We start from the raw sequence: 72,089 nt of genomic DNA on the forward strand, positions 1-72,089 counted from the left end.
TATTGTGGAGCTATCTGACGGTGAGATAAAAGCCCTGCTCTAGAAAGCCAAGAGTAACAGCCGAGGGCATTCGTCACGTTGACCATGCGTTACCTCGTAATCTATAGGTCTTCGGGCTGCGAAACGGTCCCCTACCTGTCCTAAGAGAAGACTAAAATGGGGCTCGGGGGCTTTCAACTTGGAAACCTGGGTTAGCAATTACGATTCCCCTACATGAGTGTGGCATTTCTTCCACTTCCTTATGCCAGTCTTCATCTTTCCTATCCCTACTCTCTTCCGACCCCGACGGTAATAGATTTGCGAAGCCTGGGGTATCTTATATTCTCACATCCTTCGTGGCCCATAAATTTCTTTCACCGAGCCCTTCATTCTTCGAAGTGCCCGACCCACTTTTCCTTCAGATTAGATAATTCAAGGTCTGCAGATTGAACGCTTTACATACGCGCGACGTATCTCGATTGCTGCAATACATCATCAGTACAGAAGGCTTGAAATAAGTACCAGACATGGGTTACGAAAGCAATGTGATGATGACCATCATATCTGAACAGTTTGGTGAAAGTACCTTCTATCTGTGAAGTGAAATTCTTATCGTCCTCTCCCAGTTCATCCAAAAACGTAGTATTGGTCCGTTTTTAAGAAATGGGATGTATCAAAAACTTGCGACAAACTGCCAATTCCTCGTCCAAACATAGAAGATAACATACAATAACAGCTATGCTCACGATATCATCTCACAATGCCGGATAGAACCTAGGCACCTCACGTACTGTCAAAGACAGCCTGAAACAAAAGATTTCGTCCCGGACGGTTTTGCCTCCAGACGTTTTGTCGCTGACAGTTCCCTCTATTTCCGTGTGCGCCGAGCCTAAGTTAAGATGCGTATACACTTGCGCATTCACCCCCGAATAAGCATGCATTACACGCAAGCACGACCCGCATAACAATCTGTTCGCCAAATTGAGCAGTAGTTTACCTGGGTCCCAGTACCGGTTTCACATTATCGATCCTCACCTGGGCTGTTTGGGAAATAGGAAAAAATTAATAAATATACATTGTTTGTAATAATAATAATAATAATAATAATAATAATAATAATAATAATTGTTGTTAATTGAGAAGTCTGTTGTTAAATGTTAATTTGGCTAGATTGACCTAGCTGTATGTAGCACCGTGGCAGTGTGTTCATTTTAAAATGAGCCTTGTTTCACCGGCAGGTGGTACCCCCGGGTGGTCACCCATCCGTGTACAGACCATGCCTAATGTTGCTTAACGACAGGAGGTAGCGGTATCAGCATCAGTGGGCCCTGTCGCTGTTTATACACGAGAATATTATTAAATTCTCTCGTGCCGGCTGTTATTGGCACTATAAATTTTGAAAAATTTACAGCATGTGTGTGCGTCCTCTCTGTTTCCAGTGCTTCTGTAATGGTGGTGATATTTACTTTTTAGGTAAATTTGGCAATTTTGGCTGTAGATTTGCATAGGTTGTTGGGTGGGTTTGGCGATTTCGGCTGTGGATTTTCATAGGTGGTTCGGTTTTTGGCTGTTTATGTGCAAGGCTAGAAGACCGTTTCTGGATGGAAGTGAGAACATTATTGGGATTTATGCTTGGTCTGGCTGGGATTGCTTCTTGGTTGGAGTAGTCGTTTGAGGGTGTCTTGGCGTTTCGGGGGTGGGTATTGGTTGCGGTGGCCTGGTTTGGGTCAAAAGTAGGTGTAATAGTAATTGAAGCAGGGTATTTATGTCTGGGGTTGGTGTGGGGGAGGGGTTGTGGTAGGTCGTGGGTTTGGTAGTGGAGGGGGTGGAACTGGAAGACTGAGTAGTGGGGGTGGAGCTGGATTTGAGTGTAAGTGACGTGACTCTTTATAGTGTACCGTAATTGTTTCTTTGAAGAAGGGACAGCCACGAAACGAAGCGGCATGGCTGCCTTGGCAGTTGGCACACTTCGCCTGGTCCTGCGGTACCTTACAATCTGTATGGCGGTGGGAACCGCCACACCTATTGCAGCAGGTGGGCTCTTGAGCAAGGAACCACTGTGTTCTGACCTCGTGCGGACCGAACAGAGAACACCGTATGTGTAGTGAAGTGCATTATGATAGTTTTGCCCGACCTGAGGCTACAATGGTGAATCGAAAGTTGATCGTCACCAGTTATTGTTATATGTATTTATTGCATTCTTTAAAAACAAACAGGAGGAAGCGGTCGTGGTAAAGAAACCTGTATGAAGAGGGATACAATAAGGGATGTCGAAAATGATGGGATATGAAACAGATAATTTTTAAAAAATTACGACAACGTCATCCCAGGATTTTAAATGGATATTACGTAGTGTTAGTGCTACGATTGAGGGAGAGGACACAACATTTAGGAAAGCCATATCTGCCGAAGAACGCCTAGCTGTGCCACTGCGATTTCTGGCTGCAGGTTCATATTGTTCGGTCTACCGCACTCGTCAACAATGAGCATGAACAGAGCACGTGCTCACTTTGAGGCACCGGCAACATTCGGATCGAGCTGAGGCATGCGTATCCATTCGGTTCGCCCTGTACTCATCTGAGCAAAACTGGGCAAACGCATGCTCATTCGGGGTGAATGTTCAAGTGTATACGTGCATTTACACATGCCGTCCTAAGCTAAGGCCATTAAGCAACAAGAGTGGTGAATCGTCAGAAGAGAGCGCATGTTCCGGGCTTCCTGCAGACACAGTCCTGCTGCGGTACTGATAACAGGTGCGGTGCAGTGTGCGAGTGAAATGGCGCGTCAATTGGAAGCGTTAAAGTGCGCCGGACGGTACAATTCTTGTGAGCAAAACCTCTAAATTGCACAGAGATTCACCTTGAAATTCTGGCGGTACTTGGACCAAATGCAATGTCGAGTCCAGTCTCAGTGAAATGGTCGCAGCAATTTGACCAAGGCCGCACAGACGTCGCTGATGCTGATCACGAAGTAAGGTCGTGAACATCAACCACAGGCGATACTGTCCAGCCAGTTGAGCATGAGATTATCAGCAGCTGCAGAATGACTATCGCGGACATCGTCCTACATCGTCCGACATCGTCCGCTACCACTGACCCCCGCACACAAATACGCAAAGTTTATGGCGTCTTCGGCGTTACTCCGTGGAAACCACATCATTGGAGGAGATAAGACATTAGTGCATCATTACACATCTCAAACGAAGAAAGCGTCTATGGTATAGAGAGAGACATACCTCCTAGCTTACGTGGGAGAAATGCAAAATAGCGCCGTCAGCAAGGAAGTTTTTCAATTTGTTTTACGTCGCACCGACACATATGTATTATGGCGACGATGGGATAGGGAAGGCCTAGGAGTGGGAAGGCTGCGGCCGTAGCCTTACTTAAGGTACAGCCCCAGCATTTGCCTGGTGTGAAAATGGGAAACCACGGAAAACCATCTTCAGGGCTGCCGACAGTGGGGCTCGAATCCACTATCTCCCGGATAAAATCAGCAAGGAATGTCGTGGCGACCGTTTTCAACAACTGTGAAGGAGCTGTATACACAGAGTTTATGGCAAAAGGTACAACCAGTAATGCCGATTCTTTATGTGCAACACTTACGTCGCTGCGCAACGCGTAAAAAGTATGGATTACAAATGAAAATTACATTTTTGTAAAAAGTATGGATTACGAGTAAAAATTACATTATACCTGTAGATTCCAAGTGAAAATTACATTTTGTACAAAGTGTGGATTACAAATGAAAATAACATTTTGTAAAAAGTATGGATCACAAATAAAATTACATTTTGTAAGAAGTAAGGATTTCAAGTTAAAATTACATTTTGTAATAGGTAAGTATTACGAGTAAAAGTTACATTTTGTAAAAAGTATGGATTACAAGTAAAAATTACATGTTGTAAAAAGTATGGATTACATGTAAAAAGTATGGGTTACGAGTAAATATTACATTTTGTAAAAAGTGAGGATTACAAGTAAAAATTACTACGAATTTATTCGGTACCACTAATTCGATTACGTTTACTGAATTACATCCCAACACTGTCTATTACTCGACGACTGGCTTTTATAGATCCGCGATCTTTTCTTGTTATAACTGATGCAAGAAGTACTAAGTCTGTTTTTTGTTCTTGTTTATTGAATACAACATTCTTTGTTGACATGATACTGTACAGGCTTTTTGGGCTTAAGCTGTGTCAAGAAAATAAGGTGAAATTCTTTACGTTTCGCAGAGAACTGCGCTGTGCGTCATCAGAAGGAATCTCGACTGAAAGGCTTCTTTCACCTTATTTTCTTGACACGACATAAGCCCAAAAGCCTATACAGTATCATGTCTACGGGCCGTGAAAGCATCAATGGAAACATTCTTTATTTACTACTTGTTTAACTTCGCTTTGCCGGCCCCGTGGTGTAGGGGTAGCGTGCCTGCCTCTCACCCGGAGGCCCCGGGTTCGATTCCCGGCCAGGTCAGGGATTGTTACCTGGACCTGAGGGCTGGTTCGAGGTCCACTCAGCCTACGTGATTAGAATTGAGGAGCTATCTGACGGTGAGATAGCGGCCCCGGTCTAGAAAGCCAAGAATAACGGCCGAGAGGATTCGTCGTGCTGACCGCACGACACCTCGTAATCTGCAGGACTTCGGGCTGAGCAGCGGTCGCTTGGTAGGCCAAGGCCCTTCAAGGGCTGTAGTGCCATGGGGTTTGGTTTTTTTTTTAACTTCGCTTTAACACATCGAAGTGTTTCAGTGACGGAAGGACGAGGAAGGGCTATGAGTGGTAAGGAAGCGACCATGGTCTTAATTACGGTACAGTATCACCATTTGCCTGGTGTGAAAGTGGAAAAGCACGGAAAACTGTATTCAGAGCTGCCCACAGTGCAATTCGAACCCATCATCTCCCGAATGCAAGCTCACAGCTACACGACACTAACCGCGCGGCAAACTCGCTCGGTTGACAGAGTCTACAGTGAAAGGTCTATTGATCTGTAAATTAGAAACCGAACTCAGCTACAGTGAATTTTGTGACAAATTTAAAATGTCAAACCATTTCTAAACAAGGTCCGTGCCAGTAAGAAATACGAGTGATTTCGATCTCACTCACAGAACTAGGTTTCTGCTGTATGTGTGCTCCTCCTGTAATAAAATATGTCCGGCACAATCTTCTTTCTTCCTTTTCTGCCGCTTTCACCACACCTGTGGGGTCGCACGTGTGGATTTGGCTCTCTTTTACGGGCGAATGCGCTTCCTGACGCCAACCCTATGTAGATGGATGTAATCACTATTGTGTGTTTCTGTGCTGGTTGGTAGTGTTTTGTGTTGTCTGAATGTGAAGAGGAAAGTCTTGGGACAAACACAAATACCCGGCTACCGAGCCAGATGAATTAATCAAAGGCGATTAAAATTCCCCACCCGGCCGGGAGTCGAATCAGGGACCCTCCGAACTGAAGGCCTCAGCGATGACCATTCAGCCAATGAGTAGGACCACAATATTATATTATATTAATATAATAATATGTGCCTACTTAAGCCTAGCTTCATGATGAAATGGTGAATGGCTTTTAGTGCCGGGAGTGCAGGTGCACGCCGTTCTATTTGACGCCCGTAGGCGACCCGCGATGAAATGAAGACGACACACACACACCCAGCCTCCTTGCCAGAGAAATCAACCAATTATGCTTAAAATTTCAGACCCTGCCGGGAATCGAACCGTAGACTCCTGTGACTAGGGCTCTCTAAAGACTAGGTATGCTCGCCCGCCATTATGGTTCATTCCTGCGCTACGTTGGTAAGGCACCGCCGTAACCTTGTATATGCCTCCTTTTTACTGTTCTCCACGCTAGAAAATAACGCTAAACTAACATACTGTAACAATACTCATTCTCAACATTACTCAAACGGTTCCTCTACATAAATATTAGTATATTTCGTACATTATTGTGTAATTTTCACTCGAGACGGTGATTGTAAAAGCAAGGCCGTTGATAATTTGCCATTTAATAAATAAACTAGGCATGTACTCCCACTGGGTAAATATCAGAAAAAATAGCTTACTAATAAATCAGTTGTATTATTATTATAATATTATTATTGATAAGGAGAATAGGTTGTTCGTAAGCTATGCGCCACGGTACCGTCAAATGAAATTAGGGACACCGTGGTATTGATATAGGCTACTGTCATTCTTAAATCGCGGTATTTGACGTGGTAATCGGTCAGTGACGAAGATATATAAATTGTGATATAATATTTTGATAGCATATGGATTCAGCGCTATTTTCAATGTTGTCGAAATAATAAGAATATTCTTCGAACAAAAATAACGCTGAAATGTGATGTACGAAGACGAACACACCCAAGTAGCTGGGATTCTTTAAGTTTATTCCTGTCTTCTAAAATATAGTCCCTTCTCTTATTTAGCAGTATTTTATAAAAAGACATTCTATGTGCAAAATAAACTTAATTTTTGGTGAGTGTTATGAATCTCATCTGCTTATGCAGTTGTAATGAACAGGGGATTTTAGTTTATTCAACCGAACATTCATGAAACAGTCCGGCTCCATGGCTAAATGGTTAGCATGCTGACCTTTGGTCACAGGGGTCCCGGGTTCGATTCCCGACAGGGTCGGGAATTTTAACCATAATTTGTTAATTTCGCTGGCACGGGGGCTGGGTGTATGTGTCGTTTTCATCATAATTTCATCCTCATCACTACGCGTAGGTCACCTAAGGGTGTGAAATCAAAAAGGCCTGCATCTGGCGAGCCGAACTTGTCCTCGGACACTCCCGGCACTCAAAGCCATACGCCATTTCATTTCATTTTTTCATGAAACAAATGTTATATTATTATAAACTACATTCGGGAAGAGAATATGAATAGTGTAAATACTTCTACAGCTGAATCTTCTCTCCCAACCTGAATTATTGTACTGATAATCAGTTACCAGTGACTTGTAAGGGAAGTGACCCAAATATTGATCATTTTGACTTTGGCAAAGTTAGCAGTATATTTTTTCACAGAGATTCCTCTGGCTTTAGCAGAAGTAGTATTTTTTCTCAACACGACTCACCTTATTAAACTTCAAAGAGTACAACATTGGTTAACTTGCTCAGGCAGCACATTTTAAAAAAAATACGATATTTAGGTAATACTTTACAAATTTAATGTCTCCTTTTATTATAGTATTTACAAAACAACAACATTCCATTCCTTGTTTAGATTTTTATCTTTTCCGAAGCATACCCATGCATTTTACCTCGTTTCCGTACATTCTTGTTAAAGTCAGCATAGGATCAAATTGTGAAGAAGTGTCTAACATTTTTTCGTTTAAATTACAGCACGTTGGAGAACATGTACTGGTACATTTATCATTCAAAGTTTTCTCCGTTACAAAATTTGCACCGTTTTGCATTGTATAATGCTTATAGTCCCTATAGAAGACCTCACAGTTACAAATTAATTTCATAACTTTACAATTGAATTTCTTTAGACAACCCAAATTTTGTAAAAAAAAAAGTACGAATGTTTCAGAGCCTGAGTCAGAAAGCTCATAGTTTAAAACCTGTCTGCATATAGGCCTACCACAGATCTTGGTTTTCAATAATGCATTTCTTGTACTACGGTACCACCAACATTAAACAAATGATTTGTTATATGAAGGTAGTTTTGACAAATATTGTAATTGTGGTGTTTGGATGTTGAGCTCCTGTTGCTGAACTTTGGGGGCGGAACTGAATAATGAATGATCATTGTGACTGAATTAAAGAGGTGTAGGCCTAGTAATGTCAAAGGGAGCTGGGTGCAGGTTTAAGTCAGCAGGTGAAGTAGGTGTAAAACAGAGGCAGTTGAGGAATAACGCAGACCAGAAGGGAATCTTATGAACAACCTGTACCCCGCAGTAGAGACGCTACTACTACTACTACTACTACTACTACTACTACTACACCCACCATTATGTAATAAATATCCACACAAATATAGCACTATTCTGTCCCTGCACGCGGTGATTAAAGCAATACGTTCAATGTGACGAAGCGAGCGCTCGAAGGAGAAACTATAGTTTGATCACATGGTCCAATGCGCATGTATGAACCAAAATGGCGGCTAAGCATACCCATCTTATAGAGCCTTACCTGTGACCAAAGGCCAGCACGCTAACCGTTTAGCCATGGGGCCGGACACTTCCTGATGTAATTGAGACATGGAAAGTAATAATAACGTTATTTGTTTTACGTCCCACTAACTACACTTTTACGGTTTTCGGAGACGCCGAGGTGCCAGAATTTAGTCCCGCAGGAGTTCTTTTACATGCCAGTAAATCTACCGACAAGAGGCTGACGTATTTGAGCACCTTCAAATACCACCGGACTGAGCCAGGATCGAACCTGCCAAGTAGGGGTCAGAAGGCCAGCGCCTTAACCGTCTGAGCCACTCAGCCCGGCGACATGGAAAGTGATAGCGGGCTGTGCCGCGTATTTTACAAACTGTCCTGACTTGAGAAATAAATACTATAGCAACCATATCAAGCCTTCATGCCAGATTTTTACAGTCAATAGCTGGGTAACCGTGCGAGTTAGCCGTGCGGTTAGGGGCGCGCAGCTGCGAGCTTGCATTCACAGCAGGAAAATGCTGGGGCTGTATTTCAATTAAGGCCACGGCCGTTTCCTTCTACTCCTAGCCCTTTCCTATCATATCACCAGGATTACTTGAACTGGGAAGAATCCAAAGAAAAAACAGCTCGATTTGTTCTGGGTGATTTCCGACAAGAGAGTATCGTTACAAAAATGTTGCAAAGTTTGAGCTGGGAAGACTTGGGAGGAGACGAGCTGCTCGACTAAGCGGTATGTTCCGAGCTGTCAGTGGAGAGATGGCGTGGAATGACATCAGTAGACGAATAAGTTTGAGTGGTGTCTTTAAAAGTAGGAAAGATACACAATTTAGAGATAAAGTTGGAATTCAAGAGGACGAATTGAGGCAAATATTCGTGTATAGGAGGGGGAGTTGGGGACTGGAATAACCAATGGTGATGTTCAATAAATTTCCAGATTGCCGGGCTGAGTGGCTCAGACGGTTAAGGCGCTGGCCTTCTGACCTCAACTTGGCAGGTTCGATCCTGGCTCAGTCCGGTGGTATTTGAAGGTGCTCAAATACGTCAGCCTCGTGTCGGTAGATTTACTGGCACGTAAACGAACTCCTGCGGGAACAAATTCCGGCAACTCGGCGTCTCCGAAAACCGTAAAAGTAGTTAGTGGGACGTAAAGCAAATAACATTATTATTATTATTATTATTATTATTATTATTATTATTATTATTATTATTATTATTATTATAAATTTCCAGATTCTTTGCAATCGTTCAAGAAAAGGCTAGGAAAACAAAAGACAGGGAATCTGCCACCTGGGCGACTGCCCTAAATGCAGATCAGTAGTGAGTGATTTGATTGATATCATCGCTATAAGAGCTATCTGTGTCAGTGCGACGTAAAACATAAAAAATAGATGGATACAAAATATAATGTATGGTTTACGCTAATCATTTACGTGATAAATTGCATGGACTGGACTAAAAGAGTGCATTGTTTTATACAAAGTCTGCGCTTACCATAAATCATTCTCCATTAAACCAGACCGTCAGTAAAGAGCTCGAAGAATGGAGCGTTGTTGTGTTGTGTAATGTTCTCGCATATAACTAGTTGTTGCACTAATAATACGAAACATGGTGGGAACAATTACGAACCGATGTTTTCCTAACGACATACCAACCGTATGCAAAAGGCTCCTCGTATTGATGTGTAAACACGCTTCCCTCAAATCCCTTGGAGTCAGTAACTTGATAACCCCCTGCCATCTAACGACAACAGCTGAAACCACTTGCCAATCAAACTGCGTGCTCCCAAATTACAAGCCGAGCTCGTCAAAGAGTAGGCCTGCGCGTAACACGCTCGCTACGAGAGAAAGCCAGCCATTTCGCTTTAGTACATAGCTGTAACAACCCCTTGAGATACATAACACAGCTACATGGAGAGCAAGGTCGATGGGACCGTGGTAGCTAAGTGGCATCGTTGACTTCAACAACGAGTTGACGCTTTCGAATACTGGTCAACGAATGTGTGGGGATTGATAAAATATGTTGCAAAAATAATAAAATTATTAATATGACCTCAATCAATGTGTTGCAAATTTTTATTTCACGCTATTGAGGCTACCTACGTGTCAATTTCCACGTTAGGTTTTAGCATATTAGATGGCAGAGAAATCGGAATTTTGTTGGGTGATCTATAGAGGAAATGTCGAGAATATATCTGCCTGTGTGGTGTAGTGATTAATGTGATTAGGTCCCACCGCCCGGAGGATCGGGTTCGATTCCCGGCTCTGCCATGAAACTTGCAAAGTAGTACGAGGGCTGGAATGGGGTCCACTCAGCCTCGGGAAGTCAGCTGAATAGAGTGGTGTTTCATTCCCACCTCAGCCATACTCAAAGTGGTTTTCCGTAGTTTCCCACTTCTCCTCCAGGTATGTGACGGGATAGTACCTAACTTACGGCCACGGCTGATTCCTTCCCTCTTCCTTGTTTATCCCTTCCAATCTTCCCGTCCCTCCGCAAGGCTCCTGTTCAACATAGCAGGTGACGCCGCCTGGGCGAGGTACTGGTCCCCCTTCCCAGTTTCATCTCCCAACCCAAAGTCTCAAGATCCAGGACACTGCCGTTGAGGCGGTAGAGGTGGGATCCCTCTCTGAGTCAGAGGGAAAAGCCAACCCTGGACGATAAACGGATTAAGAAAGAAAGAAAGAAAGAAAGAAAGAAAGAAAGAAAGAAAGAAAGAATACCATTATGGATTCAAATAACGTGTTGCAAAATTTTATTTAACGCTATTTAGGCTAACTGTGTCAATTCGGACGTTAGGTTTTAGTGTATTAGATAGCAGAGAAATGAAAATTCTGTTGGGCGCCGTACGGCTGAATTTTGATCAATATAGCCTTTGTGGTGTAATTGTTAGTGAGATTAGCTGCCAACCCCCTGGAGCCCCGGTTTCGATTCTCGGCTCTACCACGGGGTCTACACAGCCTTGGGGGATCAACTGAGTAGAAGGGGTTTCGATTCCCACCTCAGCCATCCTCGAAGTGGTTTTCCGTGGTTTCCCACTTCTTTTTTCTTACAATTTGCTTTACGTCGCATCGACACAGATGGGAATTATAGGCACGAATAGGTTAGAATGCAAATGTATTTGAACAAGGCGCAAGTGTATGTTACCCGCATGACGGTTCTGCGGTGAGATTTGCATAAATAATTATTATCGATCTGAATTATCAGAACCCCTAAAATTTATGCAACTCCCCGACATATCTGTAGAGCGGCTAGATTTCACTTGCGTCTTATTCAAATACGTTTGCATTCTAACCTGTTCGTGCCTACAATTCCCATCTCTACTTATGACGGCGATGGGATAGGAAAAAGCTAGGAATGGGAAGGAAGCGACAGCATTTGCCCGGAAGGAAAATATGAAACCACAGAAAACCATCTTTAGGGCTGCCGACACTGGGGATCAAATCCAGTATCTCCCGAATGCAAGTTCACAGCTGCGCGACCCTAACCGCACAGCCATCCTGCTCGGTTATTGAACATTTTCCTGGATAGTTTATTCGAATCCCTTATTATACGGTTATAGCCAAGCTTTGAATTCGGGAGAGGCGTGGGTCAGAACCCCACCTTAGGCTGTCCTAAAAATGGTTTTCCTTTCCAGGCAAATGCCGGGACAGCATATTCCTTCCACCTCCTTATCGTATTTCATTCACCGTCATTTATTTTGTCTTCACTAGCTCAACAAATAAGGTTGGCGTCAGAAAGGGCATCTGGCCGTAAAACATGCCATTTGGGGCCGATGACCTCTTTAAACAATAAACATCATCATCATCATCATCATCATCATCAAACATGCCATATAAATTCATCCCCGATCCCCTACGAGCAAACCAGACTAAGAGTCGCAATGAGGACACTGTTATATAATAGCACTCACAACATACGTACATACATCATCATTATAGACCGTTATGCCTTTCAGCGTTCAGTCTGCAAGCCTCTGTGAATATACTAAACGTCTCCACAATCCTCTGTTTGCAACTAGTGCTCTGGCCTGGTTTAGTTCTATATCTCTTATCTTTAAATCGTTAGAATCAGAGTCTAATCATCATCGTCTTGGTCTCCCTCTACTTCTCTTACACTCCATAACAGGGTCCATCATTCTCCTAGGTAACCGATCCTCCTCCATTCGCCTCACATGACCCCACCACCGAAGTCAGTTTATGCGTACAGCTTCATCCATCGAGTTCATTCCTAAATTAGCCTTTATCTCCTTAATTCGAGTACCCTCCTGCCATTGTTCCCACCTGTTTGTACCAGCAATCATCCTCGCTACTTTCATGTCTGTTACTTCTAACTTATGAATAAGATATCCTGAGTCCACCCAGACTTCGCTCCCGTAAAGCAAAGTTAGTCTGAAAACAGACCGATGTAAATATAGTTTTGTCCTGGAGCTGACTTTCTTCTTACAGAATACTGTTGATCGCAACTGCGAGCTCAGTGCATTAGCTTTACTGCACCTTGAATCAATCTCACTTACTGTATTACCATCCTGGGAGAACACAAATCCTAAATACTTGAAATTATCTACATGTTCCAGCTTCGTATTACCAACCTGACATTCAATTCTGTTGAATTTCTTACTACTGACGTCAATTTAGTTTTCGAATGGCTAATTTTCATGCCATACTCACTGCACCTATTTTCAATATATTCTTTGTTTGCCGCTTGCTACAACAACGATACAGTGTACTTGTCATATAGTACATTCTGGAGAACTCTTTTGTTGAACGCCTTATGGTTTGGCAGTGGACATTGAAGTTGCTAGCGTTTAGAAGAATTACGAAAATAAGCCGAGAATATCTAGAGGTTTGTCCTTTCGGCTTAGCATTTGTTTGTACAAAAGCAAAGCAATGTTTACTGAGGCATTGAAGAGCTGGTTGTTCAACAACTACCTTTAGACCTACCCCTGTCTCTGAAATTGTTCGCAGCTGATCACCACTATTCCCCTGTGGGTGGGGGTGGTAGAATAACATTCGCTTTACTCCCTGCCTGATCTAGAAGGTGGCTAAACGAAGGATCTGAACTTGAGAGCGTGTAATGGTGAGTACGGTTTTCCTAGCTGAGTATGGCTGCTTAAAGCAGGCCGGCTGCGCCTGAATACTGTGTGCATGGAATAATGGAATAGGACCTCGGTTCTATTTTGTTGGTTTTCGAAACCCGAGGTAATGATTAATAGGGACAGGCGGGGGCATTCGTATTGCGACGTTAGAGGTGAAATTCTTGGATCGTCGCAAGACGGACCGAAGCGAAAGCATTTGCCAAGTCACCTGAGTTCTAGTCCGATAAAGAGTGATTATGCTGAGCGTGTTCGCCGTGCGGGGTTAGGGGCGTGCAGCTTGCATCCGGGAGATAGTGGGTTCAAACCCCACTGTTGGCAGCCCTGAAGATGGTTTTCCGTGATTTCCTATTTTCACACCAGGCTGTGCCTTAATCAAGACCACAGTCGATTCTTTTCCATTTCTATCTTTTTCCTATCCCATCGTCGCCCTCCGACCTGCCGGTGCGACCTAAAGCAAATTGTATATTCGTTCCGTTCCATTCCATTCTTCAAACCAATTTTGAATTTTCACCATTGACCCTCGAAACCAGACGAATCTGTGCTAAATCATGAGTTGATTATTTATCTCCTGACGAATGCAAGCCCGCACAACTTGCAGTCCATTATGGGCCTTGACCTGCCAAGACGACTGCTGTTCAATTACATGTCCTGCAGGTATTGGGATGTTTCGTGGTCAGCGTACTGCTAGGGTCCGTTGTCTTTCGAATCACACAGCTGCTAATTGATTTCGGGGCCGATGACCTTCGATGTTAGGCCCCTTAAAACAACAAGCATCAAGCAGCTAATTGATTTCACTAGGCTGAGTCCACGGAGCAAGTAGCTGTGCGGTTTAGGTCACGTAGCTAACAACTTTCATTCGGGATATAGTGGGTTCGAACTCCACTACCGGGAGCTCTGAAGATCGTTTTCCTTGGTTTCCCATTTTCACATCAGGCAAATGCTGGGTCTGTACCTGCCCACTTCTAGACCTTTCTTGCTCCATATTCGCCATTAGGCCTATCTGTGCCGGTGCGACGTAAACAACTAGGCTGTGCAAATTCCGTTCCAGCCCTCATTCTAGGATAAAATCCTTAGACGAGCGGGACGTGAATCCGGGGCCTCCAGGAAAGGGGTAGTCACGTTATCCTTACACCACTGGACATGATGAGAACGACATTCGTACTTATTCCCACTTCTGAATTAATAATGGTAAACGCACTGTACCGGGAAATGATTGTGGGGTTTGAGCATGGGAAGGATCTCAGGTAGTGTCCGGTTTTTTGGAGCAGGTACAGAGACGGATAGTATCGCAGGGCGAATAATAGATGGTAATTCTTTTTTTAAAAGTAAAATTTATTAATAATAGCCACAGATATATCACCCTGCACTTGCAACTCAATTTGGTAGTTAATATTTGTCAAAAATGTAAAAACAAAGATTTATGTTATGATCTTCTTGAAGTCTGTTTGTTTGAGAATATCAAGAATAATTATCACTCTTCCATAGAACATGAATAACCTACAGTCTTTCTAATTTACCTGTAAACACAAAATATCAATTTGCACCTGGGAACAGTTCATTATTTATTGTGCTGACCTACAGTCATTCTAACTTTTAAACCACAAAAATGAACGCACACTTGTCATGGAAAGTTTGATAAATTAATAAAATATTGATTTCTTGCTGAATGTCTTTCAGTTCGTTTAAATGGAAAATGAAATTAATAAAGCACTTGAAAATCCTAAAGAAAATCCTAGGTAATGTGAATTCAAATTAATTAACAACTTTAAAAATGAATTTATAGCAAAATGTGAACTTCTTTTACATGACGATAAAATTATGAATTAATATCCACACGACGCACTTGTAATAGCACTGTACTGGACTAGTGTTTTGTAAAAAGTCAGTCAGTTGTGATTACTCACTCAGAAGACGAGAAGATCTGCTTACGAGTGTTGGAGTTGGAGACTTGGTGTCTGGAACATTCCGCTGAGTGCGGGCGAAGACTCGAACTCAGCACCGGCGATGTCCAGTGAAGATATTACGTCAATCTCCTTCGTCGACGTCCCTCGATGGGTACCATAACTGAAGAAATCATGCAAATCCCTCGTAGGAAGCGACGTTTGATGTAGCAGGATCTCGTAGTACTTTTGCCAAGATTTCCGTTGTTCTTGGTGGAAATATCGGAACACGGAAAGTTCAATTGGCGCTACTGAATTCACAAATATCACGGATACTAATACTACACACTGTCGTAATGCACAGTTCTATTCTTACACTGATTTTACGATGTTAAATTAACATTCACAGTCCATGCTGCAGAAAACATAGTTCATGGGTTTGAGATGTAACACAGTTCATAATCGTCACTAATTATGTCTGAAATACGATTGTAAAGTAGTAAACACAGACCATAAGCACTTGAAAATGTGATTTGTAACAGTCTCTATCATAGTCTCTGAACAAATAGTATGAACAGATTAAGGCGATTTTATGGTTGTATTTACACCACACTAGTCTGTACTATTCAATATTATTATAAAAAGTCCTTAATGTTCACTGGGTTTCTCACAGTGGTGATCGAAAGATCGAGAAAATGCACAAGGAAAATAGTTAAGTCTTGCCCTGTTATGGGACGAATGCCGAGTAAATAAAGTTGCACACAGTTCACTGATATATTATCGTAAAAGAAATATGTCTTAGAATGAATGAAGTTGTCGTAAATTATGATTTCAGTTTACCCCACGCAATGATGTAGGATATTATCACAGTTTTAGAAATATGTGAAATTAGTACAGTTCACGATGTCGTGTACTAGTCTGTAAAATATTGGACACTTCAATTCTCACTCCAAATTATAGCTGTACTATGTTAATAAATTCACAAGTGTTATATTACGATGATTCACCTTGAGAAACGTCTAGAATGTTATCGTCGTCGCGGCGCGTCGGAAACTTTACGTACGGTACGACGTTCTTTCACTATTTCAACAGCGTTCGATTACGGCCATGATTATGTCCTCACGAATCGCGACGGCGCATACTTTCTGCACACAATGTGCACACACACTAGCCTGTACACGAGACTGCACTGTCTATGGCCTTGGCCCAGTGGCCTATATATACACGTCTGGTGGGCAGCGCTTGGAATCAGGTGATGAGGGGCGAGTATTTCTCCCAAATTTAAATTGTCATATTTCGGAAATCGCTGGATGGATCGATTTCAAATTTGCAGGGTTTTGTTTCCAGAACATTGGCTACAATTCAGCGTAGGTCTCGTATTAATCGGTCCCGGCATTAAAAAGTTCATGAAAATAGCCGAGAAACTTCTGTAGGGGATGTAAGCTACAAGCGGCGGTGACGTCACTTGACCTTCCTTGACCTGCGTTCTCGCTCGTAGAGTGCAGTAGGTACGAGAACATTCTCTCACACAGCTGTTCACGTATCGGAACTGAATTGTATGCTAGAAAATAAAATTTGTAATTTATATGTGCCAGGGTCTATGCATTCCTGGTACAGTACATTAGTTGAGAAGCCTTCCCCGACTTCCCCTCGCCATTTATTTTCATTTGTCGATAATAAAGAGAAACATAAAACATTATTTCCTCGCTTGTTCGGACGCTATTGGAGTGCACTGAGCCTGAAACACAGCACTCTTTACCTCGCCATCATAATTAACTTATGCATACGCGCACGTTAAACTCAGAAGGGCCGGGCCAACCACTCAGGAGGTGTGAATAATCTGCGTTCTGTCACCTATGTGTAAGCATTAGATAGCGATAGTCAGGGATTGGCTATAGACAAGGCCGGCAAATGCAAGCAGACGCCGTAGCGGGCCAGCAGTATTTTTCGATGTAGAGAGAAGGCTTTTGACTCTGTCTGGCACGTCCCCCTGTGGATGGGGGCGGTAGAATAACACCCATAGTATCCCCTGCCTGTTGTAAAAGGCGACTAAAGGGGGCCCCAGGGGCTTTGAACTTGGGAGTGTAGGTTATCGACTACGCGGCTCTTAGCTGAGTCCTGGCATTGCTTCCACTTACTTATGCCGCGCTCCTTACTTACATATATCCTATCCACCTCCCTTGGTCAATTCTTGTTCTTTTCCGACCCCTTCGGTATTAGGTTCCCAAGGCCTAGAAAGGGTTTCATTTTCACGCCCTTCGTGGCCCTTGTCTTTCTTTGGCCGATATCTTCATTTTTCGAAGTTCGGATTCCTTACATTTGTTCCCTCTGATTAGTGTTATACAGAGGAAGGTTGCCTAGTTGTACTTCCTCTTAAAGCAGTAATCATCACCATCACCACCACCAACATCTGTCTGTTATACACAAGAAGATACAAACCCATCCTCATACAGGGAGGAGTGCTTTCCCCCATCCTGTATAGCCAATATATGAATGACCTTCCAACTCATCAAGGAGTGGATGTCCAGCAATATGCCTATGACATTACCATCTACACCTCCATGAGCAGAAATGGCTATGCCGTCCTCGCACTGCATCAATGTATCTCATCTTTCTGGGAGTGGCGCGTCCAAAACAAGGCGACAGTAAATCCCACAAAAATCCAGGCAATTAATTTCACCAAGCATCGGCCCAGATTTGGTCAACTTGATATTAATAACATCCCTTTGTTTTGGACAAACAAAATGAAATATCTCGGCCTAACTATGGACAGAAATATGTCCTGGAGATACAATATAGAAAAAGCCTTACAGCGTGCCACGGCCTCTGCTGGGAAATAAATACATCTCTACAAGTATTAAGAGAAATATTTACCTGGCATGTATCAGGCCCACCCCGCTATATGGCTGTGATGTCTGGGATTATACTGCTAAAACTCCGCTTTCTAAATTACAAGTTTTTCAAAGCAAGACACTGAGAATGACGACTAAAGCACCAACACTGAAATATAACAAGAAGATACAAACCCATCTTCGTATTCCGACTGTTAGACCTCAGATTAATAAAATAGTTACAATGACCAGAGCGAAAATCTTCTTTAGCCGTTCAACCGACCCTGGCATTCTACTCTCAAAACCGGTCGTAAGAACCTACAAGCCGAACACACGTTATAAACACCCCGACCTGTTTTAACTTGAAGTAGGAATTAGTGTATTTGTCGACCTTGTCCAAATTCAAATCACTATCTCACTAAATTATCTCAAAATTAAATCCCTGAAAAGGGAGGCATTACACCCCCTAACAGATCTCCGACTTAAAATAATAACCCATTCCTCAGAGAAGAGGGGGTTTCTTCTCTGATGGGAGGTGAATACCGCCCCTCAGCCAGATTGTTTTTCCCCCCCGCCAGTGCAAAACCAGAGATTGTTCCGACTCATCGGCATTCCTCGGAAACATATGGGTAAAGGGACATAGTTTTTGCCCTGGGACCCTCAGGTACACGCCCTCAACAAAAATGCAAGCAGTTCTGCGTTAAAAATGATGCTACATGACGTTCCGACAGTCAGCACCAGGATCGCGCTCTACCAGTATTCGCGCCTGTTTAACTCAATAGTCACACTGCAAATAGGGGTGGATTTAATGAATATGGTTTACTGTTATGTTCCGTTTTGTACATCTCGTGAGGAAAAGTGTAAATCCATTTGTTTCATACGTTTTCTGTTAATCCACAATTTAAAAATAAGTAGATTTCAGCTGTTTCTCGACAAAGTAACAAACCAAGTACTGTCCGGACTCCTTCTGAAAGGTTGACGGTTTGTAGTAGGTATATTAGGGAAGGTACTTATGGTAAGAGTACAACTAGAAGTTTGACTAATTCCTTTCCTTCAGTATTCACAGATTTCTTCAGCACAAACAAACAACAGCCACAGCTAGGAAACCTCCGAAACGACGACAGTCTCGAACAAGTCCTTGCGATAATTGAGAACCCCGTTGAAGGTAAAGTATTGACTTAAATATTTGTTTTTATTGTAGTGTGTTTTTATCTAAGCACGAGTATTTTTAGCAAGTTGGTTTTGTTTCAGAATATCTAGCTACTACATCCAACAATGGCAGGCTGTCTTGTGCACGAAGCGGAAGAAAACACTACCTGTGAAGGATGTTTACAAACGATTTCTTTTCCTGCGAGTGAAAGCAACTTCACATAAAGCGCTTCAACAGAAAAATACTGCAGTTTTAATGAGTGAGTGCTTATATATGATCTTCCAGCGAGTTATATATATATATCCAGTTTATTAGAAACCTGAAAGTTGTAAATATCCATAAAAATACAGGATAATAAATACATAATTAATTTATATAGTGCGCTCATTTGTAGGTTGTTACAAACCGATCCTAGTGGCAGAGCGGTGAACTCCAGTGTTACCCAGTCGCTGCACGACATATACCGGCCTTATTAATTATACAACGTAGGCAACTGGTTGACTGCACATTTTCGACACCGACTAGAGTATGTTTCGGGTTAACAACGGCTAGTTTTGGTTAGCGTTGCAGGTCAACATTCGGGAAGTAGAAGGGCTGGTCCCCACCATCGACTGTCTTGAGAATGGAATTCAGTGGCTTTCTATTCCCCTGCACTAAGGCGAAAGCCGGGATAGCTCCTATTTTAGTCCACTGCCGCATCCACCCTATCTTCTCCACGGTATTACCGACTATAGTCGTAATATTGAAAGGTGCGTTCTGTAAGTTCTTAGAGGGAGATAATTTTCCTGTCTGCCCGGGTATGGTTGCCATGGAAACGAGGACTGACCCACTGCGGTTGCCATGGAGATAAGTCTGCTGGCCGGCTCGTGTTGCTTGTAGTTGCTAAACCTCTCACTTCTGAGTTACGTACAACAGAACACAGCGGTCTGAACGAACGAACAAGCGAGTCCGATTTGAAGGGAAGATAAGAGGAATGCGGCAACACCGTGCAATGCTTCTCCCTCCAGCCCTATCTGTTAAAACGCTTCTTCTTTTAATATTACAGGAATAGGAGCGCCTCCATACCCTTTCCAGGTATGGAATGAACATTTTAACCCAGCCACCTGTTGTCTACACCTGTTGTCAACAGTAGTTGATTTCGGCTTAACGGCGGCTGGTTTCACTGGGCTTACAGCCTTCAGTTCAAGGGGTGAAGGGGCTGGTTCCCACCGTCGACTGTCCTGAGGATAGATTTCTGTGGTTTTTCATTCTTCTGCACTAAGATTAATGCTGGACAGATCCTTTTATAGGCCACTACCCCATTCACCTCAACTTTCCATACTTCAATTCACCGCTTTAAATCTCTTTGTCCTAAAAGAAGGTGCAATCCTTTAGGAGACCCGCCGCAACCCATTTTTTTCACGGTAGGGAAAGGAAACATATTAGTAGTAGTAACAGTAGTTTCAGCAAATTCTCCCTTTCCAGTGAGAACTGTCCATTGCCAGAAGTGTGAAGGTCGTTAGATCGTCTGATTTTCATTTACACTTGAGTCAGCTGACTTATCTCCAGCATGACTAAGAGAGAGCGTGATGTAAATATAGCAATCTAGAAAGCAAATACATATTGGAAGATCTTGCGTTAAATTACACGGAATCGAAGATAAAAGAACTGGTTCTGCAAAACATGGTTATTGTAAATTAGTTACCTTAAAGTAACAAAATAACTCCGTATACATATTCCACCTGTACGAAAATGTATTCCAGATACGCGTGAGCATGTCCACATCTACGCGAGCAAATGCAGCGTTGATCCGTTGACGAAGATCATGGAGAGATTTTGGAAGTGGAGGGATGTACTCGTTATCTTTAAGGTAACCCCGCAGAGGAAAATCCAGCGGCGTTAAATCGGGATATTGTGGCAAGCTATGTCCCCACCGCTTCCAATAAAAGCAGGAGTAGTGACCTCGTGGTGGTAATGGAGGGCGCCCCATCTTGTTGGAAAATACACATTCTCTCACATATCCCCTTGCAGCTGTAGAATCAGGTAGTTTTGCAACATATTTGGATATGTGATGCCAGTCGCAATCTTCTCATGAGAAAAAGAATGGTCCATCCACTTTCACGGAACTTAATACACAAAACATATTCAGTTTTGAGTCTCGGGTTTGTTCCAGGCAGTCCGTCGGGTTCTGTGCCCCCATATACTCAGATGGTGGCGGTTTACTATTCCACTAAGAAGAAAAGTGTCACTTAACCACTGAACACACGCTTATTAAAGAAAACTATCGTCCTCTTGTATCCTGTTCACTATTTCCACACAGAACGCTTGTCACAAGCTCTCCTACACTGCAGCCGTCGTCGTAAATTCTCCATACTGTAGGTTGCGGATTGACCAGCCCCAAAAAATGCTCAAGGTGTAGACTTCTATGGACTTCGTTTCTACGTTCCTCTCACGGCTTCCACAACGTGGTCTGCTACATTAGGGTGTCCGTGTTCTTTCTCTTTGTGTGCCACACAACCTGTTTCAACGAATCGATCGTACCGTGCTTTGATAGTTTTCAACTGTGGTGGAGCTTCCTGATACTCTACTCTGAAACGTCTTCGTACGGTAATTTGCGATTTCGTTTCATATAAACATAAGTATATTTGCGCACGCTCTGCATCGTTGTACATCTCAATGGCGACTGCATCACGTTTCCCGCCAGACGAGCGAGGACAGTGCATGGAGCGAACTCTGTTGGCTAGGACTAAAACTTCATGGCATGGCATGAGGTTTGACAAACATCTGAATAAACTTCGATCAGTAGTTTCGAAATTATTCATTGATACTTTCAGGTAACTCATTTAGAATAACTGGATATTAGTCTGTGGTTCAGTGGAAGACCATAATATTGCTGAAGATGGAAATAGTTTCCAGACATTAAAATTTTACCATATTAAAAGTTGGCCACATTTGATCATAATAATTGCGTCGGGGGTACACCTTCTCCGTCCAGTTAAACTGCTCGCCTTCTGTAAGGCCTTCTATGTTCCTGAACTTGAATTAATGTAATGCATGATACTTTGGTTTGCAACTGTTAGAGGTCTCTACCATCGGCCTAAGTGCCCCCTCTGGTGGGATTAAGGACAATTAATTCTTAAGGGAAAGTCGAATTTTTAAAGTTGGATAACCTTAGATTTTGAAGATTGTTTTGTTCATGTATGAAAGTTGTCAGCACTTCTACTGCTTTCTTCTTCCATAGTTACCAACCAATCAGGAATTTTTGGAATATTTCCCCTAGTTACTTAAAACTGAGGGTGTGTTCAGGTATCCAGACTATCGGTAAAGAGTTCTGGAATCTTCCTTTCGAAATGCTATAAAAGATGGACGCTTTAAGGCCGTATTGTCATTTTAATCTCTCCAGTTTAGAGAGTGCGGCGTATTATTCGGGGGCAGGGGCCGTAGGCAGATAGCTTGAGGGGAAGGTTGCAAACTTCTTTTATTCATGTAAAGTTTTCATTTCATGGTTTAAATGTAGATTTTTGGCAAGTCTGAGGACTCGGTTCAAATCCTGGCTGGGAAACATGTAAACAAAGGGAACAAGGAGTGATCACCCTATGTAGATTCCCATTCAGCTTGGTTTGTGGAGACTAAAATGTTCTAAAACTCTTAAGACACTTTTGGCATTTAATATTTCTCGTTTAGTCAACCCTCTGTAGAATAGAATTAGCCTCTGTAACTTCGGGCCATAAGCCCACTTAGGGTTGTAAGAGTTTTTCTAGAAGGAGTACAAGTGTTTCGCCTCCTAACCTTTTGTTCATGGCCGATCGTGTTAAACCTTCTATTTTTTACATTAAGTACATTTAGAATGGGCACCCTTGTTTAAATTGTCATAGTTTATAGACCAGTGTGTAACGACATGTTGAGCAGAAGTGACTGTAAAGTTTGTCAGGCATTACTTTTTAAGAAACTTGTGCCTCTGAGGAGCTGGACTATATTAACTGTTGGAGCTTAGACTCCTAGGCTATGTAAATTAGTGGAGCAAACATGCTCTTATAAACATTGCACCGGTTCGAGGCTACAATTCTTATCCCCTTCTATATTATCACGTTGATAATTCTCTCTAATTGTGTGCATGATTTTGGTCTTTATGTCACTGTGTCCCCGTTTCTACCATCAAGGTAATTTGCCCCAGACTAGTCAGCCGATCCCAGGCGTGCTCAGTCCGAACAATGATAAAAATAATGCCCTAAAAATGCATACACCCTGGATCTTGATGGGGAACATATAACCAAATATGGACACGGTGAGGTCAATTAAAACTACAAATAAAGCAAGGTGAAGCATGACGTAAGTTTTGGAGGAAAGTCTGTTTATTAAAATAAACAAGATAAATATTTTTAAAAAATAGCAAAAGTATCATATGATCCAGATTTTACATTACCCATATTGTTTTTTATTTCAGCTTGATAAAGTCCATCTTGAAAATCAGAGTATATTACAAATTTATAATGTATGCCGACACACATACTTAAGACATCAAGTAAAATCTTGAAGTTTAATTTATTTTAACACTTGGGCTTGCGTGCTCGCACCACGCTCCTGGCTTTACTCTTTGTTAACACTTTTAACTGTAGGTGAGTACGTTCCACATTTATGCACACTTGACACTGGAGTGGGTTCCCTAACCTTAAGGAAAGACGTGATCTGATGCGCAAAGGGGGGGGGGACAAAACTAACCTACTGTACAATATATATAACACGCTGAGTGGTAAAACATCCTACGCAGAAAATATATACATCTCGAGTCATGAGCAATTTCATGAGCATAACAAAAAATGTGGATCGGAACCACACAAAAAATCAAAATCAAATAAATGGCAAAGTATATACCTTCAAAGGAACAAAAACATGATATCATATTTTCCAAGGCTCACCAAGAAAAGCATGCGGCATTCACGCATCTCGCATCCATTCAAAGCCACAATGGAAATAAAAGGAAACATAATTACACTTTAAGCAACATTTCCTATTCAACGCAGGTTTCTGAAAAATAATTTCATGACACAAAATCAATAAACTGGTGGACTTGCAATATCGCGCCCAAATCAACGTGGATTCCTGAAATGAAATTGCGTGATACAATTTCGTAAAAAATGACAGAGTAGGCTTTACCTTTCAACACCTAATTCAACGTTGTATCCTGGAAGAGATTACATGACACAAAATATTCCTCAGCGCGGTTATATCATTAAAAGAAAATCCGAACAAAACGTCGCGATATAAAACTCTCGTCAACTGAACCGTAGAGACATGGACAGAAGCAGTAAAATCACGAAGTTATAGGCCGCTCAAGCAAAACTCTCCTCGGTAGACAACATATCACCCTCGCCAACATACGGCGGAATGACACAAAGTAGAGATCCACGTCTCTCAAGATAATGCAGCAAACATCAAAACCACAGGGCCCAACCCCTTTACAGACGCTGCTCAACAGTCTATCCGAGGCAAGTCAAACAATCAAGAAAATGTAGGCTTTTCAGATGAGGCACGCGTACTCTTACTCTAAATCACACAAAAATAACAGCTCATGTCCTAAAGTTGCGTAAAAACTGAAGAAATATGAAGGACGTCGTCTAACATTCGCTCTCGTTAAATGAACACGACCGCGCTGGTCACAAATCAAAGCACTCGCGCTTAAAGTAAACATGAATAATCAAGGGGCCAACTCTGTAACAAATATGATAACCTGAACTAAGAAATTGCCACATTGATAATCGATCATGTATGAACATCGGAAAGTTACTGAAATATCTCAATCCTACATCGCGAGAAACTCATATTGATAATAATAATAATAATAATAATAATAATAATAATAATAATAATAATAATAATAAATTCGTAATAATAATATTTTTGTTATAGAAATGTTATTCTAATGATCGGAACTCGAAGTACGATACAGCGTTCGTGGAACTCGTGAATCAATTACTAATTTACAACCTAGATATACAAAATAGTCGTAAAGGTCGTAAAGATGACGCTAAAAGCCTAGTGGATCCACACTCCACCGTCTTACACACTCTCATTCACACATCATGCAATAAATCCCAGAAAACGTGACGGTATGTTTCCGTACACTTTGAGCTCCCATTAATAATACATTAATCTAGTCCTTCCTGACTTTTATTTGAATCCTTATTTACATTTACAATTAAGCGCCGAGACGTACACTGCGTCTCAAACATCGAAACAAAACAAATCAAGAAAATATGAGGCTAAAATAAAGACTGACTCGTAAAAGAAATGACGCTAACAACTCAGCTAAATAAATTAGAATAAAACGTAAGAAAGGCAAGCTGCGACCTCATGCAAACGGTCCACATTTATGTTACAATTATACTTACATTAACAAGCTTCCTGTCATTTACTTTAAATAGGATGTAGTCCTTCCAAACAAAGCTAGATATACAGAAATTAAATATCAAACTAACCTCTCCCCTTTTGCAACATTAAACACGTTCACACTCACATAATTATATTACAAACTCTGTACTCATGTGTTTTGGTGATTTATGGCCGCCCATCTTCAGGAGACAGCCGACCCCATCTTGTTTTTAGCCAGCCATAAATTTTGATGATGATGCCTTTAGAAAAGACTTGGATCAGTCCTTTGGTCTCCATCGAGGGGTAGAAATGTGATGTCGTATTTCCGCTGCTGCTTCTGCTTCCGGATGTCGCCTATAACACCCCCTCGTTCACGATGTAGAAACTAGGTCAAGTTCAACCTGCCGGTTACTAGAATACTTCTGCCGGGGCAATCTCCACTGACTGTAAAACCAGTTCCCATTCTGTTCGCGGAACCACTTCTCCTATCTACTCCCGTAATTAGGTCAAATCTCTCCCATTTTATAAACGGCTGTACTGGAAACTGTAAAGTTTATGCCCTCGGTAAACTATTTTACACAGGCAGGTTACTATGCATTTTGAAATGATTAAATGGAGTTTTTCTCTCCATTGGGTAATCGTAAGTTAAATGCAGTTTTCCCAGTACTAGAAAACTTGAATATATCAAATGCAGACTGAGCGTCCTCCAACAAAATTACGAGTCCCCACACGATCACTCGCGTAAAATAAAACTTCTTCTTACGATGTTACCTGCACAGAATCTCGCCGAATAATAAGGTAACGAAGTGACGCGGTCATCGTTTTTATTAACTCGTCCTCGAAGACGCCGTCGAATCCTCGATTGGGGACATCTCTTTCCTAGATCAATGCCTTGCCATATCGACGGTGGCTCTATCGTTTCATTGGATCAACACATCGCCTACCTGACACTTACTTCAAACATCTCTCATAGGAGACCTTAGCCTCTCTCCGGGCATCCGAAATGTTGTCCGTTGGAGTTCTATTGTTCCCTTGTTCGGCTTTGTGTACGTCATGTCGAAATTCCACCTTCCAAACTTAGCTGTTGAGCAAACAAACCCGAGCTCCAAGCTCCCTGCAGAAATTGCGACATGTGCTGCTGAATGTAGATAATTCCTGCCAGTTACTAGTACTTAATAAAATGAAATATTCTCTGTTTATTCGAATAAATGACCGATTAATTAAATGAGCACTTCAATAAGGGCTCAACTGTTGTTATGGGAGCTGACGAGCTCATTATTATATTGTTGTTGTTAATTCGGATTTTCTATCTATCAAATTTTAAACTCAAAAAAGAAGAAAGAAATAAAATTTATAAATTTCGTGCCTTAATTTATGCTCTGGACATTTCCTTGTCCACCCATTCACCCGGGCACCTATTACACCTCTCTGTACCACGATATTTCTGTAACAACAACAACAACTATAAGAAGAACAAGAATACTGCATGTCCACTAGTGTCATGCAAAAAACACTGTGTGCTCGGTTCATATTATTTTGTCGAACATGACCATGACCGAGGCTTGCTTCTCAAAGGTGAGGAGAGCTATGTTCGTTCGAACTTGTCCCTTGATACTCGCGGGTAGATGTATTCCCCTTCGTTCGTCCTTGTTTCTACTAGTGGTAGAAGGATATATTAACACATCAACAATATATACTTTGCCAAAATTAGCACCATTATCAAACAGATATTGGCCTAAATCTTTAAAGCATTCTCCGGCAACAGTGTATAATGGCAGGAAATTTTTGAAAGACATGAAAACACATGCTCTTTGTGTTATCGGGCAATGCTCGGCGAGAAGCGCTAGAATTACATTTGCAAGCGTGTTTTTCTTAATTAGTTGCAGGCTACCTGATTTATATGTCAACAGTGCATTTCACGTTTCACAGAAACAGACCCTGTCTGCTGACTATCTGCAGTGACCACAAGCAGGAACTTCTTCCAAACATCAGAACTGAGCCCATCTCTCTCGATTTCTTTATAGTCACTTCTTTGACTTTTAGCCATGACGCTGTCAGTCGATTCACGTGGCATGGTAAACTTCGGGTTAAAAGCAGTATTGCCAACTCAGCGGATTTTACGCTATATTTGGCGGAATTTTAAAGGGAACAGCGGATAAAATTTCCTTTTAGCGGACAGCGGAAATTTTGACCGATTTTCAAACTTTTGTTAACGGTTTTCAGCGGTAACATTATCGTATTTTATCGTAAGGAGAAACAATAATATAGAACTTAACATCATTATTTGCTGCTGCTGTAATCGTCACTGAAATCATGGTGAGCTGGGTTCGTTCTGTTTGATACCGTGTTTCTATGCCGAAAGGAAAGGTGCAGCAAAGTAACACAAGATGTCTGTCTATTCAAGTCGCAAGAAATTTTGTCATTTCCAAATGGCTTGAGTTAATGGCCCATTTTCAAGTGACAAAGTCAAATGAAAAGATTCACTGCCAAACAGTGATATCATTAATAAACTTTATGTTGTTTTTCTGAAACCGTCTCTGTCAAAACGTTGGAAAATCAGTAAATCATTCCAGTCGAACTTGGCAGGCCATATCGCCAGAGGAATTGTTCCGAGATACTAAAGGTGATATTTTGACAGTAGATATTAGTAAATATAAATTTCCTTAAATATCTCTTCGCTATGAAAAGTAATGAAAGTGAAAAACCTTTCGAAATAGAAACCAAACCCCAAAGCACTACGGCACTTGAAGGGTCTTGGCCTACCAAGCGACCGCTGCTCAGCTCGAAGGCCTGTAGATTACGAGGTGTCGTGTGGTCAGCACGACGAATCCTCTCGGCCGTTATTCTTGGCTTCCTAGACCGGGGCCGCTATCTCACCGTCAGATAGCTCCTCAATTCTAATCACGTAGGCTGAGCGGACCTCGAACCAGCCCTCAGGTCCAGGTAAAACTCCCTGACCTGGCCGGGAATTGAACCCGGGGCCTCAGGGTAAGAGGCACGCTACCCCTACACCTACACGGAAAGTTTCTTTGGCTGCTCTGAAAGAGTAATAAAGAGTTAGGATATTGGTCTAATGCTCTTGTTGAAAGAGCACTCAGCCAATTACATTAGGTAAACAAACTTCAGTGTCTACCGCTACTGTTTACCATTCGAGCAGGATTGAAACGAGTAAACAACTGTTGCAGTGATCATGACTTGGCATCAGATATTTCGAAAAAGAATGGTACCAAGGCTTCATATGAAACCACAGCAGAGGAGAAGATTATGAAACCCTGTTCTAAAACTGGCGAGTGTCGACTTAATTTCCTCTATACAAAAACCTGGCATCTGTTATTTTGATTTAATTCGAAATTTAGTGAAATTTAGCAAATTTTAAACTAAAACTTTAGCGGATAAAATGTTTCTCGGTTGGCAACACTGGTTAAAAGTAATGGTGAAGTCAAGGATTCCATCATCGTTTTGACCTCCAAATACTTTGTACACAAGGGCTTGCTCATCTCTGGATGAATCACATTACTTGTAACGTCAGCAAAGCAAGGAATGTCATCCCTCCCTAGTCAGGCAACTTTAGTTCGAACATGCACTGTCGAACGAATTGCAGCAATCTCGGGCATTTTGGATCACACGCTCCACTCATGCGTGATGGTGGTTGCAAATGCAGATAGGCACATCCAGCTCTGTCATGGTTACCCGTCTCAAGTTCTGACAATGCATGTCCACTCCTTAGTTTCTTGATGCGGGGTCCGGGATGAGGCAATATGCATTTATATGGCTTGTTTCTATGACCGGATGCCCTTCCTAATGCCAACCTCAGTTGAGGAGCTAATCAACATGAAATGAATGATGGTGAATAAAACTGGGTGAGGAGGTGAAAGGAAGCGGCTGTGGCCTATGAATAGGAACTGCCTTGGCATTTGCCTGGAAGTGAAAATGGTAAACCACAGGACAGCCGACGTTGGGGTTCGAACCACGCGTCTCCCGAATGCAGAGGTTGGCTCCGTAGTCTTACCGTGTTAACATGCGCAGCCACTCCGTTCGATCGACAAGAAGAAACAAAGATATCTCCGTACAGGCAATGGAGGACCTTGGAGAAGTGGAAGGTAAAGGCTTCGACTATCCGCAACCTCGGCAAAAAGTAGCATAGAGTGGTTAGCTCTACGCCCGGCCGCCTTTGTTTCCTGGAACTAAACTGGTACTCATTCCTGGACCATGTGCCGTTCCAAAATTTGCAATCCCCTTTCTTATGTTTTTCGACTTCCTGACGGTAAATCGAACCCACGTCCTTTCTGGTGAACCGATCACGCCTCTACGGCCTTGGCTAAGCAGCCCCTTCAACTACTACTAATTAATACTAATAATATTAATAATAAAAGAATAATAATATAATCGTCGAATTTTATAAAAACAGGAGTAAAACAAAAGATAGTATGAAATGTATCGACGAAATAAAAAACGACCTTAAATTGGCAGAAGTCTTAAAAGAAGGCATCCAAAACACGGAGATATTAAGATTCAAAATTTACAGTTGACAAGTTGATCGCAAACACAAACGGGCGAAAACGACCGAACCAATTTGGAATGGAGAAGGAAATAAATTCGTGGTAAAATGGGACCCTCGCCAGGATTAATTGATCCTAGAACTGGAAAAAATCCAAAGAAAATCAGCTCGATTTGTTCTGGGTGATTTCCGACAAAAGAGTAGAGTTTAAAAAATGTTGCAAAGGCTGTGCTCGGAAGACTTGGTTGAAAGGGGACGAGCTGCTCGACTAAGTGGTTTGTTCTGAGCTGTCAGTCGAGAGATGGCGTGGGATGACATTAGTAGACGAATAAGTTTGAGTGGTGTTTTAAAAAGTAGGAATAATCACAATCTGATGATAAGATTAGAATTCAAGAGGACAAATTAAGGCAAAGTTTCGTTTATAGGAAGAGGAGTTAGGGATTGAAATAACTTACCAAGGGAAATGTTTAATTAATTTCCAATTTCTTTACAATTATTTAAGAAAAGGCAAACAACAGATAGGGAATCTGTCATCTGGGCAACTGCACTAAATGCAGATCAGTAGTGATTGATTGAAATCATAATAAAAATGTGAGTCGCTTAAGTGCTGTCAGTATCAAGTAATCGGGAGATAGTGGGTTCGAGCCTCACTGTCGGCAGCCCTGAAGATGGTTTTTCGTGGTTTCCCATTTTCACATCCGGCAAATGCCGCGGCTGTACCTTAATTAAGGCTACGGCCGCTTCCTTCCAATTCATAAGCCTTTCCTACGCCATCGTCGCCGTAAGACATATCTGTGTCGGTGCGACGTAAAGCAAATAGCAAAAATAAAAATAAAAATAAAAATGTGAGCACAAAGGGAACGGTTTGCGGTGTCCTAAATAATAATATCATTAGATACCCCAAAACCACACAACTTAAACAGTTGAAAGTGCTGATTGTTAATGATCAGCTGAGTGATTATCACTGAAAAGATCAATAATATTAAGGAAGTCATTCATGATTACGCGTGAATTTGTTCCAAACAATACGGATCAGTGCTGTTATGTCTTGGTTTTATCTACTGTGAGCTAAGCTAGGTTACGTGCAACGTAAAATACGGTCAGCTCTCAAGAAAATGTAAAGTTTTATCTGACGCTTTGAGATGCTCCACATTATCTAGCGGTGGTCAAATAGAAATATCCTTTTACACTGCGGGTAAGTTACCATCTTCGTAACCCGTAATCATTTGAATTATTACCTCCTCTTTACGGAACATATAAGTAGGTCATGAAGGTATTGGGACACAATCGAAGATTTAAGTTGTGTAACTTCCATTTCAGCCATTTTATAACCGCCATCATCAATGGATAGGGCCTAAATCCAATTGAACTACAAGAGATGTGCTCCTTCCCCTCTGCCCCTTCATTCGTCAAAATGGCACAGTCGTAAGCGATTAATGCTTCCAAAGCGAAGTAACTTCTACCGTCCTTTTAAAATGTTTACGACTGATCGTAAAAGCCAAACTTGCCCCAGTCTTAAAACCCTGATTCCTGAAGTTTGAGATACTTTAGAATACAGCGTTATATTTCGACTGGAAGACCGTCTGATAAAAGTCATGCCTTCCAAGTTTTTATTAAGTAAATCTATGAATGTCACCTTCCAATTCTAGATCGTTAGAAACATCTCTCGAGAAGAAACTATGTAAATCACTTGCAGATAAAATAATGCATACAGTACTATGCTCACTGTTTTTATTTGAACCACTCTTCTTCTCTTTTCCCCAACGACATATGCGCGCCCTCAAATCAAGTGAACCCAATTACTTGGGGTCAGCAACCTGTATGTCACATTATCTTCCTAACGCCAATGCCATATTTATAGAGTGGCTCAAACGACAGAGCTCTGGCTCTCTGAGCCTATGCCCAGGTGCCAAGGGATATTCGATTCATTTTACTGAACCTATACACCTAAATCCGATTGAACTAGAGGAGATGTGTTGTTTCTCCTCCACACTTTCATTCCATTCGTCTACGTGGAGCAGTCGTAATGCTTCCAAAGCGAAGTAACATTTACCATCCTCTTGAAATGTTTACGACCGATCGTAAAAGCCAAACTTAAAAATCTGATTCCTGAGATAACCCGAGACCACAAAACTTAAACAGTTGAGAGCGCTGATTGTTAATAATCAGCTGAGTGATATCACCGAAAAGATCAAGGACATTAAGGAAGTCATTCATGATTCATGATTGCTATGCTAAGCAATGCCAAGCTATGTTGTGCTATGTCACCAATAAAAAGCTAAGATAAGCTACGTTATGCTAAACAATACCAAGCTATGTTGTGTTATGTTGTGCTATGTCACGTATAAAAAGCTAAGATAAGCTACGTTATGCTAAACAATACCAAGCTATGTTGTGCTATGTTGTGCTATGTCACGTATAAAAAGCTAAGATAAGCTACGTTATGCTAAACAATACCAAGCTATGTTGTGCTATGTTGTGCTGTGTCACGTATAAAAAGCTATGCTATGCTAGGTAATTCCAAGCTATGTTGTACTGTGACCGTTCACCGTTATGCCATGGAGATGTTAGGAGGTCTGGCTAATTATATATGCCGTTTTCCGCAACATCCTGTGACATATAACGCAGTAGTTAGCATTCTGTATGCTTAACCGGGGTATGATTCGCGACGCGCCAGTCCGGAGGGAGCAGTTTCCCTACGCTGTGACGAGAAGAAGACAGCGCAGTATTGTTAACCTTGAAACCGCGCTCTCTTTCCGAGCGAGTGAGAAGAGATGATAACGCTACGCACGGAGATGGAGGTTTTTTGAGACAGGGCCAAATTAAGGTGTGTTAACCGTTGAAAAAATAAATGCCCATTATAAATTCAACACCGCATTCATTACTACCACTTCACCATAATTTACGAAAAAGAGGAAGAAGAAGAATACTTCTATATGAAATAATTTTTCTAAATTTATAAAACGGGTCCCATTCGAACCAGTGTATTTTATGCTGACTGTCAATGCATATAAACACAATACTTTAAATATGGATCAGAAATGACGCCTATCATACAGTAGTACGTAGATCAAAGGCGACTACTGAAATCTGACAACATGTGGAAAAAAGTGGGAGATATTGCATGATGAAACATGACGCATGATTTTCCAAAAGGACGCTTTGGAAATTATGAATAACCTACTGATTGCTTTGGTTTCACAGATGTTCAGTAGAAAGTAGAGCTCATGAGCTTTAATTCGATTGTTATCACGTCGTTAAAAAACTCCGATTACCGGACCCATATTTTCAGCAGCGACATATTTCACTTCCCCCCTGACCATTTTTCCGGAGGTTATAAATATAGCTTGGACCGAGATATTGTATCTCATTCTCATCCGTGTACCGGCAGTGGTAACACGTTACCTCATTATCGTCTGTGTAGTGGTAATCCAACATATTAGAAGTGGAACTTGGATATCCGTGATTTGGATATCAGTGTACAAAGTGTTGTGCCATTGAAGAAACACATCAATGTGATGTAAATATATTTACGGAATAAGTCGTGTGTACAAGTTAATGTACATAATTGCCGAATAGAAGCTTTAATTTGGCATTTCAACATCACAATCGTCGAAGATATTTAATTATGACTTATGGTGCAATCACCAACGGAGGGCAAACGCTTCAGGTTATTTAGCGTGGTGAGACAGTTAATTAATATATGCAGGGGCTAATTATCACCGCTCCTGAGCATTTAAGAACGAGTGACATTTAGCAAAAATTAAATAACTGTTCTTGACAAAATTAATATTCGCATCCTCCAGGGACATTCGTTGTGATAGTCTGTGTGACGGTCAGGGAATGAACAGTGATTTTACAACTTATCACTACTTGCGTTCATCTGTTTGAACTTAAGAGTGGATCTTGTTACAAGTAGGCCCCCCTTTGAAAGTGCATAAAACAGTATTTGATAACTCATTCTCCATTTTTCTGTATGTTCGTGAGTGGTCGTCGAACCCAAGACTCGGAACCTACAAGAGTCGCGCCTGAGTGCCTGCAATCAGCTTTACAAGGATCGTCCCGAAATTCAACTGAGAAAACAGCAGTTCGAGTCATGGATCGTCGTATGAAGAAGAACCAAGGACTACTAGGAACAAGAATATTCATCATGTTCGTGTAAAGATCTAAGATGTACCCTAGATGACAGCAAGCCTTACTCACCAAGTGTTAAGTACATACTTTAATATACCCTAAACACGAGAGATGCATGCCAGTAATAATAATATTTGTAAATATTATAATGTCATAATTAAATATTAAATATGTAGGGAACATTATGCGCGTATGATTGGGAAAGATTTATTATTATTAGTTAGGATCATCAAGTGATTTTTAAGATAATCAATGATATTTAACAAAATTCATTTGCATGAATTATTATACAGACTTCAAAGTTCTTAGCTTATATGAACTATCTTTGGGAAGAACGGCAAGTTAGCTAGATTTATATTTCTTCGTCTGGTAAAGATCTTCAGAGTAGTTTGGATATAAATGATACGTTTGAGATTCGGGTATTTGTAATCCCGGATGATATTAGATAATCATTGGTGTTGATCCAAACCGAGGTGTAATTAATTTATAATTATATATGAAATTGTGAGAATAAAATAACCTGAAATAATGGGGTTTTCTCTGTGAATTAAATGAACGGATTGAGATACGATGCCAAGACATGAGAGGGCGAACCTGTAACATGTTTTGTTGTTGGAGTGATAAGGAAGAATAAATAATTATAGTTGTTGTGAGATATTGAATTGGGCTGAATATATAGCCAAATGATGAGTAATAAGAAATAATGGCTTTCAAGTGAGTGCATACTTGACAATGAGCCGAGATGATATGTAAGAGAAATGAAAGGGAGAGTGACGGACGATTTATGGTATCCACAACCCAGGACTAGTCACAGCTGTTATTGTGATGGACAGGTATATGCTGGTCGACCGTAGGCCGAGCAAACTTTGCAGTCTCCAGCAAAGCGATGTTAACGGGCCAAGCTCTTTTCATTTACCAAAGTAATCTCAATCCCATTCTAATTATACGTTTCAAGTAACACGGATAATTTCCGGATTTTGTGAAGGATAGATCCCTTCTCATGCTAAACATTAATTTAGGCTCTGATTGGAGTCCTAAATTTTTTACCTTGGAAGCCGAAGCCTGTTGTTTCGAATGCTGTTGGAGCGAAGATTTAACCAGATATTATGGCTTGGTTAAGCCATATCTTTAAGATGTGTTGTGTAAATATATTTGATATTTTTATATATATGTTTCTGTGTGTTTTATTATTTCCCAAAATGATATGGTGATGGGTTTGATTCCAGCTTTGACTGATTTTCTTTAATATATAATTTGTTAGGTAAACCCAGGATACGCACATATATGTTCAGCGTGTATGTTCATCGTAAGTGTTCAATCTAAATATACATTTGTCGTGGTCAAATGGATCACAGGTTCGATACTCGGCAATGCAATCTCGTGTGTATATCAGGTGTGCTTATATTGTGTTATAATTTATTTTCTTTAATAAATTCAATATCCATTTTTTTTAATATCATGTATCAGTGTATGTTGATCGAATGAATTGGTGTACATCAAGAATTAATTATGCCAAGACAATTTCAAGAAAAGAAGGCATATAATGTATATAATTGTATCAGTTTAATTGTTTCTTTTACTCATATGTTGAGATACAACATTATTTGTGTGGTTCATATCAGTATAATAAATGTGTTTAGAATATATACTTGAACGGAGATTCTTCTCATTTAGCAATATTAGCATATCCCTCTCATATTATAGAATCCTACTTTTATTATTTTAGATAGTGCCTATTTTATTTCTTTATCGAACATTCCATTACCCATATTGCTCTACGAATTCAGCCGGTGATGCAATGAAAGTAGGGAGGATGAGACTTCAAGCCTGGTAAGTGACTTTTGGCGGTTCTCATCGAAATGTTCCATCTGTACATCTGTTTGTGAAACCAAATTAAGTAATATTGCCCTGATTATACCCAGAGTAAGCCTCATTTTTGTTGGCCAATTTTTGGGGCCAGTTTCATTGTGTCGGCTGTTGTGTTCTGAGCTGGTTCATACTTAATTTGGTGCGACGATAATAGCCCTAACGGTTGCAGTACTATGTCACGAATAAAAAGCGAAGATAAGCTACGCTATGTTAAGCAATACCAAGATATGTTGTGCTAAGTCACGAATAAAAACCTAAGCTACGATAAGCTGCGCTGTGCTAACTAATGCCAAGCTATGTTGTGTTATGTCATGAATAATAAGCTAAGATAAGCTACGCTAACCTGCGCTGTACTAAGCAATGCCAAGCTATGTTGTGCTATGTCATGAATAATAAGCTAAGATAACTACGCTAAGCTGCGCTGTGTTAAGCAATGCCAAGCAATGTTGTACTATGTCACAAATAATAAGCTAAGATAAGCTACGCCAAGCTGCGCTGTGCTAAGCAATGCCAAGCTATGTCGTGCTATGTCATGAATAATAAGCTAAGATAAGCTACGCTAAGCTGCGCTGTGCTAAGCAATACCAAGCTATGTCGTGCTATGTCATTAATAATAAGCTAAGATAAGCTACGCTAAGCTGCGCTGTGCTAAGTAATGCCAAGCTTTATTGTGCTATGTCACGAATGAAAATCTGAGCTGAACTAGGCTAGGCAGCCGTTTAAAGATGGCGGATTAATTGAAGAGGAGCCTTTTTATTAACCGTCGTCCTGGAAAGATGAGGAAAGGCGAAGAAGCAAAAAGAGGAGGAGATTCTGTATACGCGAAATTGGAAATGAGTAATTCATGGTGAATCCCATCATTTGATTCAAGCATTGCATGGGAGTGAAGAATTAAAAATTATTTTCATCTAAATCAGGAACAGTTTCATGAACTTCCATCTATTACTGAGGATGATATTAAGAAAAAATTAATGTGACTCACCCACATTATAGAATATGGGGTAAAAGTGTATGTGTCGGGCTGAGTGGCTCAGACCCATGAAGAGCTGGCCTACTGACCCCAACTTGGCAGGTTCGATCCTGGCTCAGTTCGCTGGTATTTGAAGGTGCTGAAATACGTCAGCCTAGTGTTGGTAGATTTACTGGCACGTAAACGAACTCTTTCGGGACTAAATTCCGGCACCTCGGCGTCTCCGAAAACCGTAAAAGTAGTTAGCGGACGTAAAGCAAATAACATGTATGTAAAGTCAATAATGATACGTAAAATGAATTTCCATAGTTTCATTTATTTCTTGTCAACAGTTCTCTTTCATGGTTATCTTTAATAATTTGACAGGCAAGTTTATTTTTGTACATCTTCAATCAGTCTTTCTTCCTTTCGTCTTCCTTCCATGATAATTAATAAAAACAATTAAGCAACGTAAGAGCTGGAAAAACGTGATCGTGCGCATGCGTCTCCTTGGCGATCTGTAAAATTGAGCTTGTTATTGTGGAGAACAGCGCAGCTTAGCGTAGTCTGTTTGTGGTGGTCTTTAAAGGACTCACCGTTCCTGTGTGCTAATAGACAGCAGGAACATCGCTGCTACCATCTGGTCTTTATTCTATGAACTGCTACCCTATGCTTCGTTCAGCTTTCAGATTCAGGTTTCTCCTGCAGCCACGTATTCGCATCAAGTGAATGTTGCAAAGCCTTTCCTCTACAATAACAGTTCCACTCCACAAGTACATAGATAAAAAATGTCTGTCGCCCAGGTAGCAAATGTTCTATCAATTGGAAATTTCACTGTGTTCACGATTTTCTGATTCAACGTTTGCATGGCTGCATTCAACAGTCTATTAATAGACCAGCATGGCACATTTGCGATGGCTTCTGTCGCTCGTATATTAAACCTGTATTCTTGTACCTTTAATAATAATAATAATAATAATAATAATGTTTGTTACGGAGTTATCCGTGGACCAGCAGAGGTGAAAGAAGGTGCGGGTGGGAATAGGTCTCAACTTACGAAAGTAAAGTTAATTTAAAACGTTAACAAAGGTTATATTTTCTTTTCAAGATAAACAAATAACAGAATATAACAGCTACCAAGTAGCAGATCAACAAATTAAGAAAGTACAATTTTAGTTCGTTACAAAATTTGGGCTTCGAGCCCGACACTCACGAACCTTGAGCTATAAGCCCAACTTTACCTATATACCAAGTTCAAACAAAGGGGCAGAAAACCCCAGTCATGCCAGGGAGCACTGGCTCCTGATTACCATATTAATCCTCCTCGAGGCACACAGAAACAAAAATTTAAGAAAGAGCAAACCCGCTCTCAAGATTCAAGCCCATCAAAGGCTACAAAAAACTATACTTCAAACTGTCCTCAAGGCATACCAAGAACAGGGTTAATAAATACCCAACCTACTGGGCCTATTTAGTAAAAAAGCAGGTTAATTACATGGCCCAAAATACCAACTTGACTGGAGGCGTAACTTGCACTCCTAATACACTTTTAAAACCTACTTGGCACTAGGCCGCATACACAAGGGCTAATCCCATACTAAAGAGGTGACTTGTATAAGAAGACTTAATTACATTAAGAAAGGAAGAAACGGTTGTGAAAAACAAAGTCACCTCAAAACAATAGGAGTGGGAGCTCGAGAGGGTTTAGCACTCTCTATCCCAATTTATAGTTAAAGAGACGAAGTTTTACCAAGTGTCTATTACATTTTAAAGATAGGTTACATGAGAAAAGTTTCGAACCTGCCCCGAGGGTTAAACTGCTGAGCTAGCGAGAAATGAAGTTATTAAATGGCCATTACCTTATAGATGAACTGCTTCCCGAAGAAAGAGGCGCTTCCCGCCCCCTGCTACATAATCAGACTAGGAGAGATGTTACTGAAGCGGCACCGAGACAAGAAAATCAGCAGTTTATATACCCTCGTGGAACATTCGAGACTTTTTATGAATGATAAGACACACACACAGCAGTTTATTGGTTACAGAACACAGTTACAGAGCAGGTTGGGGAAGAAAGCCCCGATTGGCCGAAAATTAATTAAGAAATTCGGGATTGGCTAATTTCAACACTGGCGGAAAGAAAGGATTAACATTGCCAACTCTCAAACCACAGAACAAAATTTAGCAAAAACAAAACTTATGAATGTTAAATTTCTTCAGGACAGTTCATTCCTTTACACCAGAGTGCGTTATTATAGTTTTTGTAGAGACATCTGTTAGGGAACGTCCAAACTTCTTGATCCAGAGGAAACAAACACAAGTCGAAATAGACACCGTTCAGACACTTCAAAATTACCAAATTTACTGTGGTGACATCTTTCGAGAAATCATTGAATTAATATAGTTTGTTAAAGTTCAGGCGTTCTCCTGTAGAGGAGTTTCGACTGGCGCAATATTTGAATTTGCGTCGTGGAGGTGTACCGCCCGGTACAATGTTAATTGCTTTACGTCCTACGAACTAATTTTTCGCTCTTCGGAGACGCCGAGGTGCCGGAATTTAGTCCCACGGGAGTTCTTTTACGTGCCAGTAAATCTACCGACACGAGGCTGACGTATTTGAGCACCTTCAAATACCACCGGACTGAGCCAGGATCGAACCTGCCACGTTGGGGTCAGAAGGCCAGCGCCTTAACCGCCTGAGCCACTCAGCCCAGCTCTCTACCTTTAATCAATTAAATCGACAAATATATCACCAAAATTTCCGTATAATACTGATCAGTTCCTCCCAATCTTCTTCTTCTTCTTTTGTTACCGCTTCCCACACTCGTGTGGTCGCGGGTGCGAACTGCGTCGCACATGTAGATTTGGCCCTGTTTATTGCCGAATGCCCTTCCTGACGCCAACCGTATTTGGAGAGATGTACTTACCATTGCTTGTTTCTGTGGTGGTTGGTAGTGTAGTGTGTTGTGTGAATATGAAGAGGAGAATGTGGGGACAAACACAAACATTCAGTCCCCGAGCGAGAAGAATTAATCAGAAGCGATTAAAATTCCCGACCCGGCCGGTAGTTGAACCCGGGACCCTCTGAACCGAAAGGCAGTATGCTGACTATTCAGCCAACGAGTCGGACTGAGCAGTTCCTCCCAATAAAAACCAGATAATTTTGAATGGTCATGAGCATGACTCAGCCGGCCCCGTGGTGTAGGGGTAGCGTGCCTGCCCCTCACCCGGAGGCCCCGGGTTCGATTCCCGGCCAGGTCAGGGATTTTTACCTGGACCTGAGGGCTGGTGCGAGGTTTACTCAGCCTACGTGGTTAGAATTGAGGAGCTATCTGACGGTGAGATAGCGGCCCCGGTCTCGAAAACCAAGAATAACGGCCGATAGGATTTGTCGTGCTGACCACATGACACCTCGCAATCTGCAGGCCTTCGGGCTGAGCAGCGGTCGCTTGGAAGGCCAAGGCCCTTCAAGGGCTGTAGTGCCATGGGGTTTGCTTTGGTTATGAGCATGACTCATGGTGATAAGGTAGGCTAGAAAGCTCACTTGAATTAATTGTCGAATGTTAACTATTGTAAGTTTAAATTTACATTAAACTAGTAAATAGAATCACCTATTAGCCTACCTACTTTCTAGTAATTTTGGAATTATGTTTTGACTAACTTTTTAACACTGCAAATAAATCCAACTATTATTTAAACCTCGCTGTAAGAAGAGGAGTGTGAATACAGGGAGGTATTATTTTTAAATGAGATGTGGGCGAGAGTCCGTTATAGCGTACGATTCTTTCAGTGAGCAATGGCTCAGTACCTCTCGCTGCAGCATGTGTGTGGTGTGTCTCACTGAGGCGCGAGTGCGCCACCCAGCACTGTGTGCTGCGAGTCAGCTGAATCGTTTGCCGTGAGCTCGCCGTTGAAAGAATCGACACACTGCTTCGAATCATACACTCAGTAGCTAAAACTAATGCCCGGTGGTATTTGAAGGCGCTCGAATACACCAACCTCGCATCGGTACATTTACTGCGACGTAAAAGAAATCCTGCGGGACGAAATTCTGGCCCCACCGTGTTTTCGAAAATCGTAAACGTAGTAGGTCTGAAAAGCAGTAACTTTATTTTTGAGACTGTGATTCCCCTGCACTCTTCAGTACACCCGTCGGTATACGCGTCCTATCTTGCTTGCGTTGATTCGAAGTGTGATCTGGCGTCGGGGCAGTTTGTGACTCACGTACTTATGATGGTCGCACTGCCTGCCCGTATCCTAGACTAGCCAGAGAGACTGGACGAGATCTCGACGCGACATTGAGCTGAAAGTTCGTTCAGAGGACAACCTGGGCAATCTCAACTCATCCTCCCGGCGAGGGAGAGACTGTCTTAACTAACTTTCTCAAGTGGTTAGTGGCACTCCGACTCAGTTAGTTCTTTTGGGTACCGTTGGATAGGGAAGGTATAGGACAGGGAAGGAAGCTGCGTGGTCTCAATTAAGGTACATCCCAAAAATGTACCTGGTGTGAAAATGGGGAACCACAGAACACCTTCTTCAGGGCTACCGAAGTTGGGAGTCGAACCAACTATGTCTCAAGTGCAAGCTCACAGCTTCGTGGCATAAACCACGTGCCAACTCGCTTGATAACTTAATTTAATTATGTAAACTTATTTTTTAAAACCTTTAGCTTTTTGAAATTATTTAAGTCTGTCGTGAAATTTTTAACTTTTCTTCAGTCTTAGGGCTGTATCATCATGACCGAGCTTGATAGCTGCAGTCGCTTAAGTGCAGCCAGTATCCAGTATTCGGGAGACAGTAGGTTCGAACCCCACTGTCGGCAGCCCTGAAGATAGTTTTCAGTGGTTTCCCATTTTCACACCAGGCAAATGCTGGGGCTGTACCTTAATTAAAGCCACGGCCGCTTTCTTCCCAGTCCTAGCCCTTTCCTGTTCCATCGTCGCCATAAAACATATCTGTGTTGGTGCGACGTAAAGCAAATAGCAAAAAGAAAAGAAAAAGTATCATCATGACTTAATTTGTTAAGTATTCTGGTGCAGATTTTCTAGTGTATTCCTCTGGAAATCCCCTTCTTCATTGATGGCACCGTTTTCTAATGTTATTATATCTTGCTATGTTTCTAAATTCCTCCCCTTTGGTTGCACCGTAGATTGACACTATCATTCGCAATGCTTTCCAGTGCGGCTTTCTGAGTGTACTTTACCTGAAACTATTTCTTCATGATTGAAAACGACCTGTTGTAAAAAATGAATAAACTTGTTTAATTTCCATTCCTTCTTTTTTATTGCACCTTAATTTGGGATTTGTCCCTGCTTAATGGGAAACGTTCATTCTGGAGGTAGGTTCTGTAATCTGAAGCTACGAACTTACCTCTTCCGTTATCTACCTTGTATTTAAAGTTGTGTTCTCCACTTAATTTACACTGGCGGAAAAAAATATCGAAAAAATATCCAAACACCATGAAATAAGGAATGTAGAATACGGAAGTTTTGGCAATTTATTTGTCGAAGTAACACATTTTAATATACTTAATAATATTTTTAGGGGCTGCTTGGCCGAGGCGGTAAAGGCGTGCTCGGTTCGCCCGGAAGGACGTGGATTCGAATCCCCGTCAGGAAGTCGTAAAATTTAAGAAACGAGATTTCCACTTCCGGAGGTGCATATGGCCCTGAGGTTCACTCAGCCTACACCAAAAATGAGTACCAGGTTAATTCCTGGGGTCAAAGGCGGCCGGACGTAGAGCTAACTACTCTATCCCATCACGTGCGGAGGTTATCAATGGTGGAAGCCTTTACCTTCCACTCCTCCAAGGGCCTTCATGGCCTGTTCGGAGGTGACTTTGCTTTGCTTTGCTAATAATATTTTTATATACGAACGATAAAAGCAATTGCAAATGTGCCATGCTGGTCTATTAACAGAGTGTTGAATGCAGGCATGCGAACATGCACGCGTTGTGTCGTACAGATGCCGTATGTCAGCTTGTGGGATGGAGTTCCGTGCCTGTTGAACTTGGTCGGTCAACAGAGGGACGGTTAATACCGGTTGTGGATGAAGCCGGAGTTATCGTCCAATGATGTCCCATACGTGCTCGATTAGGGACTGATTGGGATCCAGCAGGCCAAGCCAACTTATCGACACTCTGTAGAGCACGTTGAGTTACGTTGGGGACGTGCATTATCCTGTTGTAAAACAACTCCGGGAATGTTGTTCACGAATGGCAGCACAACAGGTAGAAGCACCAGACGGACGTACACATCTGCAGTCAGGGTGCGTGTGATAACCACGAGTGCGCTCCTGCTGTCATAGGAAATTGTTCCCTAGACTAGAACTCCCGGTGTAGGTCCAGTGTGTCGATGCCGCAGACAGGTGAAATGTAGGCGCTTACCGAGCCTCCTTCTAACCAACACACGGCCATCACTGGCACCAAGGCAGAACCGGCTTTCATCGGACAACACAACGGACCTCCACTCCATCATCCAATGAGCTCTCGCTTGACATCACTGAAGTCACAGACGGCGGTGGTTTGGGTAAGTGAAATGCACGCCGCAGTGCGTCTGGCTCGGAGCTGTTCTTCAAGTAACCAATTTCGAACAGTTCGTTGCGTCACTGTGGTGTCTGTTAGGTCATCAGCCCAGAGGCTGGTTGGATCCTCAAACAGCACCACCAGAGGTTATGCGGTTATAGGGAAACCCCAAAAACCAATGGCAGCACCAAAATGAGGCGTACTAGGCAAGATGAGGAGTGAAGTAGTTTGCCATTGCTTTCCTCACTGGGTCAGAAAGTACTATTGCAGCACGACTGACCCTATGAGCAGCACCTTTCATAACACTCAGATGCACAAGTCATGCACTGAATGTCATTACTCAGCACTACCCATACCCCAGCAGCTTCCATATTGTCACAGCTATGAATGTTAACTGGGACTTCGGTGGAAGCTACACTTTACTCTGGCCTGTGCCAAGAGATGGATGCAAAAGTACTGCATCCATCAAGAAATGACAGCAGGCAGGTGGTGCCAACTGCCGCTCGAATTGCTGCTGCAGACGGAGTCCGCTGCGCCACAGCCATACGCTGAATACGGCAGTCCTCCCTCTCGATGGTGCCAGGGGGACGTCCGGAGCTCGATCTTCTTGCGAGCGTACCTTCTCGTGACCACTGTTGCCAGCTCGCATGCACAGTGCAGACATTCCTGCCAAGTCGTTCTGCAATAGCGCGGAAGAAAAATCCTCATTCACGGCCTTGTTCAACCGCAGTGAGCTGTTGATGCTGCCCTCTTCGTCGTCGTAAAGGCATTCTTGACCCACTCACGGATAACTCACTCTCTCGCACAGTATTTAAAGTAAACCTCATGTGCAACGTCATAGGGCCGCTACTAGCGCCACGGTAATGGAATTTGCGGGAAATTTGAATGAACGCAATCTTTCAGCTGTATAAACACGCCTACCAACGTTCGTTAATCTAGCACAACCCCTTCTTGGTATTTGGATTTATTTTCGCCAGTGTATATGCCGTTATTCATTCAAATTCGATCATTTTTATTTTATGTTGACTTCCTGGAGAGGTGGTTAATATTTTGACAGGAGTGTTTTCTTGCATTCATTTGCATTGAAGTGTATAATTGACCTCGTATCCTTAAAAGTAGTTCGCGGAACGTTTGACTTTGCACTAACACATCGAAAGTTTACGGCCGTGGCCTTCATTAAGGTACAGCCCCAGCATTTGCCCAGTGAGAAAATGGAACACCACGGAAAAACATTTTCAGGGCTGCCGACTACAGTGGGGTTTCGAACCTACCGTATCCCGAATGTAAGCTGACAGTTGCGTATTCCAAACCACGCAGCCACTAGCTCGGTATTATTATTATTATTATTATTATTATTATTATTATTATTATTATTATTATTATTATTATTATTATTACGACCTCAGTGGTCCAGTCAGTTAATCGCTTAAACTCTGTTCCCAAGATAGAGAGTTCGACTCCCACTGGGATCGGTTGGATTGCAGGGTGGACCACGTTAAAAAAGATGTGCGAGGAAATTTGGTGTGGCCGCAATCGTAGAGAAGAGAGGTATGCTCAACTGCAACGGAATGATCACGTCATGCGTAGCAACGATACTCCTGCAAGCAGACCTAGGAGCACGCCGACTATGAAGGAGATATCCGAAGTGGTTGGACAACATCCTCAACCATCATAATGTTCAAGACCAAGTCAAATGTCAAAGATATAGCAAGACAGTGGGATAAACGCTAAGAAACAGAGAGAGAGTAATTAATACCCAGCTGTATATTTGGTAAGTACCTTTGAGTCCTCGCATTCTCCAAATGCTGTACCACTTTTCAGGTACACCTGCCTTGTAGGTGATCTCTGTTAATCACATACCAGTCTCGCTGCCTGCCAGTCTTAAATCTGTGACAGGGCCGAGGTAGAAATGGACAGAAAAATGAAGGTACAAACTATGGAAAGTGTAAAGAAAGGAGGTAAGGCAGGCATGTAGGAATAGAGGAAGGAAGGGTAGAATAGTGGGAGAGGAAGGAAAGATGGAAAAGAGAAATGAAGATGTAAGAAAGAATGAGTAAATGAGGGGTAATATTAAAAGTCCAAGGAATGTTCTTAATCAATTGAGAAATAAATTTATAATGGTATACCACGTCGATATTCTGATTATCCAGACAGTTATACATCTTGAAATATTGTTTCAAGTCTAGGGTCAACTATCTCTTTTATTCGAATTATCTTCCTTATTTTCATTATTTGAGAAAGTATAACCTCAAATCGAACCGTATTATTTCCTATAAACATGGTAAGCTCATTAGAATGATATCAATCCTATCCTCCTGCTGAACAGGAGTAAAGAATAAAAAGAATTAGAGGAGAAAGGAAGAGGATGAGAAGGGGAAAAAGCAAAAGACTGAAAGAAGGGTGAAAAGAAAGCGATAAGAAAGAAAGAGGCGCAGGGACGAAAAATGAAGAAGAGTAAAATGTGGGAGCGGCAAGGGAAAAAAAAGAAAACAGCTAAGAATTTTAAGAATGATAAAAGGATACAGGAACAAAGGAAAAATAAATAAAGAAAGAAAGAAACAAACGAACAACTGAAGAACCAGAGAAAAACGGAACGAGGGAGTACAGAAGAGAAAGCACGTAGGTGAAAGGTTAGGTGTAAGGGAGGGCCGAGTACCCTAACTTCGCCACTTGAAAGAAGTCAATAATAACTAAATAAACAATTAAAAGGAGGAGAGTAGAAGGAACAAGAAACAGGAAGGACATTTCGAGCGGAAAAAAGAGAAAGGAGAGAAATTGAAGAGGAAGGTAGGATGGAATGAAAGAAGGTTGAAAGGAATAGTGGGAGTAAAACACATAAAGAAGGAAAGAAAGAAAAAAAAGGAAGAAAGGATAGAGATTAAAATATAGTTTAGTTGTAAATGTCATCCACTATACGAATGGTATTAATAAATTCATATTAAGCAGCAATGAATTGTTATACGATTAAGTGTCAGAGAGAGAGTTCGGCAACCTCTGAAGTCGAGACCGTTTCTTTAGTATTTCCAAGAAATCTGCGCGGGTTTCTGACCTCAGGACTGTTTTATGAGAACTGCGGCGACACGACAAAGTCTCTCTCTCAAATCGCAGCCATGAGTCGACTCCAGAAATAGATCGATACAAGTGTCTTGAGGCAATCCATATGGCGCATTTAAAAATACATTAGACAAGAGGCTTTCTCTTCACAGACCAGTGGTAGTACCCAGTAAGGAAGTGCAGGAGATAGTGAAGGACTAATTGTTTCTACCCCAATATGCTATTTCCTAACGAATACGTTGGCACTAGCAAGTCCTAAAATAATAATATTTCTGTTGATAGAGAGTTCTAGATAAAATAGTTTAAAGTTAAATTACCGAATAGATTATTGTTACTATTATTTATTTATTTATTTATTTATTTATTTATTTATTTATTTATTTATTTTAGGTGGTAATATAGCTCGAATTTCGATATTTTATATATAATAAATAGAACTTAATCGTAATTTACAACATACGTCTTCAGTATTCTCTTCGCTATAGAGGTTCCAGTCTTTCCTATTTATGGTCCGTACTGAACCTTCAGGAATGTTCTAACGACGTTGTAGATCTTCAAAATTGCAGACTTTTGTGCCACATTGTGAGTGTAGATGGGGAGCTGTAGTATATCATTTATGGAAATGATTTCGATGTGAGACCCGTGGGAGACAGGAAGAATTGTCACTCCGTCTTGCTCTAGACAGTTGATACTTCTATAGCCGGAGGAGTATATTTGTCGATCTTCTCCCTGTATTTCTGTTTCATATTGCGGTTAACGCGATATGGGTGTTGGTTCTTTTTGTTTGATAATGGTATGTTTGGTGCATTGCGTGGAGTTGTTTTATCTGTTTGTACCGCTCGATCCCAGTAGAGTTTAACATTTTCCCATACACTTTCTGGGGAGTATTTGTAGTAAGGCAACCTATTCTGGATCAAACATCAGGTTACGGCAATTTCTTGGTGTATAACTTTGGCTACTACGATACTGGCACTAGTAATATTCAGTTGATGATGATGTGCTCCATGGTTTCTGGGCTGCTCTTGCATTTCCTGCACTCGTCATTGTTAGTAGTAGGATCTTTAAGGATATGTTTCCTATAACTCTTTATTGAGATCACTTTATCTTCCTATTTGATTTACGTCGCTCCGACACAGATACGTCTTATGGCGACGATGGGATAGGAAAGGCCTAGGAATTGTAAGGAAGCGGCCGTGGCCTTAATTAAGGTACAGCCCCGGCATTTGACTGGTGTGAAAATGGGAAACCACGGAAAACCATATACAGGGCTGCCGACAGTGGGGCTCGAACCCACTATCTCCGATTTACTGGATACAGGCCCCACTTAAGCGACTACAGCTATCGAGCTCGGTCCACTTCATCTTGGATCACCTGGTTGAATCCCCCAGTTTCTGGAAATAACTCTCCAGTCGTCAGCCATGAGTTGAAAATTATTATTATTATTATTATTATTATTATTATTATTATTATTATTATTATTATTATTATTATTATTATTATTATTGTAACGGGCGGTACACCCCTACGCCGCACCTTTAAATCTTGCGCCAATAAATCATCCTCTAAAGAAGAAACTCTGAACTTAAAACTGGACCTACTTAATCCTTTCCTCTGAAGATGTCACTGTGTGAATTTCGACGTGTTCTTGTTTACTATTTATGAAGAAGTTTGGACATTCTCTCATAGATGTCACTGCCTAAAAACTATGATCATGCACCCTGGTGCGAAGAGAAGGAATCTTCTTGAAGAAATTTTGTACTCATAAGTTTTCTTTCTTTACTAAATTTCGTTCTTTCATTTGTGGGTTGGCAATATTAATCTTTTCTTCCCGCCAGTTTTGAAGTTAGCCAATCAATAATTTCTGTAATTAATTTTTAGCCAATCCCGTATTTCTTCGATGTTGTGTGCAACTGTGTAATGTAGCCAATAAAAACCTGGGGCTGTGTCTTGATTATTCATGAAAGGTCTCGAACCTTCCCCGAGGGTATAAAAACTGCTGATTTTCTTGTCTCTCGGACAATTGATCAACATCTAACCTAGTGTATGGACATGTAGCAGGAGGCGGGAGGTGCCTCGTTCATCAGGCAGCAGCTCTTCAGCAAGGTAATGGCCACTTAACACCTTTATTTCTTGCTAGCTCAGCAGTTTAACCCGCGGGAAAGGTCCGAAACTTTTACCATGTAGCCTACTTTTCTGTAATGTAATTTTGCCGGCTTATGTAAATATCTTTAACTGTAAATCGGTGATAGAGAGTGCTTTACCCTCTCGAGCTCCCCTTCATTTTGATTTGAGGTGACTACGTTTTGGTAACTGAAATCCTTTTCTTCCGTAATGTTCAGATTTCTTTCTTATACGGGTCACCTCCATAGTTTGGGAATAGCCCCTGTTTCATCGTCGTAGTGCCTTTTAGGTTTTAGAAGATTCATGTAGGAGTGCCAATTCACGCCTCCATTCCTTTTTGTACGTCGGGCCATTTACTTAACCTGTTCTTTTTGCTAAGGCCGAGTAGGTTGGGTATAAGATACCCCCCGTTTCATTTTGTGTGTTGTGCCTTGAGGGCAATTAATGGTAAAGTCTGTTATGGCCTTTAATAGGCTCGAAAAATTGAGAGCGGGTCAGCTCTTTTATGTATTGTAAACGTACTTCTGGGAGGCCCGATATTGTAATGAGGAGCAAGGGCTCTGCGTATTAGGGTATTTCTGCTCTTGGAACAAATTTGGGTTTCTGAGCTCCCACTCAAAAATTGTAAAACTAAGGGCTTGTAACCGAAATGTGTTACAGATTTAAAATCTTGTTTTTTTTTTCTCTTTTCTGAATCTTGTTTTAAGTTTGCTCTGTAATTGTTATCTCACGAAGTGAGAGTTTGTTAACTTGTTGCTTTTCAAAAACTATAACCTTCCATTTATGTTTAAATTTTTTCTTGACAAAGTAGTTAGACCCATTCACCCCAGCACCTTCTTTCACCTCTGCTGATCCACCAACCACGGTAACAATTATTATTATTATAAGCGTGTGATGAATACATGACAGTAGTTAAAAAAGGAATATTACCAATAAGGTATTAAGTATACAAATATATACAGGTGCTCAAGGATCTTAGAGTACAATTGCATATGATATCGTTATTGAAAGGTCTCTATAATAACCATATTATAACCATAAAAGTGGATAGTGATTTATCAGATTATTTCAGTGTAAGAAATGAAGCCAATAAAGGTTGAATACTATCTATCATCTCAACTCTACAACATCTATACAGAGTATGTCACCTAATGAGGCGATATCTGAACTGGCAACCTGTGCTTCTTCAGGTAACACTCTCCTCATCGCTGGACTTGGAGGGGGACTTACTGAGAATGATTACAAGAGTGAACACTATATTCTTGATTATGGTCTAGAGATAAATATGAATAAATCCAAACTGATGGTAGTTGACCAGGCAGGTAAAATCTAAGTTCTAGGATGCTTAAAAGACCTAGAGGTGGAAAGGGAATTCATATACCTTGGATCACTCACCAGTGACACGAGAATTGTAAAACAGAGCTAAAAAGACGCATTATCCTAGCTCGATATGCAGTGCCTAATGTCCTTAAGATTGGCAGAATCGGGCAATGTCAAAAGCTACAAAGGTGTGCTTCTTTAAATCACTCAGTTACCTTTCACGACTGTGAGACCTGGACCGTGAAAGCTAACGACGAAATTGTATCGATGCCTTTGAGATGTGGTGTTGGCGGAGGATGATAAGTATATCCTGATTGTAAAGAAAAACAAACGCTTCCATTGTAGACGAACTAAACATCAAGAAACGTCTATCGTCTTGTGTAAGTGAGTGTTACCTTCAGTTCCATGGCCAAATTTTCAGAAGAGGACAGTATTTGGAAAATATTAATTTGCAAGACGAAGATGATGGCGGACCACGAGAAAGAACAGCAAGTAGATGGTTATTTTAAACGAGGAATATCACTGGTCAACCTCTTTGAATTATATTACGGGAAGCTGAAGACCTCTCTGGATAGAAACGTCTCGCCAGGGCTTCAACACAGAAATGATGGAGTCAATGAGGTCAGGACGTTCAGCAATGAGTATAACTAGTGTTAGTGATTGAAGATGACAAATATATAACCTTGCAAGCTTTCGGCGTTAGAAACACTATCTCACTTATTTATCTTGCGATCCTTTATCCATGTGATCACTTCTGGAGCTGCTGCAATGTGGATCATCCAGAGAATCAGAACCAGAAAATGCATTCCTGCACAGTATGTCCAATAGCCTACATTTTAACCCCTCAGTCACAATAACTGAAGTCTAGCCAACCCCGCTTACGCAGAGCTGAGTCTGTCCTGTTCAGCTTCAACCAGCCAGTTCGGGGTGGTCTGAAGCCAGCTGGTTTCATGCTAGAAAAGGAGATGTGAATGATGTCGTGGGAAGAGAACCACAATTATTCTTCTCTCCACTCATTCCTAAGGCTGAAATGAGAAAATCTGAGATCCAAAGACAGTTTTCGTGATTTCAGCCTATAGTACCTAGCACTAAATTAGGCAGATCAGAGAAATTACTCTGTTGCCGAATAGAAATATCGGAGCGACAGGCAGTTTGTTCTCTCCCGAACTGCTGATGTCATCTCCGACATTGTTGCCAAGCAAATTATATTACAAGCTTCAGAAAAGACTGCCGATTGCTTCAATGGTATAATTACTTCCCATATAAACTGCTTTAAATTAATTTTCAATATTAAACCTGAACAAATAAATTTAAATTTAAATTTGTAACATTGTTCATTGAAATATTCAGTAAGTGAGGACGTCCATGTTTTCTGCGCTAGAAAAATTTTATCTCCGGAAAAAATATAGAAAATCGGCTGAATTAATGTCTTCGCCTGAACATATTCCTATAGCTCTTTCAGTTTTCTAACTGAGGTCGTTCGTAATAAGTGCTCCAGCGTCAGACACGGGACATAGTAAATACTACCAGATTCCATTCTTAATAGCGTTATTATAGAGCGAGTTCAACAGCTGTGTGACAGTGAATAACTGTGGTCCCACCTCAGAATATCCTCCAGCCACGGAGTCTGCGCATGTCAGTCACATGGAGGAATTCCAACGAGGATGCCGGATCATCGTGCGAAGTTGCAAAATGCAGGAAAGCAGACTAATTTGGTCTCGTGTTCTGAAATCACAAATATAATTGATCATAGAAAGCAAGATGGGAGATACACGAGCGCATAGGCAGAGGATATTATCCTGAGCGTAGAACTGCCGACAGCAGCTTGACGGTAACTCTGATACGAATAAACAAAATGGGAAAAATCATTCCACGATGGTCGCCAACCTCCTGCAAGGAGAAGTCATCATCATCATCATCATCATCATCATGAGAAAAAGAAGAAGAACTTCTTTTAGATCAGAGGCGCCCGTTTAGACCAGCACCTCACAGCCAAGTGTACGGCACATTCAGGCGAGAGAGCGAACACACTGGACAAGGTACAGGAGCAGCGAGTTCGATTCTAGACTAAAAAGCTTTCCTCGCACCATTTCTCAAAGAAATTCTGACTGGAGTCTTCTTCTTCTACTTTTCATACCGCTTTTTCCCATACGTGAGGGGTCGCGAGTGCGAATTGCGTTTCACATGTGGATTTGGCCCTGTTTTACGGTCGGATACCCTTCCTGACGCAACCCTAAATGGAGGGATGTAAGCAATATTGCGTGTTTCTGTGCTGTTTGGTAGTGTGGTGTGTTGTCTGAATATGATGAGAAGAGTGTTGGGACGGACACATACGCCCAGTCACCGAGCCATAAGAATTAATCAGAGGCGATTAAAATACCCGACCAGGCCGAGAATCGAACCCAGGAGCCTCTGAACCTAAGGCCAGTATGCTGACCATTCAGCCAACGAGCCGGACAAATGCTGACTGGAGTACAGTATTTTTTTAAACACCCTATAATCGTAAGAAAAATATATTTTTAAAAAACGTACCCTACCCATGTTTGGCTTATACTGCGCTAAGTATTAACAGACTTGGTTTAATAATAACAAACATGTTATTAATTTTACGTCCCACTAATTACTTTTGATCGTTTTCAAAGACGACAAGGTGCCAGAATTTTGTCCCGCAGTAATTATTTTACGTGCCAGTAAATCTATCGACACGAGGCTGACGTATTTGAGCACCTTCAAATACCACCGAACTGAGCGAGGATCCAACCTGCCACGTTAGAGACCGACGGCCAGCACCTCAACAGTCTGAATCACTCAACACGGCACTTGGTTTTATTTTCCTATATTTACACATTCAAAGAAAACTGACACGTTACAAGTTTTGTGCGGCAATGTACAGTTGTCAAAAAAGTACTCGATCAGACATTGAGAGCAGCCCGGCCTTGCTCCTGAGTTCACCATCGCTTAAGGAAACAACATCGCGTAGTTAACAGAATACAGCCGAATGCAGCGGTTCAATGTCGCATAACTAACGTGGACAAACACGCGAAGAAATGATGTGTTTTCTTTTATTTACAGTAAAAATTATATTGTGAGGAAAATAGCAGACTTCTGAGACATTTTTACAGTTTTATAAGTTCACCGGACAAAAAATTACTCACCCCTGGAGAAATCATTACAAGCATCTAGACCTGATAACCGCCTGGATTGTGCAGGTACGTCACATCCAGGTTAAGCCACTCCCTGCGGATAAGATCGCGCAGTTCCACCAAATTGTGAGAATGCTGATGTCCGCGTCTTATCCGCTGTTCCAACTTGGGTTATCAATAGCATTCTCATCAAGCAGATGTTGACTGAAAGGCAACAGCTGATCATCCAGAATTTTAAAATAAACATGCTGGATCATTTTAGTGGTCTTAACAGTGAGCGGGTCCAATAATTGATACGAAGAAACATCCCCAAAGCATCACAGATCCTCCTCCGCCTTGAACCTGACCTTGCACATATCCAGGATTAAATGCTTCATTTGGCCTTCGGTGCATTCGACGACGTAAGTCATTGGAATACAGACAAAAACGTGATTCGTCAGACCACATTACGTTCCTCCAGTCAACTACTGTCCACGTTCGATGATTTCTAGCCCGTTGAAGACGCGCAGCTTTGTGCCTTTGTGAGCAATGTTCTCTCCCTAACAGGATTTCGATTCACGCCTCTCCAGTTCCTCTCAGGCAAGAACTTTTTCTGAGCACAATAATTCTGACGTCGTGTTTCATGGCCACGTGTAGTTCACCTCTGCTTGTATACACGTTGAACAGTCCGCTGCTAAAGACCAACAAATCCAGCAACTTCATGCACCATATGGCCATGGGCACGGCCAAACACGATTGCCCCTTTTTGCCACTCTGCCGCATCCTTATATCTACCCATGTTGATGTACAGTGGGCCACTAAAGTCTACATACACATCCACATTTTAGCATGTTGAGTACAGTCCTGGAAGCACAGAGGTGTACGTGCAACTCTGTGTCCACAACAACAAAAACCAAGGTCGTCAGACCAGTACCGTGCACGACAAGCGTGACAGATGCAACAGTGTGTGTTGACTGAGGTTCAGAAGGCAGCATACACTTCGAGTAAGTCGTCAGTTGTAGGAGAGATGTTGCAGTTAACACAGTGCGGTTTGTTACTACAGTAGACGTGTATTGCAATCGCGTAACATGGACCCAAAAAGAACTGAAATACCAGTGAAGGCGAGGAAAATATCATTGAGCTCAATAAAAGGGTCTTTTCACTGCGAAAAATTGGGGAAATTGTTAGGAGCCATGCAATTTTCCAAACCGTAATAAGAAACTACAGTGATCAAGGAAGTGTAGAATACAAAACTAGATGTGGACGACCACCAAAATTATCTAACAGGGAGTGCTGTCACGTCATCAGAAAGGTGAATGACGATACCAGAATACAGCTACGGAGTTGGCAGTAAATGTCGCAAATACTAGTGGCAATATTGCTCATCCCATCACAGTAAGAAGACTTCTGCACAATCATGAGTTTGGGAGTAGAACAGCAAAGAAGAAAACGTTGATAGGCAATGAACGGAAGCGCCTAGAATTTGCAACTCTGCATCGACGTAAAGATTTTACATTTTGGAATACAGTGCTTTTCACGGATGAGAATGAGTTCAACATCTTCCAGTGTACTGGAAAGCAAAAGGTGGGGCGAAAAAGGAATGAAAGTTTAAAGAAGAAATATCTTATCCCATCCGTGAAGCATGTTAGTGGAAATAATCTTGTGTGGCGTTGCATGTCTGAAGCTGGGGTTGGGAATTTAGTATTTATTGAGGACATTATGAATAAACAGAATTATCTCACCATCTTAAAGGAGAATTTGAAACGATCTGCGGAGAAACTGGGACTAGGAGCAGACTGGGTGTTTCAGCAAGACAATGTCCCCAAGCATACGGCCATACTTGTAAAAGAAAGGCTACTTTACAATGTAACAAAACAGTTGAATTCGCCTCTACAGTCTCCAGACATCGACCTAATTGAACATCTCTGGGGTAACTAAAGCGAAGGACTAAAAATATAACAGCAAAAGCAAAGATGGTTTGAAAGCGTCCTTAGTGAAATAGTGGAGTGAATTTACATATGCGGACAAAAAGAAGTTCGTGGAATCTATGTCTCGACGTTTGGAAGCTGTGATCGAAGCAAAAGGCGGCAATACAAAATATTAAATTGTGCACGAAAGTGGACAAACTCACAGTGTATGTCGACTTTTGTACCTAAACGGTGTTTCATTTGTATGCTCAAGATGTCAGCAGTATTAATTATGCAGTATATATATGTTATTTTTCAGTTTGCAACATGTCTGTTTATGATACAGAAAGTGAATACATAATATTTTCTTGATCGATTTAGTCTTGAAGTGTTATGTTTAGGGCGTATGTAGACTTTAGTGTCCGACTGTATGCTGCCCGTTCGAAACATCACTGTCTCACTTATGCTCACGAGAGGCAGTGCGCGTGCGGTTGAGCACGGGACTCGTTCGCTGCGGCATCTGTACAGCCTTAACGAGTCATCTGCGCGTGCGTACTAGAGTGATTAATTTTTTGTCCGGTGATCCTTATATTTCTTTCCTTCTGGCGAAAAAATTGAATTATATCCTAGCGTAACACTGGTTCTTTAGCGACGATATAGATGGTTTCCATAGTAATTTTTCATGCCACATATCCTTGAAGATCACAGTAAAGTGGTGGAAAATCACTTTTTGCCATTATAATTTGAACAGAAATACTTACTCCAGGTGGACAAAATACACTGACTGACAGAGCAAATGCAACACCAAGAAGGAGTAGTCAGAACTTTATGCCAATTGCAGGGTAGACTGACGTCACTGAGGTATACTCATGATGTGAAATGCGCCGCTGTGCTGCGCACGTAGCGAACGATAAATGGGACACGGCGTTGGCGAATGGCCCACTTCCTACCGTGATTTCTCTGCCGACAGTCATTGTAGAACGTGTTGTCGTGTGCCACAGGACACGTGTATAGCTAAGAATGCCAGGCCGCCGTCAACGGAGGCATTTCCAGCAGACAGACGACTTTACGAGGGGTATGGTGATCGGGCTGAGAAGGGCAGGTTGGTCGCTTCGTCAAATCGCAGCCGATACCCATAGGGATGTGTCCACGGTGCAGCGCCTGTGGCGAAGATGGTTGGCGCAGGGACATGTGGCACGTGCGAGGGGTCCAGGCGCAGCCCGAGTGACGTCAGCACGCGAGGATCGGCGCATCCGCCGCCAAGCGGTGGCAGCCCCGCACGCCACGTCAACCACCATTCTTCAGCATGTGCAAGACACCCTGGCTGTTCCAATATCGACCAGAACAATTTCCCGTCGATTGGTTGAAGGAGGTCTGCACTCCCGGCGTCCGCTCAGAAGACTACTATTGACTCCACAGCATAGACGTGCACGCCTGGCATGGTGCCGGGCTAGAGCGACTTGGATGAGGGAATGGCGGAACGTCGTGTTCTCCGATGAGTCACGCTTCTGTTCTGTCAGTGATAGTCACCGCAGACGAGTGTGGCGTCGGCGTGGAGAAAGGTCAAATCCGGCAGTAACTGTGGAGCGCCCTACCGCTAGACAACGCGGCATCATGGTTTGGGCGCTATTGCGTATGATTCCACGTCACCTCTAGTGCGTATTCAAGGCACGTTAAGTGCCCACCGCTACGTGCAGCATGTGCTGCGGCCGGTGGCACTCCCGTACCTTCAGGGGCTGCCCAATGCTCTGTTTCAGCAGGATAATGCCCGCCCACACACTGCTTGCATTTCCCAACAGGCTCTACGAGGTGTACAGATGCTTCCGTGGCCAGCGTACTCTCCGGATCTCTCACCAATCGAACGCGTGTGGGATCTCATTGGACGCCGTTTGCAAACTCTGCCCCAGCCTCGTACGGACGACCAACTGTGGCAAATGGTTGACAGAGAATGGAGAACCATCCCTCAGGACACCATCCGCACTCTTATTGACTCTGTACCTCGACGTGTTCCTGCGTGCATCGCCGCTCGCGGTGGTCCTACATCCTACTGAGTCGATGCCGTGCGCATTGTGTAACCTGCATATCGGTTTGAAATAAACATCAATTATTCGACCGTGCCGTCTCTGTTTTTTCCCCAACTTTCATCCCTTTCGAACCACTCCTCCTTGGTGTTGCATTTGTTCTGTCAGTCAGTGTATAATGTGCAATGAACGAACATTGTATATTTTTGTTAGCTTATTAGTTACTTGTTATATTTCACGGTTAATTGTTTATGACACCTTATTCATTGCGATGTTTATTAAGGCTGAAACTTAACACTAAGGTGTCGGAAGGGAACACTCGGAAACTATTCATGTGACATGAATTATATTTTTACACCTACTATCCACAGCATATGTTTACAAAGTAGATTACAATCATTATATATATTTTATAGGAACATTTCAAATATTGCTGGCTGTTCAATTTTCTCAAATTATGTCGAATATTTTATGGCCCATTTATCATAAAAAGGAACTACATTCATGATTGTAGTTCACATTAAAACAGTGTGTCTCTACCATTAATAGTTACTGAGATATTTGACTTACTTTTTTTAAAACTCTGAATTGCTCTTCTATAAAAGTGTTATAGAATAATCTGACGATATCTTTAACCATTAATGACAGACAAATGCAGTTAGGCGCACAGTTTTAGTGTGCAATTATCTTCAAAATGGACTATAATCATGAATGCAGCTCTTTACTTATGAAAATAGCCGGGGAATTGCCTCTCGAGCACCGATCATAAAACCAGTGGTGCTTATAGACTCAAACTAGTATTCGTGTTCGTAGTAAGTAGTGGGTGGACTCATATACAGTAAATACGGCAAAATGTGCACTATTGCATACTCTGCAAAATACTTGTTTTTCCTCTATGTATAAGGTTGGTTCTCCAAGTATCAACTGCTGAATGAGAATAGTTTTAGCTGATTTTTATTTCTTCATGATTGCTAGTGTTTACTGGTCTCCAAACAACGAATAAATGAATGTATACGTCAGAGATCGAACATAGCGGGGGCTCTGGCAATAAACGGACTTGACGACGTCGGCGTACTATCCACAGATATTGAATAACGCGAAATATGAACGGTAAAGGGAGGTTAGAGCTACTAAATATTGGCCTGGACTATAAAGGTTTCCGGCGGCGAACGGAATGTTCAAATCTTCACTTTTTTGCATATACAATATTGTATGTTGTTTTACAAAAAAGTAATAATAAAAACTGAAATTATGCATTTATATGCACTATCAAACTTAGTTATTTCTTGTGGGCATATTATCTTGAAACAAGCAAAACATGCAAATATGCCAAAATCCGCCCTCTGGTGATAAGGTTCTGTGCTTTCATAGACTCAGGTTGTTCTTCATTAAATTTGCCTTGGACCGGGTAGTCGGATGATGTGTGAGGCTCGATTAGGTCCTCCTAGTGACAAGACCCTAGGAAGAAAGGAAATGTTGGCATTATTTAACTTCTGGCTGTTTCCGTTTTAATTCATCTAAGTAAGGAAACTTTCTGGGGCGGGTAAGTTGGTCCCTGCCAAGCATTGAAGAAGGACCTCTGCTCTATGCTGCCTCAGGTCTCTTAAAGCGTTATTTTTCTATGATTTCAACATCTGAACCGAATACCAAAACGCCACTGAAAAAATGACATATTGTCAAGCTCTTGTTAATATAGTTGACTGTCAAGAAATAAACATTGTAAAGGTTCCCGGCGGCGGACGGAATGTTTAGATGTTCACTTTTTTGCATATACAATATTGTACGTTGTTTTATAAAAAATAATAATAAAAACTGCAATTAAGCATATATATGCGCTAAGTCATTTCTTATGGGAATATTATCTTGAAACAAACAAAATGCAAATATGCCAAAATCCGCCCTCTGGTGATAAGGTACTGTGGTTTCATACACTTGCCGTTTTTTTAGATCAACGTCCTCAGGTTGGTCTTCATTAAATTTGTCCTGGGCTGGGTAGTCGGGTCGATTATGTAGCCTTCTGATGTGTGAGGCTTGATGGCGATGATGTCTATTCGTCTGTTGCTCACTTCAGTGGAGAGACCATGCACTTCCTCATACGTAAGTCTTAGACCTGCAAGAATCGGAGACCTGAGCGCATGATGGCGAGAATTGCGCAGCAGAATCCCAGAACATGCGCAAGTGCTTTATCCCTACGTAACAGCGCCGACAGAAATGGTATGGCCCGGATGTTTATGCATTAATACGTTAGAATGCAAAGCGAGTAACAACTACAGTCTACCTGCACGACGGTAGTGCTATGAGGTTTGCATAAACGTAGGGGTTCTAATGGGCCGAACCCCTAATGTTTATGCAAACCTCATAGCATTACCATCGTGCAGGTAGACATAACTTGTTACTCGCTTCAGTAAGTTTGCATTCTAACCTATTACTGCATAAACATCCGGGCCCTAGAGATGAGAAATGAAACACTGTTTCCCTCGCTCAACACAAAAAAGAACACCATTTCGTTTAATTATGTTGCCGTTGGTGGTATGTTTCTACGGCAAACAAGTGGTAGATCTGGTACAAACCGAAATAACTAACATAAACAGACTCGGCGCGATCTTTCATACACGGCTGTAGTATATAATACTGCTTCACAGAAATGTTTCATGGTTTGCCTATACTGCCGGGCGTTTATTACATTTAACCGGTCTTCATGCTCGGTCATGCGAGTTCAGGGCATTCTGTATTAATATATCGTTCGCCTTTTCAAACCACCCCTTAGCGAGACCGTGCTCCCGCAATACATGAAGGAGCACAATTGTTCCTCACAGAACAGTTCGTAATTGAGCGGGCAGAGAGAGGGACTGTCAATCTCAAGATACACCGGCGTTCTGTTCTGTATCGCCGCAGCTCGGCCAGAACTTTGACTAGTGTTTGAGGTGAAAAGTTATGGCTATTGTAATGTAAGCGTATTTAATTGTGCGCGTTCAGCACTTCTGTAATACGGTAGCATTAAAGTCAGTCAGCGCTATGAAGGAAAATATTACTCTAAGGATCTCCTAGTAAAAATCTATTTCCAGTACAGTAGAATTAAAGCTTAATCAGTTTAATATTACTGTAAAGAAACTACTAGAGAAATGTTATTTGTCTCGATTTCACAAGAAATTAGATACTGTGTGAAATGTGGTTAAAACTGGTTTTAAGTACAAGAAGGTCACATTTTCGTTGAAAGTACATGTGGTAATATATTATTGTTAATAAGCATTAATTTTTAATTTATTGTGACGATAGGAGAGAGAAGGAAGGTTCCGTGTCCAAGTTTAAAGCCTCCTTTTAAAATTTGATTTTTTTAATTTGCTTTACGTCGCACCAACACAGGTAAGTCGTGTGGCGACGATGGAACAGGGATGGACTAGAAGTGGGAAGCAAGTGACAGTGGCCTTAATTAAGCTACATTCTGGTGTGAAAATCGGAAACCACGAAAAACCATCTTCAGGGCTGCCGACAGTGGGCGTTTGAACCCGCCGTCTCCCGAATGCAAGCTTACAGTTTCGGTAAGCTAACCGCATGGCCAACTCGCTCGGTTCTTTTAAAATAGTAATCATCACCATCAAAATGAGGAAACGACGAAAAACCATCTTCAGGGCTACTAATGGTGGGATTCGAAACCTGTATCATCCAAAGGCAAGTTCACAGCCAACTCGCTTATTATTATTATTATTATTATTATTATTATTATTATTATTACAATCAACCAACTGTGAGGAAATAGTCATAATCCCTTCTGTCCAATTATTATTTTTGGTTCTGCACTCGTTCCTCGTTCCACAAGTGAATACTTAGCAGTCGTTGAAAGTAGGTTTTCAACTCAACAAATCGACACGAGTTAAGACAATCCTTTGTGTTGGAAGTTTATATGCAACAGAACTAAAGATAGTCTTCGTATATATTTCTGCACTAATCCTTTCAAGATGGCTTTTGTTCACAAATGTTCTATTTTTACTAACAAGAAGAAATTCTGTGTTTGTTAAATCTCGTACTGTAGATAAAATAAACTCTGCTTCACGAATGTTGATCGTTTAGGACGCTGCTACAAAGTAGTTGATTATAAGCATCAAATATTAAATTATACTGTAAGGACTCAATGAATCTTACTACAAGCAACAGAGGAGCTGAATGTTTAGGATATTTAGGTGCATAAATTAGGCTCTCAAATATGAAAAAATAGGTTCTAAAATATATTTTAGGCAGTTTCAATTTTACGTGTTTTAAATAAATATTTATGAGTCAAAATACAGTTTTTATTTTCCTAAATTGATAATGACTCTTTAGGGGTGGGGGGATATGAAACAAATTTCAGTCACTTTTTTGCGACAGACGTCACAATACTATTTTACCATCTGATGTGGAATGGGGCAACTCATGTAACCACTGTTTAATTAAAGACGGCATGGAAGTTGACACTTTCGGTGTAATGTACACGTATGCACAGAGATAGTGCTCCTACATAAACAGTAAGCATTGTCCCACTCCAGCACCGAAAAGGAGGGTTAATACTGGAGGCACAGTGTGTGTATTGCTATGCATCCTCCAAAGTGACCATTTCAATAACAACAGTTTTGCAGCGGGATATCTATCTGCAGCAATGTGTTAAGCGAGGAGCTTTGTTTATATCGGGACACCATTTCTGTGCATGTGTGTACCAACTGAATAAACGGATAAATGAAATGTTCACAGAGAATGAAATGAAGATTTTTATTTTCAGCAGGTTAATGGACACTGTCTCACGCCTTGTGTCACACAGACAATGGGAGTTTTTACTGCGGGAGGTCCTTACGAATTTCCAGGGGGTATGGTTTATAGATTCAAGTATGTTGCTTGAAAAGTATTTAAAACAATATGCTGTTCAAGATACTGCAAACGAGTCGGTAAATATTTTAGTTTCTGAGAATAAATTCGAAGCATTTTTAATCGATTTATGGGTTCAATATAAGAATTATAGGAATATAGACAGATATAGGTTCTAACGTCAATTTAGGTACTCTACGACCACCGTTTTTAACTTTATAAATACACAAAACGTGTAAATAATTTTTTTCACTTCAAAAACAAAATAGGTTTTTGCCTAAAATCCGAGGTCCAGTAATGAGATGACATATCTTCCTTAAGACGTGTCGCAAATGGAGTACACTTTGTTACTGAAATTGCATGTTTCAATGTTATTGGTATCACGACCCGCTAACTACTTCTACGGTTTTGGGAGACGCCGAGGTGCTGGAATTTTGTCGCGGCCGAGTTCTTTTACGTACCAGTAAATCTACGACACAAGATTGGCGTATTTGAGCACCTTCAAATACCACCGGTCTGAGACAGGATCGAACCTGCCAACTTGGATTCAGAAGGCCCGCTGTCTACCGTCCCGGCTAAATTGCATATTATGCGTAAGCATACCCATATACCTAAAATTATAATTGTATTTGTAAATTTCAACATTTTGTCTCATGATTTCTTTCTTCCATTGTAGGCAACCCTGAAGATGGTTTTCCATGGGTTCCCATTTTCTCACCAGGCAAATGCTGGGGCTGTACCTTACTAAGGCCACGGACGCTTCCTTCCCACTCTTAGCCTTTTCCTGTCCCATCGTTGCCATAAGTCCTATATGTCTCGGTGCGACGTAATGCAATTTGTAAAAATAAAAAAATAAAAATGCTGCCATTGCTCGGTCTGCAAAACTCGGAAATAGGTTCCGTTCATTTTTTAAATATTTGTTTGTTTCTTTGTTATGAACAGACGCCGGATTTCTAGACTGTGATAGGTTAGAATGCAAACTAATTTGGTTATTAGGAAGTGTCGTCTAGCCCGTTCTTCCGGGATGTAGCGAGGGTAACATAAATTCAAGGCCGTACCCCTAATGTTTATGCTAAACTCGTAGCATGGCCGACGTGCAGACAGCTGCGTATACCTTTTCCTCGCTCCAGTAAGTTTGCATTCTATCCTATTATTGTCTGAAAATCCAAACTCTACTGATGCCATCAAGAGAAAGTGGCTTAACAGAATTGCTCGAAACTCGGCATTTCAGTTTAAGGATAGCCAGGTTGTGCGCTAAGCTGTAAATTATTCGATTACTCTGCAGCGGAGTAGAGTAACGCGACATTTTGTATTTCATTTTGAACAAATTTGAACTTTTATCTAGGCTATTTTTATTATCTTATATATACATTACATTTTTCGTATTGTCTCTTAATCTTTTGTAACAAATATGAATTGTATATTTTGTCACAATAGGCACCCCACGGTTATGGGAAGTATAAATAAATAAATAAATAAATAAATAAATAAATAAATAAATAAATAAATAAATAAATAAATAAATAAATAAATAAATAAATAAATAAATAAATAAAGGGCCAGAGCAGGAAATGAGACAATTGTTCAGTTAATATTCACTCTATTGAAAAACTGTACACAATAAACAAATACATACATCTTAATTATCGACTGTTCAGCCTCTCAGCGATCAGTCTGCAAGCCTCTGTGACTTTACTAAACGCCTCCACAATTCTATATTCGTAACTAGCTCTCTGGACTCCTTTAGTTCCATACCTCTTGTCTTTAAATAATGGAAACTGTGTCTTCGTCTCCTTCTACTTCCCTTACCTTCCATGACACGAGTCCGTTATTCTCCTTTGTAAACTATCCTCCTCTATTCGCCTCACATGACCCCATCACCGAAGCCTTTATCTCCTCATTCCGAGTACCCTCCTGCGATTGTTCCCACCAGTTTGTACCAGCAATCTTTCTCGCTACATTCATTTCTGTTACTTCTAACTTACGAATAGGATATCTTAAGTCCACCCAGCTTTCATTCTCATACAGAAAATTCTGTCTGAAAACAGACCGGTGCGTTGATAGTTTCGTCCGGAAGATGACTTCCTTCTTACAGATTACTGTTAATCGCAACTGCGAGCTCACTGCATTAGCTATGCTGCACCTTGATTCAATCTCACCTACTGTATTACCATCCTGGGAGAGCACACATCCTGAATACTTGAAATTACATACTAGTTCCAGCTTTGTATTCCCAACATGACATTATTTTATCTTAGGTTTCTTCCCTACTGACATTACTTTAGTCTTGAAAAGGACAATATCCATATCATACTCATTGCACTTATTCCAAGATACTAGACTGCAGACTTTCAGCGCAGTCTGCTAATAAGACCAATTCGACGGCATAGGTCAAACTATTTACTGCATTTTCACCTCATCGAATCCTTCCTTGCCGTTTTATATCTTGCAATCGATGATCTATGCAAACCATGAACAATAAAGGTGAAAGACTATAACGTTGTCTAACCCCTGTAAGTACCTTAAACCAAGAAGTCATTCCACCATCAATTAGCATTGCAGATGAATTGTCAGCATGAATATTTTTATTGCTTTTAATAACCTACTATTAATTACACATTTCCACAATACCACTATCATATTTTACCTCGCTACTCTGTCATATGCCCTCTTTTGATCTACAAACATACACATAACACTCTATTCCTCTCGTGGCATTTTTCCGTTAACTAGCGCATACCGAAAATCTGATCCTGACAGCACCTCTGTGGTCTTAAACCACAGTGGTTTTCATCCAAATTATTATCAACTACTGATCGCACCTTCCCTTCCAAACTCCCTGTGAACACCTTGCTCACAAGGCACCTTACTAATATTCCATGCTAATCTTACTACTTGTGAATCCATTTCATCCCTACCTTCCCACTATTCTCCACCATTAATCTATTCTTGCTGCTTTATGACAATGGAGTTTATATAACACCCTTTCCACTTCCTCAAGCGTAATTTCATTGACATTGTCCTCATCCCCGTGAGCTTGGTTGTTCGTGGCATCAAAAGAAGATTTCTTTTTACCTTGAGAAGATTTTCAAAACATTCGTTCCACATGTCCAGTGATTCCCTCGGGTCTATTATTACTTTAGCTTATTTAGCCAAAATACTATTCATTTCATGTTCTGATCCCTTTCTAAGATTCTTTATTACTTTCCAGAATGGTTTCCCTGTCGCTTAACCAAGTCTTTCTCGTTATTATCCGAAATCTTCCCCTGAATTCTTCTTGAATACAACAATTATTTGTTTCGCTCTGTTTCTTTCATCTATGTGATATTCTCTCTCTGCATCAATCCTTGCTTGGAGCCATGTCTGATACGCCTTCATTGACGTTTTCAAGCTGCCCTCACTTCACCATTCTACGAATATGTTTGCTTGTCCCCATCCTTACACACAGTTGTTCCTAGGCATTTCCTTTCTGTTTCTACTAGAGCATCTCTGTAGGCCACCCATTTTCTTCCTATATCCTGAACCTGCTTACTGTCTATTGTTTGAAACTTTTTGCTAAACATATCCATGTGCTTCTGTCTAATTTTTTTGTCCTGGCGAATTTTTACGTTTATTCCTCTGCATACGGATATCACACACTCTATCTTAGGTCTGGAGATATTTAGTTCACTGCAAACCAGATAGTGGTCGTATAATCCAAAAAAGCCTGGAATACCGGCACATTCCTAAAAGATTTCCTGAATTCAAAGTATTTTTTACAGGTTGCTTTCCGTCGCACCGACACAGCTAGGCCTTCTGGCGACGAGCGGAGAGGAAAGGGCTAGAAGTGGGAAGGAAGCAACCGTGGCCTTAAGTAAGATACAGCCCCTGCATTTGCGTGGTGTGAAAATGAGAAACCACGGAAAACCATCTTCAGGGCTGCCGACAGTGGGGTTCGAACCCACTATCTCCCGAATATTGGATACTAACCACACTTAAGCTACTGCAGCTATCGAGCTCGGTAGAATTCAAAGTCTACTATGGATCTGGTTCCCCTGCCCTCCTATGTGTAACGGTGAATAGCCTTATGCTTGGAGAACTTCTAATCTCATACTAAGACAGAAATCTAGCAAACGCTTTCCATTCCTATAAGTTTCCGTATCTTCCCCACATTTACCTATCGCCTTGCCATATCCTCCAGTTCTATTTTCAACTCTTGCTGCTAACCCAGTGTACGATGCGAGTCACTGCTTCACGAGACTTGTCAACTTCATCCTCATCTGCACCCTCACATTGTCAATAGACAGACAATTCTCGTTCTAATTCCTCAAACAACATTCGCTGCTTTACATGCCTAACATAAACTATGCGTTGTGCAATATTATTCCTAATGAACAGTCTTACTCCACACTATGCTATTCGTTTTTTAATATCTATTAAGATCACTTATGGAATCTCCTGTCTCTTCCTCATTATCTCCTGTTACTCGAATGCAATTAAGTCCTGACACATCCAGACGCATCATCCTTGCTGATTCGGCCAGTTCTACTTTATTTCTTCCATAAGCCCCATTAATATTGTAGTACCTGATCGTGTTCTATTTCGTTCGACAAGTTGTTTCCAAGGAGAACCTCGTTTGCTGTATGGACGTGGGACACCGAGGCTTGCTGGGGAAGATTAACTAAATTCTCTGTAACTCGAACACTATTTGACATAAAATCATGAAACTTTGCGCACCGATTTAAATGCATTGTTCTCATCTATAAACATTAACCACTTAATTGCATAAAACTGTTTTGAAAAAGAAAATTTGAAGTTTGGTCATAATGATGTACCCTTCACTCAGTAACAGTGAGGTCCTGGACATTGAAATTTATTTTAATGATTTTTAACACCTTGATGATTCAACGCATGCAGGCGTTTTTTATTCATGCCGATTTCAATTTTAAAATAACTTTACTGTTCAGTTTGATAGTTTACAAAAAGTACCTAATATATCGTCGCTGCCGGGACAAAACCTCCTACGTGAAATATTTTAGCTTAGAAGTTTGGCTGGTAAGGTTCTGTCATCTAAGGTTCAATATTGTGTGAATATTGTCAAGGCATTCTCGCTTTTCATAATGTATGTGCTGCGGGTCAGTATATCTCCAAAAATATTATCATATAGGAGGTTTTGTCGCGGCAACGACGATATATTAAACTCCGAAGTCCATGAAATTAGATATTTTGTTTTTCTCTTGCAGGAAAATCTGTGACGGTGTTTAGCCTACCTGTCTATCAAGTTTCAGACTGGTATCATTAGTAGTTCAAGTGAAAAAAGATACTTTTTCCCGAAATAAAGAGTCCAGGAAATTGCAATTGGATTACTCAACACGCAACCTTGCACTGTATTCTGCGTAAATTGCCTTGCTTGACCAACCGGCAATGATGCATCTTAGACTTCTCCCTGACTAAACAGACGTAAAAAGTTCAGTGATGATAAAAATAGTCATTCACCGAAAAGCGAACTTGGTATGTATCAGAAATTTAAATGTTTAAGTGCACTTAGGTAGTGAGTTCAAGCAACCCTTTTGGGACTAGATTCCCTACATAATAAAGCTAGGAATTTCAGCATACCGTACTTTTTAAGGATTTCGTGTACATCTCGCCTTAAAACGTTCTGAACGTGCCCAGTAAAAGTTCTGTGAAGCAGGATGCTGCGCTACTTACGCATAGCCCAAGTAAGAACCACGCATCTAATGCGTTAGGAACCACAGGTGGATTGTATATTCATGGAGAGTCATGACTCAGAATATGTTCAAGATGCTAGAAAAGTTGTATTTGTATAATAATAAGCAATAAAGAGACTTGTGGCCAAACTAAAAAAATTATCAGATAATCTCAGGAAGAGAAGAATTTCTTTTTATTATTATTATTATTATTATTATTATTATTATTATTATTATTATTAATAATGTTATTGTTATCTACGTTGCACTAACTACTTTTACGTTTTTCGGAGATGCCGAGGTGCCGAAAATTAGTCCCGCAGGAGTTCTTTTACGTGCTAGTAAAGCTACTGACAGGAGGCTGACGGATATGAGCACCCTCAGATACCACTGGACTGAGCCAGAATCGAACCTGCCAAGTAGGTGTGAGAAGGCCAGCACCTCAACCGTCTGAGCCACTCAGCCCGGCGGTTTTTTATGCTCACTTTTTCCGAATTAATCAGGAGAGACTGATAACAAATTATTTGGCCATTTTGACAAAAATCCCAAAACACAAAGATGTTGGTTCATCGAAGGAAAAAATAATTTAGGAAAAATGAGGATTATGAATGCAGAAATTCTAGACGGGTTTACATTTCACTATAGGATTAGAAACTTTGATATTCTTCAGGAAAAAGACAAACACAGTGCAACTATCTGGGCAGATGAAAAAAAAAAAGAAATGAACACATTAAAAGAATGAAGGAATACTGGAGAGACCGAAAACCAAGAAAGGAGACAAAAAATAGGGAAGTTACCTTACGTGGTCCATAGGAGGTCGAAAGTGAAGAAAGAAATAATAATAATAATAATAATAATAATAATAATAATAATAATAATAATAATAATAATAATAATTGTTATTCGCGATTACTACATATTTCACCGACTGCCAAATTATTGTTGTTCGAGTCATCAGTCCATAGATTGATTTGATGCAGCTCTTCGTGCCACTCTATTATGTGCTAACCTCTTCAGTTCTACGTAAATACTACTTCCTATATCTGCTGTAATCTGCTTGTCATATTCAAACCTTGGTCTACCCCTACGGTTCTTACCACCTACTTTTCCTTCAAAAACCAACTGCACAAGTTCTGGGTGTCTTAAGATGTGTCCTATCATTCTCTCTCTTCTTCTCGTCACATTTAGCCAAATTGATCTCCTCCCGGTGTCTATTAATTTCCCGGCCACTCGGTATAGGGAGCAACGCGTCCGCCTGTCACCCGGCGGCCCCGGGTTCGATTCTCGGCTGGATCAGGGGTCTTTAATTGTAAATTATTAACATCCCTGGCCTGGGGACTGGGTGTTTGTGTCGTCCTTAACGTTCCTTTCCTCACATTCAACACTTTACACTTCAACAATTTCCAAATACACGCAGGTTTATAACATACGGTGCAAAGTTGGGACAAAAGATCTTCATAGGTCGACTCCTCGAATAAATGCCATTTTTTTAAAAATCTGTTAATTCGTGATTCGATCTACCTATTTCACCTTCAGCATTCTTCAGTAACATCACATTTCAAAAGCTTCTATTCTCTTTCTTTCTGAGCTAGTTATCGTCAGTGTTTCACTACCACACGATGCCAGGCTCCAGACGAAAGTTTTCAAAAACATCGTTCTAATACCTAAATCAATGTTTGTAGTGAGCAATATTTTCTTAATAAAGGCCTTCCTTGCTTGTGCTAGTCTGCATTTTATGTCCTCCTTACTTCTGGCGTAGTTTATTATTATTATTATTATTATTATTATTATTATTATTATTATTATTATTATTATTATTATTATTATTATTATTATTATACTGCTAACGTTTCAATCATGCTGGCTTCGATATTTTTTTCACAGGATAAGTCATTCTTCACTTCAACCTAAGCACCTGACGAAGCAATATGGAGGCCAGACTGGGTCTCTGACATGGCGTGCATGCGTGAGGTGCAGGTCGAGCTGACACGCGAGCTGTTAGCATGGCAGGGCTCCATTGACAGTAAATTACTCCTGTGGCCATTACAAGAACCAATGATCCCATTTAATGGCCAACATACATACTGTGGTGCTAAATGAAATATGTTGTGCTATTATTTTTTCGGATATAATGTAGCGAAAGCCGAATTGTTGGTGCACTTAGTAAAGTTGACCATTATTAACACGACAAAATTTAAATAACTTGCGTAATAGTTTCGTTATACCGGTTAGGTTTTATGACAGTGATCTAGTAATACTGCACAGTCGAATATCGGTACAATTGGACTTTGTCACCATATAATACAAGTTAAACATAACGCCATCCTGTTGAAACTGTGCCATCATTCTACAAAACATAATAATACCAAGCAAATTGAACTACAGACAACATGGTGATAATGTCGACAACTGACAACAGGAGAACAGTCTACTGGTCCTGTTCTTCTGTCCCCAAAATCCTGGCTGAAGATTGTGACATTATTGGATGTTCAAAATATCAATATATTATATTATATCTTCGTAATTTCCAGCACTTTAAAGGACTCTTGCAGGACTACTATTTGACTCATGCTTTAAAAGAATGTCATAATTTCCTCATTCGTAGAAAATCTGGTCTGGAATGCCAAGAATAACGGCTGAGAGGATCCGTCGTGCTGACCACAGGACACCTCAAAATCTGCATGCCTTTGGGCTGAGCAGCGGTCGCTTGCTAGGCCATGGCCCTCCGAGGCTGTTGCACCATGGGTCTTTCATCATAGTAAATTTGAGTATCAATCAATCAATCAATCAATCAATCAATCAATCAATCAATCAATCAATCAATCAATCAATCAATCAATCAATCAATCAATCAAGCAATCAATCAATCAATCAATCAATCAATCAATCAATCAATCAATCAATCAATCGCCACTGATCTGCATTTAGGGTAGATTCCCTGTCTGTTGTTTACCATGTGTTTTAAATAATTACAAAGAATTTGGAATTTTCTTGTACATTTCAATCCTTTACGGCTCTTCCTACAAACGATTATTTGCCCCAACTTCTTCTCTTTTATTCCAACTTTATCTTCATATTATGATCTTTGCTACTTCTAAAGACCCCACTCAAACTTATTCGTGTACAAATGTCATTCCACGCCATCTCTCCACTGACATACCATTCATTCGAGCAGCTCGTCTCCTTTCTCCCATGTCTTCCCAGCCCAAATGTTGCAACATTTTTGTAACGCTACTCTTTAGTTGAAAATCACCCAGAACAAATCGAGCTGCTTTTCTTTGGATTTTTACAGTTCTCGAATCAAGTAATCCTGGCGAGGGTCCCACTATTTCCCGGACGCAAGCTCTCAGCTGCGCGCCCCTAACCGCACGGCCAACTCTCCGTGAACTATTTGCATTAGGATTTTAAAAATGTATGATTGCAGTTAACATTCTACATGTATGTCGTGAAAATTCCATTAGTCTATTTTGGATAGAAGCCGAGCTGTGTTGGTTTGAATTCTGTCCAAAGCGGACTGCAGAATAATAGCAATTACCTGCCCTCTGGTCTTAATATGGAGAAGAGCCAAATTGAGATCAGTAACTGGTAGGAAGTAACGTCTGATCGGCTGGTGTGATGACGTATTTTTCACAGGGTCCACGACTTTTCGGGAAACAGCAACGGAAGTACGACTCTTACATGGAAGATGATGGAAAAATATGAGAAAATCAGGGAAGAAATGTACACCATGTTCGAAGTACTGAGACTTCAATACAAGCGTCTTTATCCGAAGAAATGTAGAATTGCACATGCGCTGGTAGATTGCTGCGTATGCCCGGCAGAAATCTGTTATCGTCGGGAAATGTTTGTACCTTATTTATTTTTATTAATTAATCTGTTTACCCTCCAAAGTTGGGTTTTCCCCCCGGACTCGGCGAGGGATCCCGCCTCTAGCACCTCAAGGTGAGTGTCCTGGAGCGTGAGACATTTGGTCGGGAATACAACTGGGATGGAGGAGCAGTATCTTTCCCAGGCGGCCTCACCTGATATGCTGCACTGGGGCCTTGTGGGAGATGGGAAGATTGAAAGGGATAGGCAAGGAAGAGGGAAGGAAGCGTTCGTGGCCTTAACTCAGTTACCGTCCAGGCATTTGCCTGGAGAAGTGGAAAACAACGAAAACCACTTCGAGAATGGCTGAGAAGGGAATCGAATCCAGTTCTACTCACTTGACCTCAGAGGCTGAGTTGACCCCGTTCCATCCCTCGTACCACTTTTCAAATTTCGTGGTAGAGTGGGGAATTCGGGGCTGGCAGCTGATCGCACTAATCACTACACCACAGGGGCGGACGCTGCTTGTACTTGTGCAAGCAAAGTGAGTATATACGTGATGTTGCGCCACGAATTCGCGCATAATCGCCCAGCGTCTGTTTTTCAGTTTATGATGGCAGATGGCGTGTGCGGTACCGCCATTTATTGTCATATGAAGGATGTGTATGGGCACGAGTGTAAATCACGATCTACAGTGCTCAGATGGAGTTGTGAATTCCATCGTAGACGAGCGAGCACGAGCCGAAAGTTGGTCAGGCCACCAATAATCAATTGTGTAGTGGATTTTCTGGTGAGGAAAAAACAAACACATCTAAAGTGATGCCAGTTCGCAAGCAGTGGTGAGTCCAAGATGCCGTTG

Source organism: Anabrus simplex, chromosome 6 (assembly GCF_040414725.1).
Source record: "Anabrus simplex isolate iqAnaSimp1 chromosome 6, ASM4041472v1, whole genome shotgun sequence".
Classification (NCBI taxonomy): domain Eukaryota; kingdom Metazoa; phylum Arthropoda; class Insecta; order Orthoptera; family Tettigoniidae; genus Anabrus; species Anabrus simplex.